The sequence below is a fragment of the Zosterops lateralis genome (genome assembly GCF_965231275.1).
Source record: "Zosterops lateralis genome assembly, chromosome: 1".
NCBI lineage: Eukaryota > Metazoa > Chordata > Aves > Passeriformes > Zosteropidae > Zosterops > Zosterops lateralis.
In genome coordinates this window covers 131,673,471-131,734,418 of record NC_139762.1, presented here as the reverse complement: position 1 = coordinate 131,734,418, position 60,948 = coordinate 131,673,471, and the positions used below count along the sequence as shown (strand labels likewise).

At 38.4% G+C, this 60,948-nt stretch overlaps 1 protein-coding gene across 4 annotated transcripts; it reads right to left on the bottom strand.

Moving 5' to 3' along the window:
* Nucleotides 1-502: 502 nt before the first annotated feature.
* CIBAR1 (CBY1 interacting BAR domain containing 1) lies at nt 503-21,291 on the bottom strand. 4 transcript variants are annotated; one of them, XM_083857995.1, is made up of 8 exons: nt 20,895-21,025; nt 18,846-19,080; nt 16,315-16,383; nt 11,155-11,256; nt 7,474-7,578; nt 6,872-6,985; nt 5,220-5,339; nt 503-1,303 (listed from the first exon to the last, which is right to left on the bottom strand). In XM_083857995.1, exons 1-8 carry the CDS (start codon nt 20,927-20,929, stop codon nt 1,190-1,192), a joined length of 894 nt encoding a protein of 297 aa, XP_083714121.1. In that variant the 5' UTR covers nt 20,930-21,025; the 3' UTR covers nt 503-1,189. The 4 variants fall into 4 exon arrangements, with proteins under 4 accessions (XP_083714121.1, XP_083714122.1, XP_083714119.1 ...); XM_083857996.1 differs by having other exon boundaries at nt 503-1,300; XM_083857993.1 differs by lacking the exon at nt 18,846-19,080 and having other exon boundaries at nt 20,895-21,291.
* Nucleotides 21,292-60,948: the final 39,657 nt, after the last annotated feature.

Sequence of the window (60,948 nt, the reverse complement as noted above, 5' to 3'; positions counted from 1 at the left end):
TGCTGGTGTAAAATTATTTTCTAGTTTTAAAACAGAACCTTATATTGTGAACTTTTCACTTATTTTCATCACATTAATTATTGGCAAAACCTGTTTTTTCACAAATCAAAACAGGTATGCATTGCATACTTTGCATCAGTGGACAGAAGTAGCATCAATATTATAAATGCACTTCCTGGTTTATTTCTGTAACTAAAAGAAGATTTTGTTATAACTTGTTTTCCCAGTCACAAGTTTAAATTCTGGATTTGTTCTTTAGCAGATACTAAAGGTGGAGGTGAACAGTGTGGTAGGAGCTTTCTGGCAGACAACCATACATTATTAAAAAATGAACACATGTAACCTCTATCTCCAAACAGGACAAGAAATTACACTCAAAATGTGTAATCTCTTGTATGTTTGATGGAACCAGTAACTGAATCATGTAGCTAAACACATGAAATTTGAACTATGTATAGCATGTCAACTAATATAATAAACATCAACTACATAAAATATCCAGTAGTGTTATCATGAAGGCACTTTTATTAAAAGCAAAGCAGAATTGAACATAAGATACTGGGCCAGGTCCTTACTTGTGACTGTTCATTCTGAATGTGTAAAGGAATCAAAAGTCATCTGTACCTGATGAAAGCCTGAGGAAAATGAAAATAAGAAAAAAGCTACACCTCACCCTGCCTTCTGCTAGCCAGGGTGAACAGCAAAATGTTGTTGCTGCAAACAGTTTCTTAATTACTAAAGTTTAGGATGTGTACACCCAATTGTAACAGTTACAGCTAGAGTACTTAGTAAATTCAAGAGGTGTATGGCTAGAGAGGTAATACATTGGCAAAGTAACATGAAAACAGTGCTCGTAACTGCATGAAAGCTTAGTGCAGTTTCTGGACACTGTTTATCATGTAAGTTTAAGCAAATGTGATTACAATATAACATTTATGCAAATATAATACAGGCATCTATTTAAATATTTAATTTTCTAGCTACTAAAATTGTCCACTTTCAGTGTTTTTTTTTTCCATTCTCTGAAACCAGTCATTTGTTGTCTGGCACTCTAGAATCAGTGCTGATTCATGCTGCTGGAATTCTAAATATATAGCCCCAGTGAAATTTTAGATCCAACATATAAAAGCCTATAGGTAAGGAGGTTTTTTCCCCCCCTTATTAAAAATCTCCTCTTAAAACAGCTTTGCTATCTCACTTCCTTAGTAGCATCAAATTCATCCTCCTCATCCTCCTCTTCTTCATCTTCATCTTCCTCCTCATCCTCCTCTTCATCTTTTCGTAGCTTTCTGTGGGAAATCTGCTAAAAGAAAAATCCAACAAAAGGATATCAACTGTTGTTCTCTGCAAACAGAAAATAATTCTCCATTGGCATTTTCAGTCTAAATGTTTGTAGGGTTTTCATTTGGGGGGGAGAAAAGTTGTTTAGTCATTAGCTCTTCATAACATGCACACCAGTGGAAAGACACATGACAGATTAAAAATGCTATAATGATTTTTAAAAGCTAAAAAAATCCATATAGTCCTTGACAACTATTATAGGATAGGGAAAATGGTATTTTTACCCAAAAAATGCTAAAAATCAACAAGATGCAAATCAGTTTTTTCCTGGGTTGGCTGTTGAAACAGCAGGCTTGAGATGAGTATTAGGGCCTAATCTTATCTTGAAGACATCAGACCTCTTCAGTTAAAAGCTCAAAACTATGCTGCTCTAAGCTTTTAACTTTTTTTTTTTTCCAATAATAGATTAGACAAACTTAGTAAAACTCTCTTCATTCATAGATGAACTTCTTTCCCTGCCCCTCAGTGCTTGCCTTTAGAGTGACTCCTCTTTTTGGTTCATCAAACATTAAAAGCAAGTGCCAGCTGCCAAGCTTTCATCTCATTTGACAGATTTTGCAGTCTGTACTTTTTTTTTTTTAATGAGGGCTCAATCTAATTCCTATTGAAGATAGATTCCTCACAGACAATGCAACATTTACAATTTAAAGATGGATATATGGATTTTTTTCTGTTTTCCCCATGAGAAAGAGAACATTGAAGACAGTTATCCAAGTCATCTGGAATACTTTTGAAAAATTATTTCAGGTTCAGTAGTTCTCTAAGGGCATCTGCAGCTCTAACTTTGGTTATATTTTCTGTCTTCTCACATACAGTGATGTAATAACTTCTGTACTGAAGACAAAGCTTGCCTTTTTTTTAAAGCAGCCCCCTATTTTAAAAGTCCTTAAATGCTCATTATTAAATTGACTTCTGAGAGGTTATAATTCATACAGCCATGTATGTAATGTAAGATTTTTTGTGTGTGCATAAAGCAAACTGTAGTCATTGAATTTCTGAAAGCAGAAAAATCCTTAGTCTTGCTGATGCTCACAACATACATAATTGAGCTGGAAGAAAATGCTTGCTTAAAAATTCTGAACACAACAGAAAATTGAGTTAATCATTGGGTGAAGCTGGGTTAACTTGAGTTGAAATGTCTAAAGCAGAGTCTCTCATTCTATGAAAGAAGAAAAAGACAATGGCAGTGATGTGTAATTGGAGTTTAAGGAATGTTGCAGATTGAGCCTGTTAAGGTGAAATGAATTTCACTGGGATAGACTAATTTTCTAAGTTTTTTTTTTCTAGTACAGAGCATCTTCAGCAGAACTTGCATCTTATTTCTCAAGAAAAGCTCCCCCCCCCTTTCCCCTTTCCTGAAATAAGAAGTGTTGTGGCTTTATGGCTTTTTTTCTGCTCACTACTCAAATACCTTTGACCATACAGCAATAAACAAAATAGTATATTAAATATTATCACTGGTGGTGCTAAGATGGCTATCCCTAAGAACCAAATTGGATTAGGGAAGGAAAGTGAGAAAAAAAATTGTGCAGTTTAAATCCAAGTTACTGTGCCACAGAACTAAAACATACCAAGACTGAAATTTAATTTTTCATAACTTAGTGCAAAAAAACCCACTTTTTTTTTTGACCATAAATAATTTTATGTAAAAATTAATTCTATGAGTTGCATGTAGGTGATGACTGTCCTTGCTTAAGCAGTTCAGCTCTGTTTCACTGCAGATGTTACTACAGAAGCATGATAGTTCTCTCCACATATCTTAGTGTTGGAACATTCAGATGCAGACATTTTCAATAATGGTTAAAATGATACTCTGCTGTCCTACAGACTGTCAGTGTTAAAGTTTGTTATATTTAATGCATGCAGATAAAATTTGTGTAGTTAAGTTTGATGTAAAATATCTGGAAAAGGTCATTCTGTTTTCCTGTAGTTCTAAAATATAAGATATACCAACCTGAATTGTTAAACCAGTACACTGAGGATAAATTGCCAAGTGAAGTGTTGTAAGATGAAGGATATAGCTCTTTGTGAGAAAACGATTCAAGCTCAAGGAGTACTTCAGATTTTTAACATACAGATAATACAGAAAGTTAATCCACAGAGCCAAAATAAATTCAAGGATGGTATGTGTTAAATCCTCTGAAAAGACCTGAATTGTGTTACTGGCACACTTTATTCTTTCTGGTATGCAGTGACTTCTCACACTGTCTCCCACCTACAGGTCAGTGTTTGTGTGTGTTGTGTCCTCCCTGACCCACAGACTTGGGCCGTGTGATTTTGTGAACTGCTTCCCACATTATTTATACTACTTTACATTGGAAATTGCAAAGTACTTCATTACAGACAGTACAGGATTACTTTGTAGCAGGAAACTAGATTTGTCAAAAATTTCAAAGTGAAAGAGCCATAGAAAAGATAAAGCAGATCACCTGAAGGTTTTTCTGAATACAGTGTTTTGGTTTTTTTTTTCTCATGAGATGTTTGGTGGTTCCAAAGATTAGAGCCCTTAGTGTAATTCAGCACTATGCTGTTTACAGAATCAGGAAGGGCTGCTTGAATTTTTCTTCACTGCCCTGTGGTGACTGCATCAGTAGGGTGTTCCACCCCTTTTTTCTGCGGTATGATCCTCCTCTGCAGACACACTGCACAGCCAAGAAAGATGACCTTATTTTGAATTGCATTGCAGTTTCCCTCTAGGTCTAGATGACTTCCTGTTCTTTTCAGAACAGGAAAGGTTATGAGAACACTAGAAACCCAAATACATATAAGAATACTAACACCCAAAGTTATAATTAAGAGAGCAGTCTAGGAAATGAGAAAAGTTAATTTGCAAGTTAGTCAGAATGGAGTTCCACTCCACCTCTTGGAGAAATCACAGTGTACATACTCTCAGTTTTCTCTTGGTTTGTGTTTTTTTTCTCTTATATTTTCTGAAGTAGCTTGAACATGAAATTTGCTTGAGTGATAGGACTGGCAAGTTACTCAGTCAAGGTAGTACTTCATGTATTGAGTCATAGGTTGTATCCCTTCAGATGACACAAGTCATACTTTCAACAACAGAACAGCTCAACTGTAATAATTGATCCCTTCCGTGTTGAGAGCAGAGAAGGTGTAAAGTGTGTAGGAAGTCAAGAAAAGTTTTCCTTACTACAGTATCAGTGCATGATTCTATTCAAAGAAGAAAGGTAAGATACATTTAAAACGTAGCTTTGTCTTTAACTGAAACACTGGTAACAATCGTTGTAGTTACAGGACTACAGTTGCAATAACTTAAAAATAATTTAGCCATTTTGCAATATCTGCAAGTTTACTGCTGTAAACAAGTGGCAAAGACATTTGCAAGGTAGCTGGTCCAAAAAGAGTGTAACTGTCTTCAACTGTTTCACTCATTTTTATCATCCTTTTTCTCCCCTGCTGTGAATTTTCAGAGTGTAAAAGGAGAGGTCTGTTGGTCATGGGTTTGCTCTGCTGCTAGAAGGTATCATTGGTCTGGATTAGGATCTGGGAGGCCACACTCTAGAATCTGAACACTAAAATATGCAAGTATTTAAGGAATGTTACTACTATGAATTTCAAATAAGCTTCTAGATCTCTTCTCTGCAAGATGCCAACAGTTTGTTGATGGAGGACCAAGTATTGCTGGAAATGGCATTTGTCAAAAGTAAGCACCAGAGCTTTAAAAGCTGAGGGTTTTTTCCCTTCAATGATAAAGCTGCATTATCAAGAGCTTAATACGATATTTATGCCACTGAAAGTTTCTTTACATTTCTGATGGTCTTGAACTGAGTAAAGACAGTGGATCTATGTGCATTAGCTAAAAGATTATGTTAAGTAGAGCTTTAATACAGTGTTTTAGTAGGTATTTTTTTTTTCCTTACCTGTGCTGTTCTCAGCGAAGATTTTGAGGAGCCAGTTCTTTGCAGGGGGGACTTGGAATTTGCACGAACTATGTCTAAGCGAGACTGGTAATCTGGTGGATAAAGTGAACTCCGAAAAACCTGATCAAATGGAGAAAGCTGTGACTTAGATGCTTGCAAGCTAAGAATCACCAAGAATGAAGCTTGCAGAAATGCAGCATTGGACAATGAAGCCTGATCTAGAGATGTGCATCAACTGGAGTTTGGACTGATCACTTTTAGCTGAAACAAGGTCCTTGCTTAACCTGAGATACATCAACATACTTATGTGGTCAAGGTAACCAATCTTCAGAGCTTTGGGGACATTTACACAGGGAAAACTGCAATGTTTTCCCACCAACATATGTAGCTGAGTTTCAGCCTAAGCTAGAAGTATGAACCCCTGCAACTCCTTCAGGCTCTCCATTTCTTGCAAAGATGAGCTCAGCCCCTTCACAAGCAAATCCCTGCTGTCAGTCACAACTGCATCAGAAAAGTGTTACTTGCAATGTGCAGATGTACAACTGAAGGAAAATTTGGAAAACCTCTTAGAATACAGAGGAGACTATAACTTTCAAGTTATTTCAATAACCAAAACAGCTATTTGTGCAAAATTTTAAGGAGATGGTATATTATGGTCAGTATTTTTATGAAAAGTAAATAATTGTCCAATTAACAGTAAATTTAAAATGAGATTAAAAATTTGGTTATGAAAGACAAAGTTCTGACTTAAAGGAGATTTCTGAATTGGTGCCATGTGACATTCTAATTGTGAAACTAAAATAGTACAAAATTGCCATTGCATAGTTTAAATTAAGTGAAATTACCAAGTAGTCTCAAATATGACTGTCACTGAAGAATCATGGTTTTTAAGTCTTGTGCTAACTTGGTTCTGAGCTATGTCATAGACAACATAAAATTATGACTGGTAGGATTTACAAAGAAAGACTGAAAATGATCAAACTTTTTTACAAACCAAACATATATACACAACACACATTTCAATGATACTAAGTTTAAAGGTCCAACATCCAGAAGAACTGCAAGAATGAGTAAGACTGAAAAGCATATCTTGGCAAAGAGAGACTGTAATTCTAATAGAAAAAAAAGGGTGACTTGAAGCTTGGTTACCGCCACAAGGCAAAGAAACAAATGTAGTAAGTAACAAATGTCTCTTAATTCTAGAACAACCTAATAAAAGTGATTCAAAGATGAAAACAAGCAAACAAAATTCAGGTTAGAGGGAGATCTTTATTGCAGTAATTAGTCTTTACATTATCTTATCACAGCAGTGTAAGATTTTTTCTATGCATCTTTAGAGCAAGATTCACTGCAGAAGTGTTCTTTAAAAACTATGTTTAGCTGAGCTTGGAGTGGTAGGTAATTTTCTGAGTCTCTTTTCTGTGTTTTGTGGGAAAGATTAGATTGCCACTGCAGTTGCTCTCTGTGTTCTCAGAGATTATAAACCTGCATGCTCTTGCTGAAGAAGTGCATAAAAAAGGCTTGGCATACATGAGTTTGTTCTGGGAATCTCAAATACTTGTTGCATTTTTCTGTGGGACATGTATAGCCCAACTGTGAAAACTATTTTTATATAGGAAGTAAAGAGAAAAGCAGATTTCAATCACTCTTACCTCCAAATCTTCATTCTCATCAATATTTTGGATATTCTGGTAAGCAGCAGTATATATCTCTAAAGCTTTCCCATGGAACAACATTTCAATAGTTATAAATTCAGAAAATATGTTCTGAAAGCAAATGAAAAGAAAGGTTTTCTTAATGCAGTGAAGTACATTTTCACTTCAAAAAATTACTGTAGTCTAACTGCATGATACTTAGTACTTTTAAGTAGTCAGACCTGCATTCTAAAAATTAAATGCTGGCTGGGCTATCAGTTATGCAGTTATTATTTAGTAATAAATTCTAAATAAATACCTCAAAAGTAAAGAAGAATTGTATTAGCAATAACATGTCTTACTGAAAGTCACTTGATAATCTCCAATATGTATTCACAAGATGTAGTCAGTCAGGAGTTTTACTGTTTTGAAGACAGTCTTTTACAACAGGTTGAGGTTACAGAATCTGTAGATTCTATATATATCTGTAGTTTACAATTCTGTGAAATATTCATGAATACCATGAGATTTGCATTTCAGTGAATACTGAATGTTGCTAATCTTGCCCCTGACTAACTATAGTAATTTTATTATGCAAGATGAAATGTGAACACACATACTTTGATGTCCCTTATCTTCTGTTTCTCAAAATTATCAATGGTTTCCTCTAAGTGCCGAGTTGTTCGAGTAGCATCCAGTGTCGCTCTTTGCAGTTCACTTTCAGCCTGGTGAAGTAACACAAAGGTGAAATTAGTCTTGCATTTGATACAAAGCTATTTCCTGTAATTGCCATGAAAACATTTAAGTCTGAGTTTTCAAAACAGACTTTCAATTAATTACTTTCAAAACACCTATCTGGGTTACAGTATTTTAAATCTGTAGCTTAATGAACATATAAAGATGCCTTCTGCACTTTTGTGACTTTGATGTGAAACATGAAAAATGACCAGCTGCAGCCAGTCAGAAAGTTCCTCTGCCCTGATTCATTTTCTGTAATAATCATGTGATAGTTTTACTGAGCCAGGCCTGACATTGACAACACAGTGACTGGGTTTAGGTACTTAACCCAGCACAGGTCAGAGTGGTGGGTGAGCAGGAAAGATCACTTGTTTTCTATGGCAGATCAACCTGCTGGGTCCAGAAGGAATCTTCCACTATAGTGTGCTGAATCTCATCTTAGTAAGTTTTAAAAAAATATTTAAATAGACAATTATAGCAGCAGCTAGAACTAACATACTTATCCTGTAAATATCTCAATCTTGCAGGCTAGAGTTATTGTAATTTTTAGATTCAAATGCATTTCAGGTATTTTATGTTTTTAATACTTTTGTATTATTAAAGTATCTTATAAAAAACATCTTCAGCAGGGCACTGGGAAGGGGACACATAAACCAATTCCTAACATACAAATACACAGTTTTCCTTATTTTATTACTATAAAAAGCATTTTAGATAGCTATTTTAATTAGATATAATTATGAACTTTCTATAAAGTTCACTACCATTTAATGAAAGATATTGAAACTATTGTGATTAAGTAAAGTCTGAGAACTGTGTACTATTACAAGTTAACAATGTACAGTTGTAAAAGCTTGCACTTGAAAGCTGTAAGATTTGGGTCTAAACTTGTTATTTTCCATACATTACTGGTCAAACATCATACACTAATGATACTTACAGGCTCAGTCAGTATTGTCATAAATCTATTTTGTCATGAGAGTTGCAAGTAGTATATGGACCAAGTACTGTATCCTATGAAGTTGTAGGGTTCTTCCCATTTCTACAAAACTGCAACTTGAGAGGATTTTTTTAAATGGAAAAAGACACCACAGGTCCAGTTCCTGTGATCCAGCTTTTAGTGTTACATATATAGAAACCCAAAGCATAGGGCATGCTCTGTTCACTTCTTTGATTGTAATTTTGATTTGATCTTATTTTATTATCAATTTGATTATCAATTTGATTATCAATTTGAAACTATCTTCTTTCAAAAACAACCTAAAATCATAGACACAACTCTGCCACTACAGGGCAAACAGAATTGATAATGATCTTTAGTAGTACATAAGGTCACATGTTCATCTCTCTTAATTTTGCCCAAACCACAGGAGGGAAGAAAAGACATTTTGTGTATTTTCAATTACTTCAATCAGTCACTGTGTAAGTGATGGCAGCTATTATGCATACACAGCTCTTACACATACAGATACAGTATGTTATTTCTATGATAATCAAATACATCTCAATACATCTCAGATTGGACATAATTTGTGCACAGATGCTTTGGGAGAGGCATTCTGATTGTTTTAGAATTAAGTTTCTGAAGTTGCAGAGCCTGCATAGTCTGGACAACAGCAGTTTGGTATTTTCTCTTCTGAACACTCACCTGTGACTGGAAATATCAGTAAAAGAAAAAACGGCAATGTAAGAATCAATATTCGCGGACATGTTCATTTTCACTTCTACTTTTAATATACTGTGAAATATTTACCCTAATTATTTCAAAACATCTGTATATTTAGTGCTATTATTATGCTGTCTGAAGCTTCTGGCTGTAAGATGTAGAGTTTATTAGAGCTTTGCTAGAATTCAAGTATCCAGGCCAAAACATTTCAGGACAGCTTTTGTTTTGGACTGAGAGTTTAGTTATTTATTTTTAAAAGAATAAAATAAACAGGCAACCTACAGTTTAGCAGACTTCTTAAAAAAATGAATCTATTTTGATTTACAGAAGTGTATTTCTATATTTTTAGAAATCTGATAATGTTTTCTTTTCAAAGCTGTGCTAACACGCCATTTGTAAGATGGGAGTGAGTACAGATCCTTTGCTATCAGTTTGCTATCAGTTTGGCCACAGTTATTCACTGCTGTAACATCACAGTTGCTCAAGAATAAGAGAACCCTTGCACAAGCCCAGCTACTGTGCTCTAATGGGGAAAAGCCTCTCTCAGCCCTGAAAGCTGACCTGCACACACCCTCAAAAGCAAAAGAGCACATTCCTGCTCTTAATACCTTCTTATGCGTTTTGTGTCAATCGCTTTAAAATGCAAATAGGCAGCTTTTGGTGCCTTTGCCTGTGCAGAATCAGACTGTACTGAGATTCTTTAAGTCTTCACTCAAAGCCTTAAGCACCAAAACCAGGTGTTTCAGAAACTAAGTCACAGAAGAGTATTTGGGAGAAGCTTAGAAAAGAAACAAGAAGAAATGAACTAGGTCCAGTGACATACCTATGAAATGAAATGGGAATTAGCTCGAGGGAGAAAAATGGGACCAGTCTCCCTTTGGGGAAAACAGCTCATTATTATAATTTACTCCCTTAATTCCAACAAAAGAGAATTAAGCAACACAGCTCAAATCCTAATGCTGTGGCTGACATATGTCTGTCTTTATTACATGAGCAATTCTAATTAGCCATTACTTATTTGATTAATATTAAATGGAAATTTTCTGGCAAAGACAAAAATAAAATGTAGTTTTCCTGTGTTCTGTTTGACCAACACAGTCGTTTTCACTTTTTCTACAGTCTCATGTCCCAGTCACTAGAAAGATCCTGAAGATTCTGAAATAAAGTTGACAAAATCTAGCAACAAATTGGATTGCTTAATCAAGTCCAACACTAAAATGTAATAAAAAGTAAAACCAGCACATCATTAACCTAGATCCCGTATCATAATTGTAAGCATAAAGGGACTGAAGTAGGATTGTCTTGATTCCATTTATTTTGGCATTCCCTAGATTCTTTTTGCTTCAAAATTAGAAACTTCAGTGAGATTTTAAAAGAAAATTCTAATTCAGTTTGATGGAGGCTTAATTTTTCCTGCAGTGATTCCTGGGGAGGGTGTCTGGTCTTTGGAAAGGAAGAGTAATCTAGCTGAGTATTCTACTAAGAAAACAACAACTTATCCCTTCATGCATCTGGAGGAAACCAATATCCCATCTAGGTACCAGGAAGCACAGTTACCAAAATGGCAGGGAAAAAACCAATAAAACAATAAATCCACAGAAATAAAAATGAAATTGTCTGATCGCACTTAGTTTTAAAAACTTCCAAATTCCTAGATGCAATCTATGCCTACCTCTCTTGCATAAACATATCAAATAATTCATAGTTTCTTTTCAATTCAAAAGTGAGTAACTACTGCTTTGTAGCAGCTGTAACTCTACATGAAGTTTAAGAAAAGATTCGACTGGAAACAGTCCCTCTAAGGAATATTATTGTTACTACTACTTCCTAAACATAACAGTTTAATTCCCAAGAAATTTAAAAAATATTTCTCATAGTGACTAGAAAGGCAGGATACGATAATGTGTAGATCCGATGGATTCCGCTGACGTGTCTTTTCCAGTTGAGATAATTGCTTGGCTTCGCGGTTCTTTGCTGTTAAAGTTGCTTTAAGATCATCCTGGAAATAAAATGTTTTATACATGTTTGAAATACATCTAGGATAATACAAAATAAGCTCTCCTTCATACATGCATTGCCTAGAAAACATGGACAAAACTTATGCTTTGAATAAAAACAGACTTTAGTGATCTGTTAATTGGTCCTCTGAAAGAGAAGTCAGTGGGGACTGAGAGAGTTTAGCACCTTGCACAACTCCCTATAACACACACTGTAATTGAAAATGGGGGGAAGGAAAGAGAAAGATATACACAGCTTTACATGAAAAGTTTAGCAGATGGTCACAAGCTGAGATCCCCAAAGCATTAAGAAGGCAGACTCATTCCTGACTTAGCAATAGAATAAACGTGGTACTTAGAAATAAAAAGCAGCATCAAATAAAAATGCTGCATCAAATAAATCAAATAAACGTGGTACTTAGAAATAAAAAGCAGCATCAAATAAAGTGGCATCATTAAAAAAACCCAAAGCAGGCAGCAGTCAGTACCAAGGAGAGGCTGTGAAGAAAATATAACTGCTGTCACCTGTCCACTGCCAATGGCTGTCACTGCTGAAGGGGCTGGAGCAGAAGTCTGATGAGGAGTGGCTGAGGGAGCTGGGAGTGTTCAGCCTGGAGGAGGCTCAGGGGAACCTTATCACTCTCTACAGCTCCCTGAAAGGAGGCTGTAGCCAGGTGGGGGTCACTCTCTGCTCCCACCACGGACAGCCAGTGACAGGATGAGGATATGTAAGCCGCACCAGGAGACGTTTAGATGAAATATTAGGAAGATTTTTTCCGCTGGAGGGGTGGTCAGGCATTGGAATAGGCTGCCCAGGGAACTGACGGAATCACCATTCTGAAAGAGTTCAAAAAATGTGTCGCTATGGCCCTTGGGGACATAGTTTTCTGGTGAACATGGTGATGCTGGGCGAATGGTTGGACTCAATGATCACAGAGGTCTTTTTCAACCTAAACAATTCTGTGCTACAAGGTACCATAGGAATTCTAAGGCTGAAAGGGTTCAACTGCATATTTATATACATGCACTTAGTAAAGTGTTTTAAACCATTTGAAACAAAATACATCCAAGTAGTGATGTTGCTGGAGAAGATAAAAATTAACTGATCTAGAAAAGGCAGAAACTGTTGATAACTGTTTTTGCTCCATTTCCAAAGGAGAAGTTAGTATGTACTTCTAGGAAGACCTGTGACAATTTAAGAATGTTCATTTAGCAGTTTTCTCAAATTTTTGTTCATGCTAAAAACTGAGTTTCACTAACTGTTTGACATTCAAGGAATGTAAGATTATCAGTCAAGTATTTATCACTTCACTGATGCTGGTATGGAAAAGGTCATTATTTTTGATGGTTCCAGTATAAAGAAGCGGTAGTTTAGAACAAGCAGAAATACACTCTAAGGTCTAACAAAATCTGAGGCACGGCTGGGCATGCATTTCAAATGACCTTTTACTCTAAAAATACCACTTCCTTTTTATTTGCTACTCCAGAATGGAGTTAGAGCTATTAGAAACTATCATATTGGGAAGTTGTCTGTGCTCCTTCCTTAGATTTCACGATTTTAATGCTTTTACATCTCTGTCACTCAGAAGGACATGCAATTAAGAATGTGTCTTTCAGCAAGTTTTGTGATCCTGTGACCAGATTACTACACAGTGACAAGCACAAGATTGCCAAATTTCACAGTGCTGTGCGTTCCTTCAATAATGAGGCTGCACATGAGGTCAGGGTCAAAACATGCCGTTTCTTCCTTGTTTCTATCCTTACTGTCTGTATGTCCTTGTATGTAACTGATTTTGCTTCATCTCTAGGGACACAGAGCTGGCTTCTGATAATAAAAACTACTTCATCTTCAGCCCATCAAAGCTGATTTTGCTGCTGTCCTTTCAGAAGGGAATTTTACTGTTCTTTCAGAAGGGAATTTACCTCTAAGGTAAAGACTACTGAAAAGGCCTTTTGCTTTTATGAAAACCATGTAGCTTCAAGAAATGCAACAAATTTTTTTTTTTAAATTGTTTTTTCCAGTTTTAAATTTTAAAGGTAGAGAAAGAGAAAAGAACATATTTATTTTTGAAACAACAAAGTTTTCTATCTAATGGTCACAGCTGCATGTTTAGTGCTATTTAACACTGTTAACAGCATTGACTTTCTGGGCCCATTTAAAACAGTCAATCAGATTTAACACTGTGGCTTGAAAGGGTACAGACTTTCATGCAAAGTCTACTTGAGGAAAGTTCTAGATTTACCATTATTAAATTTTCTTTCTAGCACCTAGTGACTTTGGAAATACCTCCAGAGACTGAACTGTTCCCACCTCTACCTCTGTTTTCTGTAGCAACAGCCAACATGAAACATACTGCTCTTCTAGCTGAAGTGTGACAAAGAATTAGTACTACTATGGCTGTAGTGGTGAAGCTGTGTATAAGTTTTAAGGTACAAAAGTAGGACCCAGTTACATACATATTTTGTCCAAGAAAAGGGTGCAGAAAAAAACCCCAATAAAATATTAAAAAGCTAGGGAAAATGCAATTTATGGCAAAAGAATCATGGTGTACATTACCTAACAGAAAAAAAAAAAAAAAAGGATTTTTTTTTACTAGGGTTTAAATACCTTCATTCAGAAAAAAACCCAAAGCATTACAGAGTTCTTTCATCTCAGTGGAGCATAACAAGGACCAAAGATTAGGTGACATTTTTCATTTAACACAAAACACCACAAACATCAACTAACCACTAACTACCACCAACAGTCCTACATTCACTTCCAGTGTCTTTAGACCAAGCTTTGACATATTTTTGGAAAATATGCTTTAGTTACACTCAAGGAAAAGTGGAATAGAATAAGCAGTGAGATAAAAGGTACAAAGAATATAAAATTATTCATAGTCTCTCTAGGTTTTAACTATGAATTCAAGTCACATGTAAGAACTCTGGTCACCCATCTATTTTCAAATCATACAGAAGTACAGCTACAGTTCATCCACCAGACAATGAGCTGGCAGAGCCTCATCACTGTACTGTTACCTGCTTTAGTCACTGAAGTTATTAAAGCAAATCAATCCTTTCTTCTGCACGTGGATCACCTTGGTTTTATGATGTCCTGTTTTACATGAAGAAAAGGAACCAGGAACAGAGTTGCCAAAAAGCAGAAAAGTGAAGATTTATATATAGAACAATGGAACAGAGAGAAATCCTCATATCCTACATTTAAGCTGTGTTACAGGACAAGAACAATGTTTTAGCTTCCACTGAAGCCATTCAGCATCATAAACCAGAACAAGTGAATGAAACAATTTTACTACATTAACAGATATATGACAACGCTACTCTGATTGACCTGGGCCTCTTTAAAGCATTTATTAGCACAGGACATTGATGTCTTACACCACAGAAAAAGAAACAGTTGTTTTTAGCAGAGAAATGCTGCTGTGTACTTCCTGGAACAGATCCAGTAAGTTAGCAGCAGTGAGAACATCCCCTTTATAGAAAGTACCTATAATTACACACTCTGCCTGATTTTACTTAGTCAGCTGATGTAGTTACAGCTAAAGCAGTCCTAGAACTAGCTGCTTGTGATAGATTTACATGAGTGACAAAATTTCCTTTGTCACTAAATATGTCCCAGGGATTATAGATCATAACTGAAGACCAGGCAGTTGAAGTTTTAACCAAGGTTTATGGTCAATGTGCAATGGGAAAAAAATAACCATTTAGTGGCCTACATCTTTAGTGAACTCTAACTTAGTTCAAAGGTAAACTGGTAAAATAGTTGATCCCATCTACAGTTTAAAAATGCTCTTGTACTCCTCACTGTAGCTAAAATAAGCATTATGCAATGCTTTCTGACATTCTGAAAGGCAAAGATCACAAGAAATTCAATTCACTGTTACAAGCATTTATACCCTACAAAGTGCCCAGTTTTAGATCTCACAAACTGGGTTTCAGAGTGACCATTAAGACACCAGGTTTTAGGCTCTGTAGGCTGCAGCTCTGCTAAAGACTACCGTGGGTAGTCCTACTCAAGTGCAGGATGCATTTCCTTCACAATCGTTTCTCTAACCACCAAGTGAGGAAACTGGGCACTAAGTTCCAAACACTACTTGGTTCTTCACCATATGAAAAAAAAACCACAACAAAAACATGGGAAAACTACTTGCTTGAGATGGAGTGCCACAATCTACTCAAATTAATCATGATGAACACACTGCCAGATTTTTGTTTTGCTATTTTTGTAAAATACCATCAGATAAAAATAGTAGTTTAAGCTTTTGATTTATATAGTTTATGGTACAGACATAAACATCAGTCACAGATTTGAGTTTGCAGGATTAAGGCATTCTCTGCATAAGATACAAATATTACAAACATCTACTTTTAGTATCTGCCTATTAAAAATTATTTACTCAAGCTGATCCTTCCTGGAGGAAAGAAACTTACAGATATTTTAAGGGAATACTTCAAACCCCTGTAAACATTGTTTTGAAAATATAGTAAATGAAGAGACCTCAGATTTTTGTGTATCTTCAGGTCATCACGATGACTTAATGGAGAGGAATTTAGGCCACTACCTACTTAGCAGGTTCAAATGTGTTTTCTAAGTTATGAACTTTAACATAGAACACAATTCTGAGTTACAAAAGCTATTAAAGGCAGTGTATTGATGACTAAGAGCCAAAGTGGTGGTGGTAGTAGTAGTAGTAGTAGTAGTAGTAATATCATCATCATTGTCAAAATCAAACAATAATAAATGACATTATTTATAAATAAAAAGTCCTGAATTCACACTATCCTGGAAGTTTGGAAGAGAAGAAATAAATGCCTTTTCTGAGCATTTGCTTGTGCTCAAAGAGCCTGAATATCCTTGTCTTCACATCAAAGCTCTTTCGTCCAACATACATACAGCTTCATTTCAGATATCTAACTATATAATTAAGTTAAACTGATGACTGAAATATGAAAATCAGAACCATTTTCCCAATAAACAAAAAGTTTTCAACTGAGTTGAAATTTCAGTGTTCAGGACACTGAAATATACCTTGTGAGAAAATATATGTTTAACCTACCCTTTTAAGCTTCACTATGGTGCCGTAACATTTCAGAGGTTCAACAACCTTGGCTTCCAGTCTGTCAACCTACAGAAAGAAATTACAGAGATGCTAAAATCATTCATATCCATGGTGTGCAGAAATGGAAAACAATTAATTTAATAGTGACTCATCTTATTATGACTTTAATCCATATATGCTGAAAAAATATTAGGATAAGAATTTTTAAAAAATTTGTAAAAACTACAGTCAAGTATATTAACCAAGAAGGAGTTTTTTTTCTGAAGAGCTCAAGCTGATTTCAGTGGAATTCCTGTTTTCCTAATCAGATCAGGATAAATGAAACATGGAAAATTCTGAATACACCAAACTGAGTACTAAATACATCCAACATTGCATTTTGGAGTTCTGTAGCTTTCTGTGTAAAGATCAGTGTATTTGCTTTACAAGTACTGATAGGTTATGGACTAAGCAATCTTTGCTATCAAATATACTGGAACGCTTTTTAAAGATAATGGAAACAGCACCACTGGTACTGAGTGCACTAAAAATACCAATAACAGGGTATGTAAAATGCATAAATGCTCTCACAGATGAATGGTTCTGAATTTTGTTTCAGTTCTCCTAGTCAGAAAAACAGCTACATATGGTCAGACAGGCAATAGGATAAGCCCTGCTTGTCAAATCTGACAAAAGTGTCTGAGTGGCCCCAGTGTAATCTGCCAATGACTTACGGACCATGAGTGAGTCCTGTGGCCCACACAGATTAGGACAAGGTGCATACCTCTACTGGGAAGGGACAGTTCCCTCTACACTGGTATTCACCAGCCAGGCAAAATCTATGCCAGCTGAGCAAACATTTCTCCTTGACACCATCTACCAGTGCACTGTCAAACAATTTCACTTGAACTGCCAATGGAATAGAAAGGAATAGGGCAGTAAGGCTCTAAACAACACAGGAGCTACAGATGTACCAAATAACCTGCCCATCTTTCTTACTTACCCTACCACATGTGGTACCTCACCCCTCAGTATTTATATATCTAGCACTGCAGCTAAAGACCAGAAATTGATAATCCTTATAAGCTAATTTTCTCTTGCCTACTTTGTCAGCAAACAGGAAAACTGTTAAGTGACCTGATGCCCAGAAGAAATAATGCTGAGATAATATATTTTGAGCATAGGAGCAAAGGAGAATTTGATTTAAAGACTAAAAGCTTCTCTTTTCCTTTGCTGCTTCTGCTTTTTTTCTTTCACAGGGCAATGTTGGTTTACAGATAGGCATGGCAGGAAGATGTAAGCAAAATATCAGTTTTTAAAAACACATTTAAAATCAACAAAAGCAAAACTCAAGTTGTTACATATGTACCTCAAAATTACAGGTTCATAGTTTACTAACTATGAAACAGCTAAACTAACACAATGATGAAAACAGGGAGATCATGAAGTCTGAGTTCAGAATTACCTTTGGCCACAATATAATTTTAATAGCAGAGGATAATTTGCTATTACATTATTTGAAATATAAGCTACATGTGGCTCAGGTGGAGCCAGATGTATATGAGCTTATGGAAAAATTAAAATTGCACACACCCTAAGGTTTTTTCTTCTTAAAAATCCCTCCCTAAACAGACTGTTAAAGATCCACACATATTCCATATATTTCAAACTCTCTGCTTCACCTTTTAACTATTTATAAAAGGTTTTCTTTTTCCAATTTGTTATTATGAAGAGATGACTTGCAATGCTCTTCAAAATAAAAAGTCCTATCTGAAGACATAAAGAATGTCAACTACTTTGGTTTCTTTTCTGAATTATAGTGGGTCTTATGTTCAAAACTATAAATGGGAATTTTCTATGTTCTACTAAAAGAATAGATACATACTCCAAAAACTAGTTTGAGTACATGTGAATGGTTTGGTTTTTTTTTTAATCTCAGTATTTGGAATTCTGCATTGTAAGTTACAATTTGACTGGCACCACACATAAATGTGTAAGTGGCATGAACAACTTTCTTTACACTCTCACTCATCTAGCAGAAATGTGGCTATACAGTCACGTATGGTCCAAATCAAGTTTGTACTTTTAATGTTGAACTACAAACTTATGAAATCTACAGTGGTCCCTGACAATACCTCTTCAATACCATTTCTGATAATGCTTAGCAAAAAGAAAATGACTGATTTTGCCTCAGCTGCTGCTAGACAACTCAAGTCACACAACCAACAAACACTTTATTAACCACAAATCATAATCTAAAGTCTAAAACCAATTAGAAAAACTTTGCTCTTCCTCAAATACTTTATATGTTCATAGGGATAGTTTTGCTGACTTCAACAGGACTAATTTTAGGCAGTTTTCCCTGAAGTGATTAGGAGGGTAAATGATGAATGCTTTGACAGCCTACCCTGCTCAGACATTAATATATTTATATGTGTTTTCTCCCGTTTCTCTTCCAATTGCAGAGTATATGATTTCCCTTTAAATCACAGATAAGTAACTGAAAAGTTCAGATGGCAAACACAACATGTACAGCTTTAATTTTGTACCTCTGCCTGGCGATAATCCTGAAGTCTGGAAAATTCATCTGCAAAGTTTTTCAGTCCAACTTTTAAGTTTGGTGTCTCTGTAGCTGCGTATGCATATATTTCATTTACTAGAAGATCTGCTTTGTCTCGTAGTCTGGCAGTTTTACGTACATATCCAGCAAATATTTGGCACAATTCACCAAAATGTTTTTCCACATTTGAAACAGCATCTTGCATTTGTCTAGTCTGATTGTCCCTGGATACCAAAGAAAAATAAGTGAGAAATAAGAAGGGCTGAAATGTTTACAACACATACAGAAGAAAAACGATATAATTTTACTATTAATAACTGGGATATCTCATTTTAGTGCAAAGCAGAAATTTATTCTGAAAAAGAGAATGTTGTAACTGATGTAATATGTGCTTATTTATGAATGAATAACAAACCAACAAAAAAGCAGATTACACTTAAAAGATTCAATAGATGAAAACCCAAATCACAAAAATATGCTTGAAAGTTTTCCTCCTGCATTTAAGCAAAAGCTCACTATTACTAATGGTATTAGTTACTAGCACAGTGCTAACACCTGCAGTCTCAAGCAAGACTTCTGCAAGACCACCCCTGCCTGCAACAGCCTGCAATCTAAACAGGCAAGGCAATGGCTGGAGCAATTAGGCAGTAGAGGACAAACTGGTAAAGGTATTAATTGTTCTTTAAATTGCAATTACCAAACTGCACTACAGAGAATAAATACCACTGAGAATTAAAGAAGAAAAGTGAATGGACACAAGAGGTGAAAATTCTAATACCACTGAAAGGACGTTCATCACACTAATAAATTACTTTCTTTTAAACTACATAAATCTAATTAATTTATTTGATCCAATGCCTGTATGTTTCATTATTATTAATGATTTAAGTAAGTGTGGTAGTTTTGCTAGGAAGTGATTTTTCCGCTACAATAAGTCATTCCAGTAACTCACATATTTCACTTTGTATTTTGCTTTCATATTATTTGATGGTCATGTGAACTCATGCCAGTTGTTGATCTGAGTGAATCAGCTGTAAGACAATTCAGCTAATAGGACCTGCCAGATCCTGGGTCCTAAGAAGTCTCTATGGTCTAACACAAGGTTATTGATGTGAAGCGCTAGAATCCTCTGCAAGAGAATTCACTCCTACCACTGTCATGGCGAGGGAGAGAAACAAAACTTCCTTTATAGCCTTAAGCTATCCCAATACTGCTGACCAATATTTAAATATTGACTTTCTATCGGAATATATGGTGATCAGAAAAATTCGAAGAAATTTGGTACTTTGCGACTAAACAACAATGCAATCAATTCAAATAAGGAACAACTTTACTTCAGGAAAAGTATTAATAAAAAAGTAGTTCTGGCTTGGGCAAAAACCCAGTTGGGTTGTTTCATGGCAAGCTGTCCGGAAAACTGTTCAAAAGAGATTCCGTTAAGGTTAAAAAAACCCCAAGGAAGTTATTCAGCCCTCCAGGACTTGCTGGAGCACAGAACCACTTGAATAGGGATGGTTTCACCAGCAGGCAAGTAGGAATTTCATTAGGTGCTAACAAAGCTGTTTTTCAGAATTATACCACCTAATAACATCTTCGGTAAAACCTATATAATCTCCTATTTTCTTGAAAGATCTTCATGTCAGAAAGCGTTTCCCTCCAGGAGGGAGACGCAATCACCCACTATACAATTCAGACCTTACAGTACACCCATGCACCTAGCATTTAATTTTGGGACGTGAAACACTGCGTTTTCTTATTTGGCGGGGGGTAAAAGTTTTATTCCCTCTTCACTATCGCGATAGCTTAGAATAGTCCACAGAATTATAGGCCAGAGGTGCACACACATACCGGCAGCACAGCTTTACTCCATCCCCGCACAGCACACTAGGCCTGGGAAAGTTTTGCGGCCTTTACCGGAGGGCGGCAGAGACACCGAGCCGGGCCGGGCCCGCATCGCCCCCCGACCCCCGCTCCTCCCCCGGGCACGCTGCTCCAACCGAGGCCTCCTCCTCCCCCGCTGCTCCCCCGGCGCCCGTACCTGGCGTCCAGCCCGCGGCCCCCCAGCAGCATCATGGTGGCGACTGCGGCCGGCGGGAAGCAGGGAAGGAGGGAAGCAGGGAAGGAGGGCGGCGCTCCGCGTGCGCTCCGTTTCCATGGACACCCGGCCTGGCGCCGCCCCTCGGCCTGGAGGGCCGGGAGGGAGGAGCGCCGAGTCCCAGAAAATCAGAGTCTGTGCGGCTGGAAAGGAGGGCTGGGATCGGCGAGTCCAGCCTCTGACCGAGTGCCGCCGTGTCAGCTGGAACATGGCACTGAGTGCCGCCTCCAGTCTTTCCTTAAACACCTCCAGGGGCCGTGACTCCACCACCTCCCTGGGCAGCCCATTCCGGTGTCTAATCACCCCTTCTGTGGAGGAATTCCTCCTCATGTCCAACCTAAACCTCCTCTGGCGCAGCTTAAGGCTGTGTCTTCTTGTCCTATCGCTTGTTACCCGGCAGAAGAGGCCGACCCTTGCCTGGCAACAGTCTCCTTTGAGGGGCTGTCCGGAGCACTGAGAGGCCCTGCGAGCCTCTTCCCTGAGGCCAAACACCTCCGGCTCCTCAGCTGCTCCTCACAGGATTTGTGCTCCAGACCCTTCCCCAGCCCCATTTCCCTTCTCTGGACACGCTCCAGCACCTCAATGTCCTTCTTGTGGTGAGGGGCCCAGAACTGGGCACAGCACTCGAGATGTGCCCTCACCAGTGCCCAGCACAGGGGACAATCCCTGCCCTGCTCCTGCTGGTCACACTAGTGCTCACACAGGCCAGGATGTCCCTGGCCTTCTTGGCCACCTGGGCACAGCTGGCTCACATCCAGCCACTGTCAGCCAGCACCCAGGTCCATTCCCACAGGACAGCTTTTTTCCCAGCCTGTAGCACTGCAGGAGTTGTTGTGACCCAAGTGCAGGACCTGGCATTTTGCCTGGTTGAATACCATGAAGTTACTCTTGGCCCATTAATCCAGGTCCCTCTGCAGATCCTTTCAACCCTGCTGCCCAACTTACTGTCATCTGCATCATCAATAAAGATACTGACTAGGTATCAATACCGATCCCCTGGGGGACACAAGTAGTGACTGATGCTCCCCACACATAAACCTGCCCAAGGTCTGTTCAAGGACAAGTGCAGTGTCAAGGCCTAGGCTGGTATAGGAGCAGAAAGCTGGAAAACTAGAGACTCTCCCCCCAAAACAAACAAACAAACAAACAAACAACAAACAAAAAACCCCACAAAAAACCAAAAAACAAAACAAAAAAAGCACAAACCCCCCCAAAAAAACCAAAACCAAAACCCAACACTCCCCCCCCAAAAAACCCCTCAAAACAAAACAAACCAAACCAAACCAACAAACAAACACAACAAAAAAAACCCCAAAACAAACCAAAAAACCCAACTTTCGAGGTTGGGCAGCCATGGGTAAAATACCATGGAGCACCAGGAAAGATCTTAAAGAAATGAAGATCAAAACAAAACCAAATGAAACGGAAAAAGCAAAAAAAGACTCCTAACCCCCTCTCTGTAGTGTTAATGTATTGGGAATGTGGCTTCAGGATTGTCTGAGTCCTGTCAGAGTCCCTGCACATGCTATATGATACTAATACAGAAAAGACTCTTAAAGGAGAAGAGTGGGAATTGTGCTGTGTCCAACACAAACACATCTGGTATTACAGTGGTCCATGAGAGCTAAGGATTCAGACAACTATCAGCATGCTGGCACAGAGGTACATGGCAAGAACTTCATGGAGATAACAAACTTTAATTTGCAACTAAAACAAATGGCTTAGAGTAATGAACAAGCTGGGTAATGGTGATGCTCCCGTGGCATTTAACAGGTTACAGGTTTGGTGTACCCATTGGGATTTTGTTACTACACAAAATGTACATGTGCACACAGATACACACACACGCACAGAGGCCTCTCACACAAGTGTACTCAGATGATGTAAGGGTCAAAGGATCACTCAGGGATATCCAGTGTGAAAAGAGTCACTGCCATGGGAGAGAATGGTGAGGGACACTCACTCCTGGGGAAGTCTCCTTGGATGGAGACTTTCCTTTCATGGTGCGGAAATGTCTCTGTCCTGTTGGCTGAGGACCCTGTCTCTGGACCAAGGGGTTCTGCCTCTTCCCATTCCCACCTTGGGTCATGAAAGGTTGGTTGTCTCCATTTGTCACCCAGGGAGAAGGTGAATGCTACTACTACAGATGTATGAAAAGAATTTTATAGGGTTGTGTGAGCATGTGAATAGAAACTGATTTAGTTAAATTTGTTTTTTAAGTTTTCATCTTGGTTTTTCTCCTGAAAATTGATAATTCATATCACTTCAATGAAAACTTTAATAATGAGGATCTAATTAGTGGTTTGCACCAACTTAAGCTAAAACAAAATGTTGCCAATTTTTCTTAAGGCAAGTTTGTGAAATCAGTGGTAAAACTCACTCCAAAGGTTTGCAGCCCTTAAGGACTTGGCAGACTAATGTGTCTAAATGGAAAATGTATTTCAGAGGATGCAAGGGTGAGAGGGCAGCTGTTACCTTGAAATATTAATTTCTCAACTGCAGGCCTGAGAGGAGAGGTTTCAATGTTTATTGTTGAATCTACCCATTATTAATAATCTAATAAATCAGCTAAATGACCTGGCAAATAATGATGTCACTATCATTACTGTGCAATCCTGTAGATCTCCACACTGTAGCAAGATGCAAGTTTATCACTCTTGGATCTTACTCATTACACACCACTATCACTAAATTATAACTCTATCACTCCTCTCTTGACTGTGTCACACTGCTTGTCTATCTCTGGATGGATTTTTTGGGGGAGATTTTTTCCGAAAATTCTCCTTCAGTTATGCAGTTTCTACTGTCTGAGTATTGTTTATGGGACGTACTATTCCATTTTATTCCTTCCTTATTCTAACTCCATTTACATCTAAGCCCTTTATCCTAAAGGCAGGCAATTGACATACCAGAGCAAGGCTTATCCTGATAATTTATTTTATTCCTCACTATTTTTGTGCTCAGATAACATCCTGCTCTCAAGTGCTTAATTACAAGTCATTGCCCTTGACAAGTTCTTTGATAATCTCCTGGTCTCCTGAGGTAGTCTTGTCTCTTCACAAGGAACTGTACTCCAGCAGGACCTCTCACTCACAAATTTTAAGAGCTCTGAAAGTTGAAAACATTTATTCTGATACTTAGGGAATGTTTGGACTTCATCACCCAGTAATGGTCAAGCAAAGAAAGTTCCAGAATACCCAGAAATTCTTAATAAACAGCAGAATGGTGCTATATGAGCTGCCATACAAACAGTAAAAAGAAATATAATTCTATTTGCTTCAAATTATGGGTCAATGAGAAACAGAGACTTCCACTTATTGAGAAGCTAAAAGACTGAAAATAAGGAAAAGTTACTTGTGATTAAAGTTCAAGAAGTACTTGCCATTGGAGTAAGACATGAAAGAGGAATGACAGCTCATCTTCAGTTATTGCAAACTAATTCTGCTTCAGTCCTGAAGTATGGTACTTGGCATAGACATTAAAAAACTTAATTTGTATATGCTGATTTCACACATGGTCTGACTTAATAGTTCTTAATATGATGCTGAAGATAGTCCCAGAATATATGGCCCACCAGCTCCAGCTGCACATAGAAAGTTGAAAATAATGTCATGAGGGCCTGTTGAAATTTTGAATCATCAGAGTGTACAAGAGCACAAGCTGCATAAATCATGGAGTGGAAAAATATTTTTGTACTATGATTTAGAAATAATTACAGAGAATTATGTTGAAAGTAATGCCAAATTTCCTGCTCATTACCTCTAAGTAAGTTTCCAGAATAACATACTAAAGATGATGACATCTTATAAATGACAAATTCTGCAGATAAGAAAGCTCTGAAATATCCAGTTGACTGTGTTTTCCAGTATTCCTCCAGAGGATAAGCAACAGACTTCTGACTTAAATCAGCTTGAGTAAATTCTCTGTACTGGTTTATTGAACAACAGTATGTAACTCCAGCAGTGTTCAGCAGCAGTGAAGAATTGCCTGTCATTACTGTGTAGAAAAAAACAGGGTATGCATTAAGTCTGTGGAACTTCAGGAACACTAATTGGGATAGAATTTCTTGTATCATATTTAGGGAATGCCTTAGCCATTGGTAAGGTAAAGCTGTATTTATGGGTTGGAATTTCATCAATGAGTGCATTCTAGATATACATAAAATACAACAGAATGTTCAGTCGACTTTTGTTTTTGTTGACTGATATTAATTTATATGATATAGTAATTACAGAGTGATCCATACAGGTCCAGAGGTTCATCTGTGCACTGTGGTTAATTAAGTTTATGTAATTGATGAGCTGCCTATATATTCTTGTTATTACTTTTTTTCTCACAGTGTGTTCATAACTTTAGAATGGGTTTTTTGCTGTCCTTAAACTTATTATATAACATTCTATTTTCTTGTTCACCTAAGCTAACAAATCTTATTATATGTATTGAAAGGCAATCACTGTAGGCCTTGGATGTCAATCAACATTATTTTAGCAGAGAAATTTAGCTCCTAGCAGATTAAGCATTGTTTAGATTTAACAATTTCAAGTGCTTTCTCCTTCTGCAACTGCTTCCCTCTTCATGCCATTTCGCTTCTTTTGGTCTGAAGCTCCCTTACTTAATGCAGGAACTAGACCACCTCTTATTCCTAGCTCTGTGTTTTCTCAGGGACAAGAGGCAGCTTTTGGGAAACATCCTTCTCTGATGTCTCCAATACCAAGTTTCAAACATCTTAATTAAAAATCAGTTAGTTTGTTAGAGAGAAAATTGTCAACATAATTAGAAAAACAGTAAAACATTGTTTCCTCAGGCTAATACCCACAGGCTGATATAACCTTCTGTCATCCATTTTGTCAGTATTGGTGAAAGCATAACAGCCTCTTGATGATTTATGCATTTCCCTGTTGTTTTCTTACTTCTGCAGTAGAGCTTTAGCCACTGTCAGAGGCAGGATGCTGGGCTAGCAGGGTCTTTGTTCAGCACAGGGGCTCATGTTTTTAAGATGTGATTTTTTTTTTTATAAACAAAGAGGAGTTCTTTTGTTTGGTTCTTTGTTTACCTCTGTGTAAGCATTTCTGCTCCTGTGCTTCTCTTTATGCAAACTGAGTTCAGAGGTGAAATGCAAAATATGTCTGGAACATGCTGCTGTACAAGTGGTTTTTTTATGTGTCTTGTTTTCAGTGATTTGTCAAGACAGTAAGGTTTCGTTCAGTGTTACTCCCACTTTTTTCCTACCATGTAAACTTTCAGACTTGTTTCTCCCAAACTCTTATTTATATAGTAGGACCCTGAATCCTTGGCTTGCTTCCCCAGCCTGACTAATCCATGTTTTTTCTGGTTTATCATTAAGATTTACTGCTCAAATATGGACAGATGAAGATGTTCTTTGTTGACACTGATTTATGATGTTTGATACTCTATTTCAGGTAATCATATTTGTTGTGACGCAGACTGTGATCTCAGTAACATTTGGTGAGTACTGATTCAGATTCCAGAGAAGGAATTGGAAAACATCTGTTTATTTGATTCACTGTCTACGTGATTCTGAATGTTCTTATTCATTAGTATCAACAAATGTCACTCTGATTTTTGTTGGTTGCACTGCAGAAATCCAAGATAAGGCTGTGAGAATGCTTCACCTGAAGCCTGCTCTTGGTTCCTAAGCTCTGTGGGCACATTGTGAACATTGCTGAACACAAAGGGCCTGTGCCAATCTACTTCTGTTCTTGGAAAGACAGGGCGGAGGGGACTTTTGGAAAGAGACTTTTACTACACATCTCCTTGGAAATCTTTAGTGAAAAGCAAAGTATTTATTTGAACTTAGTGTAGAGATGGTGAGGAAAAGAAGTTTTGGGTAGAGGGTCTGCTACTCTTTCTACAGTAGTGTCTCTCGTTTTTTCAGTGGCAGTAGGTAGCACTGTCACAGCCTGCTCAGCTTTCCAGGCCTCTGATTGATGAAGGTAGGCAGTGGAGCCAGGCTGTTTTGCCATTCCCCTCAGGCTAGTGCCAGAAGCAATCCAATCTGTCTTTTGTTTTCAGATAACTGTGTTAATAAACACATTAATTAAATAGACACTGTTATTATTAACATAGTACATAATTTTAATTAGTAAATAGTTTTTTTTCCAGACATACTTTATTATTGAAATGAGTATGAGTCAATAAGAACAAGCAAGTCAGAATTATTCACTTTCAATTTGGTATTTATTAAACTACAAAACTGGTGGCAAGTCACTTGGCTGCCTGAAAAGTAGAGCAGAGAGTACAGAGTTCTTTGATTGTCCTATTCAGCAGACAGGGAATTTCTCCTAGGTCCTTCACAACTGATGTGAGTGAGGCTGGAAGAATGATGGTATGGATGGAGTTCATGTATTTGACCCAGGTATCTCCAACATGTACCAGGTGCAATGCCTTTGATGGAAGGTTCTTCATGTCTTCTATGCCAGACTTATGCTGGGAGTCACGGCGGAATTCCTGAAGGAATATATATATATTCCTCTCTCCAAGAATGAGATCATAGACAGGGCGTGTTTCTAAACTGCTTTTCACACGATCAACTTCTTCTCAGAAATTCCAACAAGTGGCAGGGGTTGTCTTATACCCTTGCTGTAATTCCTGGCTCAGTAGGGGTGGGGGCTTCCCACCTCTGTGCTGTGTGCCTGGATGGATCCTGTGGATCTTATCGAGCCACTGTGACTGAAATAGTGCAAAGGCATGAAATAGCCCTCGTGAGTGCTCTTATGGCATGGAACTGAGACTATGTATGTCCTGAGATGTGGTTTATGAGATATTTGCAAGCCTTGCTGCAATAATGTTGAAGGATGGTAGAGAATACAGGGAGCTAGTTAATTGCAGAGCAAATAGGCATGGCAAACCCAGAGCAGTATCAGCCAACTGGTTTATGTGATCATTCTCTGGAGGAAATTGTTCCCAGCACTATGCTTATACTTTGTCTGAGAGAGAACAATTTGCAACTGACAAAAATAAGGCAGTGGTAAGACAGTTAAGCAATACTTGGACTTGTCTCATGGCCCTTTGATATTTAACAGTGTATATATACCCAAAGAATCAGTTATACACACAGAGTATCTTCCAGGTGCACCTGAGATCTCTCTGCAGGATTCCTGTAAATCTGAACTGCAGATGTGGTCTTTTGATCAACCCTGAATTTGCTCTCAGAAGATTATAAGTATTTTATAAGATTTCAAAAGGGAGTTGGTATTGGTTTCATTTAAGTCCATGACAGTTCTGTCATTAGCAGGAATAATTTTTTTTTTTCCTTAGAGAATTCTTTTCCTCTTTTTGCAATAGTAATATTCCATTCCTGGCAAATGTCTATACCTGGAATATTTTCTGCTACTGAAGTGTTAGCCTGGAGTGAGGCGGTGTTGAAGACACTGGTATGTGATAACAGCTACCACTTGGTGGCATCCACACCATACTTTATTTGGCTGAAAACTCCACAGGCAGCAATCTGAGAAAACTTTGGGAGTGCCTGGCTTGACATTCACTCCTTAAGAGTGTTTAAAATAGTTAACCTTACACTGATCTGATTTGGTCAGGGCCCGACATGCATGACCCACCTTCTGTTTGTGTTTTAGTGTAGGAGTATACACATTTATTGACCTTGCAGTTACTCAAATTATCAAAGTAATTAAACTCTATCTTGCTGCCATTCTTTAGAAAACTGTTCAACTATTTTTTGTTCACAGGAAACATGCTTAAGCTCTTGGACCCTCGGTCTTGACCTTGCTGCTTACCTGAGTTTAAAATAATGTTTGATTTTAGACAAGTGAATTAGAAGCAAAAATAGCATAGATCTGGTTAAGGGGAGAGTATACTTAGAAAGACTTCTTGTATCTTTGATTTACACTTCAAAGGAAATATATTGAGACTCATTATGGAAAGTGTGAAACATTGGCATTTCTAAAGAATGCTTATTAGGAGATATAAGCAACTTCATATTCACTTTACCTAAATTTCGACATTTAAATGAGACATCAGAAATATATTTCACCTGCCAAAATCTTAATTTGAAGCTCTTTGTCTGTCTCTGAAATGAGATATAGCACAACAGTGACATTCAGTTTGAATCTTAAGAGTACCTAACTTTAGATTTAAAGTTGCAAGCTTGTCCTGCTTGTATTTGTTGTCAAAGTACTGAGGAGAGAAGCAAACACAGGGTTAATGGTTGGACTTGAAAAGTTGAAAAAGTCTTTTCCAATGTACACAGTTCAGTGATTCTAAGACTTCTTTTTTAAATTATGCTGCTAATTATGAATTGATTTTTGGTTGGTTAGTGCATATATCCTTAAGTGGGCAACTTTTCTGGTAGGTGTAAGGAGAATCAAGAATTTTTCAGCTGTTCAAGGCTTGGTCTGTAAGTCCTTTTTCACTTCAGGGAACATAATATAGCAATGAGCATGGTGTGAGACATAACTTAATGGCATTTGGCTGTTTGTGAACTAACACTGGAACAATATTCCTACTTTTGCATATTTCTCACATAAAATCCACTTGTAATGGAAGTCAAATAATAAGTAAATAAATTAATAAATAAAAATCTAAGAAAATCGTATGCCTGTAACTTGTAATCTAATTGCATTACACAATGATAATTGAGTGGTATCTTGACATTTGAGTGCTATTCATTCATTGCTTTCATGCTTGGAATTTTTTAACCTCTTGGAGCTGAAGTTAGAATGTTTGGGGGTTGTCTTTTTTTTTTTTAATTTCAAATTAATTTCATTCCTGATTTTCATTCATTGGGGAGTTTGTGGAAATCAGGCACTTCCCAGTGGTTTTTAGCTTTTCCCCCCTCTATTCATAAAACCAAAATAAAATTGAAAAAATTCCTAAACAATTGATAAATAATCATTATTAATAGATGAGATTGCTACTTTTGGAGGCAATAAAAGATTTAACTATCAATTGAAACTCTCTGTCTTATTTTGTAATTCTTTCATCCTAACATGTTGAATCTTCCATTCCTCTCAGTGTCCTGTGTCAGTGTGGTGAGGGTTGGGCATTAAATAAAAGCACTCATGATTCTATTCTGTTAATTTTTAGTTTTATTAAGCAGAATAAAGCAAAAATCTGAATTAATTTCTTCTTGAAAAATTGATAATCCCAGGAGCAATACATGACACTGTTACATGTTTCAAACAGAGTAACCAGTGATGGTATCAAATAACTGAATTTAGAGAACACTTCAAAATTCTCAGTACCTCATAGTTCCTCACATCCCTCTAGTCCTTAGACATTGCTCGTCATTGTTGTTAGGTGCATTTTTAAAATTCCAGTGACAAGGCCTGTATTGAAGTAAACTAAAGTGTATGTGTCAGTCTACTTCTAGAGGGCAGCAAATGACTGTGTTTTAGCCACAAGAGAAATAAAAAGTCACATACAGTTCTGCCGGCAAAACCAAAGGCACAATCAGGCATCTTGTAGTCAATAGGAAAACTTCCCACTGTCTCTGATGGGAGCAGGATCAGGCCCCTGGTGCTTTCCTTGCTTTCTTCCCACACTCACTTTTTAAGTGGATAAATAGTGTGCATAAAATGCATTGGACTCCTGTTATCAATGTTAAGTTTTTTAAACTATGAACTATGAATGCAAACATTATGGTTTTTATTAACATTCTAAGGCTACAGTTCATTGGATATAAAAAGTACATGACACAAATGTAATAGTATTTATATAAATATGAGCTCATTGGGGTTTTTTATCTGTTTTGTTTTGTGGTATTTAAAAGAATGTGAATGATTTTTTTGCTCTGTCCACACATGGTGGAGAACAGTGGGGGTGCCCCTTCTTTTGGAAAAAAACACCATCACTGATAAATTCATAAGTGTTGCTTAATACAATCAAAAGAAAGAAAGAAATATTGAAAGTAAAAGATTTATTTTTAATGTATTTCACTTTTCTTTACATAGGTTTACATAGCATATGTTTTTCTATAGCCCTCCTTATCAGAGCCCTGGTATATTCACAGAAGCTTATTCCAATGTAGGGTAACCTAAATGGTGATAAATTAACTAAACATCTCATAACTACTATATTTTTCTCAGTCAGTGATCTGTCTCCACAGAAGCTGTTCTAACTTTGTAGCCCCTAGGATCCCTTCCTCTTACTTTTTTTCCCCCCAGAAAAAATACACAATTTCTTCTCAAAATTTCATTAGTTAATTTGTGAATAGCTAGAGGAATGGGAACAGGTCAGATAGCAACTTCTTTAGAGAGCCTGTTTTGCCTCTTTATCTCTGGCTCTTTGCTTAGAATGAACTGAAGTTTTGTGCTCCACATACCTAGGGGACAACCTGGCTCCAGATATAACCTGACAAAATTGTTGAGCTTCTCTAATGTGTAATTTATTCCTCATGACTACCTATGAATGTAGAAGACTGAAGGCAGCCACAGTTCAGTACATTCTGCTAATGTAAACTCTGTATTGTTGGCTGGGAACATGGGTTGTATATCCTCTAGCCTAGAGGGCATTTTTACCAAGTATCAGATATCAGAAATAGCAGTGTAACAGAATCAGGCTCCAGCTGTCATCATTTCAGTGCTATGCAGGTCAAGAAAGGGGATTAGTTCCAACAAAGATGGAGAAACTCTTTCAGCTGAGAATCATCCCAGAGCATTAGATTGGATGCCTCTGGTTGAGGGAGAACCACTGTGGATTGTGTTTGCAGCACTCTTCCCAATGGTGACCTTTCTGGGGAGAGTTGGTTCCCTTGAGGGTGCTCAGTCCAGAGCTGTGGCAGGAGGATGCATGGGGTGAAACATTTCTCTCCTGGAGGCCAATGAAGCCTGCAGCTTTTATTTTTTGTCCCAGAGATAACCCTTACTTCTTCCACTAGTGAATGATTCCAGTGGCAATCCCGGTGCAAATCAGGTCTCATTTCAGTTGCATTGTAAGACCTTGCACTGGAACTGCCTTTTCCAGGTCTGCATTAGTTTTTGCTCTGTTTCCAGTGCTGGTCCTGGGTATCTGTGTCTGAAACCATTTACAGTTCTGATTCAATTTTCTAATAGAAAAATCTAAAGAGTGACTCACACCAGACTTTCGATTTTTCTTTTCAATGGTTATGAATAAAACATAGCATAAAGGAAAAAAAAGCTTTTGTTGTCTACTTCTGAGGGCACAAAGGAAACATAGAATATTCTGTGTGACTTAGTGCCTGAAAAAATCACAGCAAGGCTTCTAGAAAAGTCAAGAGGTGAAATACTTTAGCTAGATATGATATCTTTGAGATGCCTCAAACAGAGCACTGTAGAATTTTGCACCCATAAAAAGAGAGGTTTTGTTCTCCAAAGTTTAGGTTTAGTTTTTGGCAGTTTTCATATCCAGAAATGATGATGTTAGCAGTCACATACTTGTTTCTCAGAATAGAATAGTTGGTCATTACTCATTTCTGAAATATTTGCACAGATACTGGCCCACAGCATACTGTAGTTTAGGCTACTAAGTGCATTACTTCTTGCCTGCTGACTTCTCCAGCATATGGTACTTTATTTTGTTGCCCACAGAAATGTTCTATAGCCTTGCAGTAGCTTTGAGTGTGGTTCATGGCTTTCAACTTTAATTATGCTTAATAACATAATAGATATACACCAAATAACATTTCCCATATTTAAAGTGTGGTTCTACTCTGAAATGTGATGATTTAAAGATAATTCAACAAATAAGTTCCTTGTGCTAGTCAACTTACTACTAACAACAATAAATTTCCAAATCTGCCTTTCCCTTATGTAGTGGGTTGATGCTGGCCAGACTCCAGACACCCACCAAAGCCTCTCTATCACTCCCCTCCACAGCTGGACAGGGGAGAGAAAATATAACAAAGGATTCATGAGCTGAGATAAGGACTGGAAGAGATCACTCACCAAATACCAGCACAGGAAAAACTGGCTGGAATTAGAGATTTTATTTGAATTTATTACTAATAAAATCAGAGCAGGATAATGAGAAGTAAAATAAGACCTTAAAAACACCTTCCCCTCATCTCCTTTCTCTTTACCAGCCCTGTCTCCTACCCACAGCAGTCCAGGGAGACAGGGAATGGGGGTTATGGTCAATTCATCAGCTGTGGTTTCTCCTGCTGCTGAGGGAGGAGAGCCCTTCCCCTGCTTCACCTTGGGGTCTCTCCCAAGGCAGACAGTTCTCTGTGAACTTCTCTGATGTGGCTCCATCTCACAAACAACAGCTCTCCGCAAGCTGCTGCAATGTGAGTCCATCCCATGGGCAAGATTGCCCTCAAACTGCTGCAGTGTGGGTCACTCTCCCATGGGGTGCAGTCCTTCAAGGACAGGCTGGCTCCAGTGTAGGCTCCTCTCTCCACACTCCCTCAGGGTCACAGCCTCCTCCTCCTCTCTGATGTGGGTCTTCTCCATGGGTGGGAGGTGGATGTCTGTACCCCCATGGACCTCCAGGGGCTTTAGGGGCACAGCTTCACTATGGTCTTCACCGTGGTCTGCAGGGGAATCCTAAGTCCAATGCCTGGAGTATCTCCTCCCCCTCCTTCTTTAGTTGACCTTTAGTGTCTGCAGAGTTGTTCCTCTCACACATTTTCACCCTGCTCTTCTCTGGCCTCAGTTACAGCTGTGCAATAACTTGGTGTTTTTTCTTCTTAAATGTTATTGCAGAGGTGTTACCACCATTTCTGATTGGCCCACTCTTTACCAGTGTCACGTGGGTCTTTGGAGATACCAGGGATTGGCTCTGATGGACAAAAAGGAAGCTTTTAGCAGCTTCTCATAGAAGCCACCTCTGTAGGTCCCTGACTACCAAAGCTTGGCCATGCAAACCAAATACACTATAGAAGGTCAGAACCAGCAAAGTCGCTGCCCATGCTGGTACTCCACCTTTCAACCTCCATGCAGAAATGCATCTGCTGTATTCAAGGGTGGGTATACTGCCCTGTGGCAGCTCTGTGAACTCTTCCCTTATTATAAAAATACCATTTAGGATCTCTGCCTCCACCCAGCTGAGATTTTTGTACAGTTATTATTGGTTAAGCTATCAGATAAGTCTTGAATAGACCTCAGTAAATGACTCAATCTTTTGTTCACATTTCAGCAAGGACATCAATGAGAATCAATAAAAATAATTTAAAAATCTGGGGATTGCTGTCACTTTTTTCTTTCTCATGCTGTAGAGAGATGATTATGCTGAGTTAGTGTTTTTGTTTTGTTTTGCTTTCTTTCATTTAGACTAGAGGATTTTGTTGTCAGCCCTTTTAAACTAGCCATGCTTTCATTTTGATACGGAAGAAGACAAGTAAGCCAGCTTGAGAGGCACAAGCTCAAACACAAAGTGGTCGGGAAGTTAAGGACTAAGATAACAAAAAAAAAAGTTGAAACAGCTTAGAGCTGTCAATACCTTCTTAATATATATCTTACCTTGTATAAGGGCATAAATATGCTGTGGACACAAGAGACAACAGGGCTGTGTGCTGCCCTTGGAGCTGGAGGTGCAGCAAGGGATGGGGAGGTTGGCGCTGCCTCCAAGAGCCATCAAGGCACAGGGTGTGCTGGCTGTGGGCTGATGGATGTGAGCTAGTGTTTCTGCACAGCAGTGTGCTGAGCACAGGGCAGCTCACCTGGAGTTCCCTGAAATAGGCTCCCTTCTTTGCACACGAGATGACTTAATTTTCCTACAGAGAAATGGTTATGAACAGTTTTTTGCACAAAACTGACAAAAAGCAGGAATTTGGTCGTTTTACTTTATTAAACATGGCCACCTTTACAAGCCAATAAAAAACTCCAAACCACCTCAGCCTGACAGTAGTGAAATAAGCAAAATAAGCCTTTGTTGCTGATTTCAATTTCCAAAATTCAAAATCCATCCAATATCTCACTCAGAGCACATGTGGAAGCAGTCTTGCTGTACAGTAACATGAGCTGCAATAAACTCATCTCTATACATGCTGGAGTTTCATGTACACACACACACACACACACACACATATAAAAGTAAACCCTTTAGCTTTATCAGAAAGTAATTGAAAATGGAGATTTTTTTTCTTAATTACATTGAAAATAACTTTGTTTTAAATGGTCTACTGGTTTTCATTTCAAATTCTCCTAGAGACAGTGATATTGGATGAAGAATTCATGCTACACTTTTTCTACAGCTTCCTCAGTATAACAGTCTCTGGTTTGTTATATGAATAAGGTAAAAGTTGATATGAAAAGCAGCACTAAGCAAGGCAACTGTTGCTTAAACTTTGTTTCAGAGATCAAGGCAGCCCAAAGAAATGAAATCCTTTGACAAAACTTAAACTAAAAGCTAAGAAGAAAATGCCATATCCTAAAAATAATTTCATAAAATATTTTCCTTGTGTCTCTAGCCAAGGTTAAAAACAGAAAAGGGATAAATCACTGATCATTTTTGTCTTTTAAAAGATTGCATTAAACCTGACTTCTCTGCAGTTGTAAAGTTAGATCAGATTCTGGCACTCAAGAATACCCCTGGAAAGGTGTGCTAATGGCTTTGTGAGTAGAGATGTTCTCTGCAGAGGTTCAGCCAGTGCTTGCCACAAGGCTTGGAAATGTAGTACCAAAGGGCTGTTTTGACTGGGCCTGGCCACCTCGAGGTCATGTTCTTGCACAGAGTTTGTCATCCTGGCTGCACAGCTGCCAGCTAGGAGTACTTTGGCATGTCATCTTCTTGCTGTGATACCGAATTTTCAACCTTTAACACTTTCCAGGTGGAAAGGAGAAATGAGATGCTTGGTTCAGTGAAGACAATAATGGAATGCGCCTCTTCAGACTTGCTGTAGCTTATGCAGAAATTTTGCAGCTAATCATAGTGGATTGCCAAATACAAGGAAAAGTAGGTCTGAAAAGTTTCAGCATGGCTTCAAATGAAACACACAGAAATTTCTCCTAGTATCTATAAAAATAAAATTCCTTAAGAGTGAAGAAAGGATGTGCAATAGAATTTATGCTCACCTCCAAAAGCTTGAGTAATGACAATGACAAATTACTATTGTTTTCTAAGGTGCTCTTTGCAAAAATGATAGATCCTGGTACAGCAGATATTCTGTCAGTTACCAAGATATTACATCCTTTTTTCATTTGAAAAAATGAAGACTTTTGAAATGGTCATGTGTTTATTTTGGACTCAAATAATGGAAATATTAAAATGTTTCTCATAATTGTTTTTAGCTACACAGTTTAAAGCAGAATCATCCACCATATGCATGATTATTTTCAAGATATTAATAATATCCTATTACTAGTGTCTCCAGCTCTAAGAGACTCCAGCTTTGAACTTCAATAATGCTTCATCATGATATTGTATCCTTTGTAACAGATAATGCTGAAGGAGAGTGTATACAACTTAATAAAAAATGGAAAAGTTATTTATTTTCAACGAATTGTATAGTTCCTGTAGTACATAATACATCAATAAACTTAATAACTACATTATTATTCTTCTTGAGATTGTGTGCAGACACTGCATCCTGTCTGTCAAAGAACTTAAAAATTACAAGGGAGATTTTATGTTGTCAGCCTTGAAGATGAGAAAATAATGAAGCATGTCCCCACAAGGTGTTTAATTCTATATTGTTAATTTGAATTAAACTTAAAATTTTCTTTATCTCATATAAATTACTGTTAGGTATGAACTGCATAACTGCAATTTCATGTTCTACCAGGAAAAAGAAAATATAGAAAACACAGAGATATTTCCAGTGACAGTTTACAATGTGCTAGAAGATTTCTATGGATACACTTTTAAAATTAAAACAGTTTGGGTTTGTGTGTGCTGAAGTGTAAAACATAATTTGTTAATTGAATGGTGAATTACCACAAAAAGCTTGTGACAATTTTTGGCCATAGGCATTTGTACATAAAACATGTTTCATAGAAAAAGAGGAGAAAAATGGAAAGTGATGGTTAAAAAATGCTGGTATTTTAGTAAATTATAAACATGGTTGGAATACTAGCAGGTCTGAGGGATTCAGTTGAGTGTTTGGTCTTGTTTTGGAAATTATAAAATCTCTTCTCATCTCTAGTATGGCAGCAGGAGGACATATTCCTGGTGCAAACATATTTGGACAGTTTGCAGAAATTTGCTGAAGACTGATTGTTTTTAAGGTGAACTTCAATTAAATTTATTTCAGTTTTATATGCAAAGAGGTCTAAGAAATTATTAGAAAACAAAAAGAGAGTGAATGATATTACACATGTTAAATATAATTTAAATAATAAAATGACATTTTATCATTTATTGTTAATTTAACCTTTTATTTTATAGAAACAGGAATGCATACTTAACAGAAAAGTGAATGACATGCTAAAAATAACTATATTTTTATAATTTTTTTTTAAGTAAAGTATTGTTCCTTATATTTTAAAAGAGCTAACACTGGTTTATTTGATTGGGTGGGTATTTTTAGCATCTCTGTTCACAAGTTCTTGTTTGTCCTTCTAAAAATTCAATAACTTATTTCAGGGTAGCAGCAAATAAAAGTAGAGAGGACACTTGCCTGAATAATTAAATTATAGTAAATTACACTCGTTGCACTGGTTCTACACTTCTGTTAGAGAAAATGCAAACAGAACTAACAGGATTTTCTCCCCTGTCAACCTTGTGCTCTCTGAATAGGAGCTTGATATTTTTACTCAGGTTTTCAATTAAACTAACTGCCTGTTTCATCACCACACTTGGTTTGTTAGGGGCACAGTGTATTTTATTTTGAATTTGTAGCTATATGACCACTTGCAGATATCTGTCTTTGTGGATGGAAAGCAGCTTCAGTGAGAAGGTGCAATGAAGTGCTTGTGAGTTGGGCTGTAATGGAGCAGGGGGCTTGGATAGGAAAGAGAGGTTAATGTTTTGGCTGGATGCAGAGGACTGGAGGCATTGGAGAGTTCCAGTGAGCAGCTTGGTCCTTGGTCAGCCAAGTACTGTGCAAGGCTGGGAAACTTCCACCAGTTCTCTTTCAATCAAGGAGTCACTTGGCAGTCCTTTTTTTCTTCTGCTCCAGACCCAATCAGTCACCACCTTTCTGAGGAGGTTCATTAAGCTGTTGGGCACAGGGCTGCAGCTCCAGCTGGCCAGGGGGATGCAGCAGGAGAGCTTTGTCCAGCAGCTTGTGGGGGTCCCCTTGGTTCCTTCAAGGTCCCTGGCTGGGCCTCAGAGTGTTACAACTTCTGAGCATGGGCCTTGTGCATGAATGACTTTCCAGAGGAGAGGCACACTTGTGTATATTAGTTATAAGTTGTCTGTGCTGACACAAACTGGAGTCAAGACCTTGCGGGCAACCTCTGGATTTGCATCACCTGAGTGAAGTACAAGGCAGGCATGCTGGGTAGCAAAAGAAGGCTGATGGTTGAAATTATGGCTGAAAGAATTCAGGGAAATACATCCAACTCCTGGGAACTCTTTTGAAGGCAACAGGGTGAAGGATAACAAGGATAACTTTGAAATTGAAAGTTGACATTTTGCTTTTCATTGAGTTTCTGGTGTATCACTGGTGTTGGTCCCAGTTTTGCAGCAGTGAGAAGATGTGACTAGAGACCCCACACCTGAGCTTATCTCCCTGGAGACTGGGCATCCTACTGAGGCACACAGGTCCTGTGAGATACAGTGTCTGTAGTAGGCTTTTAAGTTTGCAGGAAACCCCCACGGCTTTTATGAGATGCAGGTAGAGCAGCAAGCCTGGTTGCTAGTAGTGACAGAATCAGTCCTTTATGTGGTTAATAATATGCTCTGTGCAGCTTTAGTAATCAGTTGAGAGAAATTTTGGCTTCTTTTGAAAAATCAGTGATCATTAACTTACACTGAACTGACACCAGAAATGAGTCAGAAAGGATCTTGATCTGAAAGCTTCCCTGTAGGGCACGTACATGCATCCTCAAGCTTTTCTCTTCTTTCCCTGGGAGGGCTTGCCCTCATCCAGTTCATAACTCTTTGACTTTCTGCCTAATATTGGTAACTTTTGAAAAGTTGCCAAGGGGCAGAATTATCTGATTCACAGGAACATTTGCACGTTCTCCAAAAACCCATTTTATTTCTCAATAAGAAAGATTTTTGTGAAATCTCATAGGAGAGTGATCATAATTTCCTGCTCAGACCGTGGGGAAAGAAGCAATTGAAGAACTTAGCCTGTCTATAATCATGATTTGTCATACCATCTGGAATCTTTTGTTGAAGTGGATGAACGGAGCAATACTGAATAAACAAAAATTTGAGGATAGGGCTTTTGAATCTGGGTTGATCTGTTTATGTTCACATTTCATGGACTTTAACCAATAGGCTAAGCCAACATTTGCTTCCCCACATTTCTGTAAGATTGCTGTATGTAGTAATAACCCAGGGAGAAGGCAGAAAAAATTATGAGGCCCTTTTGCAGTGGAAATTATTTTCCTGAAATTATTATTAACAAGAAGAAAAGCAAAATGGATCAAATAAATTGCTGGTTTCTCCCATAAATGCCAGAGTGTTACTTTTTCTAACACCATCAAGAGCTGTAAGGAACAAAAGTTACTTTTGAAGACTTCATTTCCAGAATAAGCACTGTGGGATGAGAGGAGGGATAGTTCATGCTTCATGCTCCTCTCCATATTGGACCTGTGAAATATTTGAGTGAAAATGAACTTTGCAGGCAATATGAAAATCTATAACAGGAAGGGAGGACTTCACCTTTTATCTTAGTATGTGAGCTGCTAGAACCAGATCTTTGATTCTTCCTGTGTAAATGGCCACTCAGCTTTCTGAGAAGGGATAGTCTACAGTTCACTGTCTCATTTCCTTGGAAGGAAGAACCTGAGATGTTGTCACCACATGAGAGCTTCTCTCTTCACGATGTCCTGGTTGTCAGTGTCTGTGAGCAGATGTCAGAGGCTCTCCCCAGGGTGGGCAGGCTTACTGCTCCTGTCTTTTCACAAGAGGATACTTCCCAACACTGTGTTTCTGCATGTATGTGCACATACCTTCTCTCTAAACTGTCTCAAGAGCTATTAAAAAGCAGTAAAACAAAGTTCTCCAGCTGAGACCAAACAGATCTGTTGCTGAATAGAATTCCACAGCATTGCTTTCACAGACAGAAAGAGAGGAACAAGTTCAGGGCAGATACAGACAACAGCAACTCTGCAGATTGAATAGATCTATAGCCCTAAAACTAAAAATATCCATCTTGTTTTGAATCTTTTGTATCTTTGTGTAATCTTTATTGGGAGTGTTTTTCCACTCACTATCTAGTTTCTGGAATTTTAGAGGTTTATTATTTGCTGAGCCCTCTTTATGAGATTAGTACCTCCAGCACAAACCTGTTTGGTTGTTAAATAGTATAACGTTTTGGTTGTTATGATAAAGGGACAAGGTACTAAGCTGTCCCCAGCTGGAAAAGGTGGTTGCTCTTGAGAGCCATTCAAGTAAGTCTGCACGATCTAGGAGAGACTGAGCAATTTTCAATAACTGACTGAACATTAAATCCTCCTGTAGCAACCCACTTCCCTCTTTCTTCTGGTTCTGGTCTTCAATTTTGGATGTAAATTTATTCATGGCCATTTGCGTTGGTGTTTTGCTTTGATTTATATAGCTCTTTCCAGCCCTGATGTTGCTTCTTTTATATTCCTAGAGAGAAATTGTATCTCATCTGAAACTTTCTTTTGCTGGGTTAATAACCTGAGCTCTTTGACTCTTCCTCTTCCCCCCACCCTCACTGCCCCCCCCAATAGTTCTTGTAGACCATTCCAGCATTTCCACCTTTTTTTTTGTGGAAATTGGTCACCAAGCTGAGGAACCGCATTCGCAGTTAGAATTTATTGTTGACAGTACTGCCAATGGCAGTAATGACAATCCTCTTTTTGCATTACCCAGTTAGTCCTAAACAGAATGATTTGTCATGCCAAAATCTCCTCCAGTGTTGACACTTTTGCTTAGGATCAACCATATAGTCAGTTAACCCCCCTATTTTTTTAATCTCAGTGTATTTGTAAACAAACTGGTAAGAAAATTTCTTGTTATTAGATGTGCAGTAATAGACATTTAATTCTATACCTGCTATTCTCATTTTTGTCTATCAGGCCTAAAGGATGCTCAAGAGTATTATGGGTGCATCATAATATAATAGAAGACATACTCATTGTCATGAGAAACTTGTAAACTTATTCAAAATGTGACACTATGTAATGGTGTCAAAACTGAAAGAGGGTAGTCTTACATTAGATATTAGTAAGAAATTCTTTACAGTGAGGGTGGTGAGGCACTGGCATAGGTTGCCCAGAAAAGTTGTGGATGCCCCATCCCTCGAGGTGTTTAAGGCCAGGTTGGGTGGAGCTCTGAGTAACCTGGCCTAGTGGAAGATGTCCCTGCCCATGACAGAAGGGTTGGGAACTGGGTGATCTTTAAGTTCCTTTCCAATCCAAGCCATTCTATGAATTTATGACTGAGGCTGAGGTAAATAAATAGTCTCACAGTGTAGCTCAGAAAGACTAATGCATGGCATGATGGGATGAATAATTTTAAATTTCATTACTAAACCAAATAAAAAATTTTATTGATGTGAAGCAGCAAACATAGATGACAGAATGTTGGAAATAATCAGAAAGGGTATGCAGAATAAGGCAGGGGATTTTGAATGCCATTTTGGTCTCTGCATATCAAGGACAGTGTGGAAAAGGTGCAAAGACAGCTAAGATGATTAAGAGGATGGAGTAGTTTCCTTATGAGGAGAAACTATAAAGGTTGAAAGGTTGATATACTTCAAACAGGAGACAAGAAGGTTGGGGTTGTGGTATGATTAAGCTTTTGGAAATTGTGAGATATTGGATAAGCTGAATACAGAATGGCTTTTTAGCAAATTTCTTGATATTAAATATTTAGGGAGCTTGGTGAAGCCAGTAGGGAACTGGTTTAAAACATGAAACAATACTCTTTTTACTTCAAAGACAAGGAATTGCTGGCTTTAGCTACTACAGAAGTCTGTGTACACTGTGTCAGCAGACTCAAAATAGATTAGTTGGTGGACATCAGGTCCGATTAGATCAAATTACTTGGAGCCATGTACACTCAAATTGTGAACGGCTCCAAATACAGAGGATCCCTAACTTCTCAGGGCTACCTGGTCCACTGCTTGACCACCCTTGCAGTGAAAGAGATTTTTCTAATCTTTAATGAAATTTTTGCATGTTTGAGCTTGTGTCTGTTGGTTCTGGTTGCATCACTGTGCACCTCTGAGAAGAAAGTGACTTCATCTTCTCAGTACTCTTCCATCAGGCAACTGAAGACAGCAGCATGATGTTCCACTGAGCCTTCTTTCTGCAGGTAGAACAAATTCGGGTTTCTCATCCTGTCTTTATACCAGTCCCAACCATACTAGTGCCTCTTCATTGGTCTTGCTGCAGTGTGTCGATATTTTTCCATTGTTTATTTCAAAGAAACATGTTAATTTGAAGTAATAGCATTTTGAACTGATCTCTTCCTTTTTAAAGGAGTTTTTAAATTTGGAGAGACACTAATATTGTACTCATGCTCTGCATTGAAGTGTTTGACATCTGGTCACTGATATTGCTGATCCTACAATTTGGATTTTCAACTTGAGAGTGCTATAACTCTCCAAATATTCAAAGTGACATTTGCAAAAATATTCTTCTTCCACCTTCTAGAAATAATATCATAAACATTGTCAAAAATCATTAAGTTTAAAGAGCAGGAAGGTCTAATCTCTGCATAAGGGACAGGATGAAAGCCACATACTCCAGAATTTCAATGAGAATTCTCCAGCTGGCTGTTGAGAATGAGAATTAAGCTGGCTGTTCCAGTAATGTTAAAGTTCCAGGTATTATCTGCATCTTCTGTAGAGACTTTTCTCCTTTTACTTCTGAGGTAGAAATCCATTTTGTAGCTTGAACAATGAAGCTAGGGATACTTCTGGGATTAAGGCTGCAATAATGATGGTGCAGTCAGTCCACTGAAGAAAAAGCATTTAAATGTCCTATGAAATCTAAGACCCAAATGTAGTTTCTAAGGTGCATATCTGTATTGTACATACTTAAAAGAATGTTGCTTTGTAGCAACTTACAGGTTTTCCTCCCTGCAAACCAGCAATAAAAGTCAGATATCTGCTATGTATTGATTTCCTCCACTGCTCCTAGACAGAACTGGGTAATAGCTTGCCATTAGCTTGCAGTTCATCATCTTGTGGCATCTAATCAATAGATCAAGTGGTAGCCGCAGTTAATCTTATTTCTACATATCAATGTACAGATCAGCACAGACTTGTTTGTTTCTCTCTATCCTCTTCAAGACTGATCCAGGAATTCCCATTCTTGATGGATCAAAAAACCTACTGAATTCCCTCCTTCCCCATAATTTCCCCATAACCAGACTTGAGCAATTCACATCACTATCTAAACACAAATTTAATCGTAATCTGAACTTAGACACTCAATATTCTCTTTCTTCTTTCCTTTCCATCTTTACACATTTCTGACATATCATCAGCTCTTTCTGTACCTCACTGGCTTGGTTTCCTCTACCAGCTCTTTCCCGAAGCCCCCTTTCCAGTCCTCTCTCTTATAGTTTCCCACAAACCTTTACCTGGGCAGTTTCTTTGTCCTTCCTTTCATGAAAGCAGCAGGCTTTATCATAAAATAATTTTTGTTCTGGACTGCTTTTTCATGTTCCTGAATTTCTGGTTCAGATACCTGTACAAGACTTAATCCACAGAATCAAAGAATCATAGAATGGTTTAGGTTAGAAAGGACCTTAAAGACCGTCTTGTTGCAACCTCTCTGACATGGGCAGTGACACCTTTTGCTAGACCAGGAGCCCCCAAATCTGCCCTTCAACACTTTCAGGGATGGCGCATCCACAGCTTCTCTGGTCAGCCTCACCACACTCACAGTAATGAATTTGCATGGAACAGATCCTCCTAGAAGCTGTCCTAAGGCAGATGGAGAACAGGGAGGTGATTTGGGACACCCAGCATGGCTGCACCAAGGGCAAATCCTGCCTGACCAAACTACTGGCCTTCTGTGACTGTGGTAACTACATCAATGAAAAAGGGGAAGGTTACAGATGTCATTTATCTGGACTTGTGTAAAACCATTGACACAGTCCCCCAAAACATTCTCCTCTCTAAGTTGCAGAGGGATGGCTTTGGTAGGTGGAGTATTGTCATCTTAATCCTTACGCTTCTGATGATTGTTTACATACTTTCCCTTGCAGTCTCTCAAAACAATAGAGATTGTTTTCATTCCTCTCTGTGATGAACTTCTGAATTGACCATTGAGGTCAGAGAGGTATTATTTTCACCTACCAATCCTCAACCAAGTTCCCAATCCTACTTAAACCCTAAACCATAATAAACTGTCTCTTTTTCCTTACTTCAACTGAATGGGTGAGTGTAGTCCTTTCGTGTCCATAATTGCAACAGAGTATTTGGTGAATGAGGAAGAGGTCGAAGAGTTGCATACAAAGAGGTGGTCAACAGCTCAAGTTCCAGTGGATATCAGTCACAAGTAATGACCCTCAGGAGACCATATTAGGAAAAGTGTTATTTAATGTCATTATTAATAACATAGACAAAGGGATTGAGTGTAGCCTCAGCAAATTTGCAGATGACACCAAGCCAAGTGGTGCAGTTGATGCACCTGAACAAGGGGATGCTGTCCAGAGGTATTTGAACAGGCTCTAGAAGTGAGTCCATGAGAATCTCATGAAATTTAACGAGAGTAAGAGCAAGGTGCTGGGGATGAGCAGCTGGAGAGCAGCCCTGCTGAGAAGGATTGGGGGTTGCTGGTGGGTGAGAGGCTGGATGTACCTGGCAACGTGCTCTTGCAGGCCAGAAAGGCAAACATGTCCTGGCTGCAGAAGAAGAGGTGTGTGCATGAGGTCGAGGGAGGAGATTCTGTCCCTCTACTCTGTGCTGGTGTGATCTCACCTGTGCATCCAGCTCTGGGGGTACCCAGCACAGGAAAGACATTGATCTGTTGGAGCAACTCCAGAGGAGGCCACCAAGATGATTGGAGGGATGGAGCACCTCTCCTATGAGGAAAAGCTGAGGGACTTTTCAGCCAGGATAAGTGACAGCTTCAAGCTGACCTAATTCCAGCCTTCCAGCACATGAAGGAAGCCTACAAGAAAGACAGAGAGGGTCTTTTTACAAGAGCATGCAGTGGCAGGACAAGGGGAGTATCTCCTATGGTCCAATGGTATTGTTTATTTTTCTAATGCTGTGTGCAAATGAAGTGGTGCATGTGGTACAGCAGCATGCCTGCAGTCACAGTCCCCTGAAGGTTCAGGTCATGGGTAGCTCTGACTCATGTGTTCTGGCTTTCATTCCAGGGAAAACAGGCGATGTCAAGGTGAAGGAGCTGGTGTGTGTGCCTTTTGCCCAAGTCCAAATTTCTGGAGTGCATATTACAGTCCAAGGAGATTGGAAGTGCTCCAACGTGCCTCAGCTTGAACACAGCCTAAAAGACAAGAACACTCAGGGATTTTGTTATTTTTTTTCACAACTTACCTATATTTGGACCCAATTCAGACAAAAATAGAAAGAAAACACAGTTGTGTTACCTGCTTTGCAAGTCACTGCTTTTAGTAAAAATGCATTCAGATGTATTACACAAAGCAAAGAAATAATGTTCCTAGAAATAACTGCAAGGTCTCTTTTTGAGAATATCAATAAAAATAGAAAGAAATCAAAATTAAAACAAAGACATATCTGATCTAAATTTGACATTTATGAACCATTGGTTTCAGACGCACATTTGACAGGTCTGTATGGATCCATCAGAAAAAAGAGCTTCTCTTCACTCTAGAGGAATAAAGATTAAAAAATATTATAAGAGAGTCACATGAAATGGTACTTAGACCCACAAATGAGTAGTGTGGGCAAATTAACTGAGGACATGTGGCACAAGTCATGAAATGCCAGAAAAAAAAAAAAAAAGGCGAGAAGAGAGGGATGCAGTGAAAAGAAGGAACTGAACAGCAATGGTTGTGCTTGCTTTGGATGGGCTGCTAGCTGGTGGGAAAAATAATGGATACACTGGATAAATTACTGAGTTTTGGATGAATTTTGCAGCTGGGGTGGTGACATAAAATACTTGTCATCACGGCTATTTTCCTTCATTTATAAGCTGGTCACCCATTCATCTCCAAACATCACTTTCTTTATAGTGTACGCATATGAAATTGTGCCCCTCAAAACTGGGGAAGTAATTGGAACAATAAAGAGAAATATAGAGTTCTTTCAAGAACTAATAGTTTTGTTATCTTGGGTGAGTCAGCTTGTGTGGGAGTTGAAGAGCTTTGTAGCATATTTGTTAACTCTGTGCAGCTAGTGAAGTTTAGTGTTTAAATGAATGCCTATGAAAGTTGTCTCATGCAACTAAATCAATTTATTTTAAGTCTTTGCAACAAATCTGTTCTTAAAATCTCTTTGGTATTGGGTTAAATTCCTCAGTGTAAAATGAATTGCATATCAGATTTTGCACATTATGAAAGCTGTACCCACAGTGTTTCCAGGCTTAAGAATATTAATTGGTGGAATTTAAAGATGAATACAGATGGCAAGCCTATTAATAAATTATGGGTAGGGAAGTACACACCAATTCTTAGAAAAATATTGTATGTGGAGTGTATGGTGTAGTTTAAGATAAGCACAATTTTCATCCTCAAAGAATTTTTTATATATTTGCAAATTAGACCTAATATATATATGTAATAGAAAAGGAAAACTTAGCAACAGGTAGAAATTGCTCACTTTTAGTGAAAAATAAAAATAGACAGAATATTAAACAACTGGCAGAGTTGTCAGAACTGAACATCTCTTGGCTGAGTATAAGGAAAAAAAAAATCCAATACAGCATCTCTCTATGTGGTGTAAGACTGTGAAGAGGCAGTCCTGTAACATCCAAGTGCGTACTCTCAGAACTCAGTGCAGACGTGCATGTGCTTTGCAAAGGCTTACAGGCTGTGACAGAGACAGTACAACATCTTGTGAGAATATCATGAGTGCCAGGACCACTGACCAACCTAATGCTGCTGCTGCAGTCCTACCTGGTGGTAACCTTGGTCATGGTTGGGGTGAATGTGGATGAGAAGCAAAATGGCATTCAGTGAATTCTGCTTTGGAGTACAGTATGTATGTGTAGCTCAGGGGAAGTAAAAAGCTGCTGTGTTACTGAGGTGATGTTAAGTATGTGCAGACCCTCCTGGCACCAACAGCCTCAAGTGAAGAGCACCCTGTGGGTAACTTGGTGTCAACTCATATTGCTCTCCAGGCACTACTGGGGACTCTTAAGGGTTACGTAGTGACTTTTGCTTCTGTGACACAGACAACAGTAAGGACTTGAGTTTAGCTGCTTAAAAAGAAACCTTTCCTTACTGAAATGTCTTGCAGAAGTTAATCTGGGAAAAGAAATTAATAAATTCAAACCAATCAAATAGAAGTTTTATAAAAGTGGTTCCTAACTTTTCGTCAGTAACTTAGGTGAAGGGGCAGAGGCCCCCTCAGCAAGTTCCCTGACAACACAAAGCTGGGAGGAGTGGCCGATACCTGAGAGTGCTGTGCAGCCCTTCAGAAGGACCCTGACAGGCTGGAGAGATGGGCAGAGAAGAACCATCTGAAATTCAACAAAGGTGAATGGAGGATCCTGCACCTGGGGAGGAAAAACCCTGTGTACAGTACAGAATGAGGGTTAACCTGCTGGAAGCAGCTCTGCAGAGAAGGACCTGGAGGACAACAAGCCATCCATAAGTCAGCAGTGCCCTTGTGGTCAAGAATGCCAAAGGTATCCTGGGGTGCATTAGGAAGAGATTGGCAGCAGGTCAAGGGAGGTGACTTGTCCTGTCCCTCTGCTCAGCCCTGGTGAGGCCACACCTGGAGTGCTCTGTCCAATTCTGGGCTCCTCAGAACAAGAGACATGGAGCTGCTGGAGTGCGTCCAGAGGAGGGCTACAAAGGTGATGAGGGGACTGGAGCATCTCTCATATGAGAAAAGGCTGAGAGAGTTTGGCCTGTTCAGCCTCAAGAAGAGGCACCTGAGAGGGAACCTCATCAACATCCATCAGTCTCTGAAGGGAGGGTGTCAAGAGGGTGGACCAGGCTCTTGTCTGTGGTGCTGAGCACTAGGACAAGAGGCAATGGGAAGAAAATGATGCACAGAAGTTCCACCTGAATATGAGGAAGAACTTTACTGTGCAAGTGGCTGAGTACTGGAACAGGCTACCCAGAGAGGCTGTGGAGTCTCCCTTACTGGAAATACTCAAAAACAGTCTGGACACAATCCTGTGCCGTGTGATCTGGGATGGCTCTGCTTGAGTAGGGAATTTGGACCAGATGACCTACTGTGCTCCCTTCCAACCTGACCCCTTCTGTGTTTTTGTGAAATTTTGGTATTGACTTGAAGGGGAGGGAGCTGATGGATAGAAGGAAGGTTGGAGAGAAAATACCCTTCCTGCTATGAAATTACAGAAAAACAGATAAAAATAAGTTAAATTTGATATATGTTTCTTTCATCCTGAATGCCAGTGTGCAATTTTCCCTGTATATTATAAATGTAGAACATTTCTTACAACACTTAAGTTACTAAGCTCCCATTGGCATAACTTCAGCCTAAATTTTACTTATTTTCTTCACGGGTTTAAAATCTCTTGATCAAATCCAAATCACTTTTTTAAGACTCTGGGATAATCCTTCAGGAATACTTTCAGTAATTCAGGGCTTTATTTTGTGCTGCTTTATGATCAGTCTTTTGTATTTCCTGTACCTAATTATGCATTTTAATGAAGCTTGCCTCTATAACTTTCATCTCCCATAGAGATGATAATTTTCACTTAGAATAATTTTAGAATTCTTTCAGATGATTAGTAGTCTTTGGAATATATAATTTTTTTACTCTGGCAGTTGGAAAGATCACACTAGTAATTTATGCCTGTTCTAGGCTCAAAACCTACTTGAGTTTAACCAAACCAATTTTCAGTCACAATGTGGAAATCTACCTGCAAATATCCTTTCACATTCACTGAATCTTGGGTTAGATTGATAGATATCAGCACAAGCAAAGAGATGCAACCTGGGTTTAAGTGGATCTGACAGTGTCTGCAGTACATATTTGCAGTGATTTCCCCCATATTGCTTTGTACATCAGTTTAAGTTTTACTGCTGGGATGGGCTTCAGGACCTTCAGCTTTTTCCATTTTACACAGAGAAGAAGCCAGCTTTTCTGCAGCAGTAAGTCTGGTTCATATGGATGTCCCCACCCACTGTCTCCACTAAGGTGGATGGTCCCAGGGAACCAGTGATAAAAAGTTGGGGCAGCAAGCAGGTGGTGAGGAAGATGTGGTGGTGGCTGGGTGTGATGGGCTGCTTATTTGCACAGGCACAGAGAAGACTGGAAATTACTGAGTGAGAACACAGCCAGCTTAAGAAACCTCTCATGAATTTTTGGCTTAGAGCTATCAATGTTTCTAACTATTTTTAATAGTTGCCTTGTGGGCAGAGATAGAAGTATGAGTTTGATTGCAGGCACAGGTGGTGCCATGGCCTATCCTTTATTGTCCTTGGTCATGGAGGTAGAGGAGGATATTACTAGCTGAAGTCCTCTTCAGCTAGGTGGGGAGCTGAAAGTGGAGGTGATTGTAAGGAATGCTCCTTAATTGAGACTCTATGTGTTTGTTGAGGAGGGCTGGAGCAGCTATAAGTGTTGACATAGACCCTTTGTAATCCTGCTGCGATCATCATCTCTGAAATGGATTTTCATAATTGGAAGAGTATGAATAACATTAAAAAAAGGCGGTGATTCACCTTGCTTTCCTTATTTTATTTATATTCTTTCTGGACTTTTATACTATCTTATATACTACTTGTGAGCCATCTCTGTAAGTAGTTGGTTGGTAGTCTACTCTAATGAATTATTAGTAATTGCTCTTTAATTATTGCTTGAAAAATTTTTTATAATGAAAGTACTGAGGATGAGTGTTCTTCATGGGGCTGTTTTTTACATTTTTCTGTAAAGATATCTTTATTTTTCTTGCTTAAGGAAATAAGACTTAATGTGGTAATGGGCATATACATGTAAGTGAATTATGTTTGTGAAGGGGTATGAATACAGCTACCTTAGTGCCTTAATGTTTGTCTGACCAATTTCCACAAAATTTAATAAAGGGATAGAAGTCTTACAGTCTTAAACATTCTGTGTTCTTAAACATTCTGTGAAAAAATAGAAATCCTTGTAGAGCAAAGAGGCCCTTTTAAGGACCTTGCCAAAGGGAAGTCTGCTGTCTTTAAAAGACATCAAAGAATCCCAGTGGAAGGCTTCTCCCTTGAGATGTAAACCAGCAGGGTATCGTTGGTTCTACTGCAGAGAAAGCTACTTGTTTACTCCATTTGGATAAGTTTCATCCCTTCTTCAAGCCAGGAAACAATTTTTTAGTTAATTGGAATGCTAGCTTGAAGGGGATTTGAGAAAATGATTTTTGTTTAGTTTAGTTTTGGACAATGCATAACTCTAAGTATAAAAGGCAAATCTATTTCTTTTGCTTCAGAAGTGTAGCTAAATTAACAGGTGCTGTATTAATATAATTTATTGTGGAGAAAAAGCCCCCAGCCCAACTTATGTAAATAATGGGGGCTACATAGTGTTGCCTGTCTGCTCTCATAAAAACAGGGAGAATGGGTGGAACACAACAGTCAATGTTCTCAGTTACCAAAGTGGATATTCAGTCACTCAGCAGTCACACTGGGCTGCCTGAGAGAAAAATTTCAGACAAGAAGAGGAGATCTGAATCTGATCTAATCTGTGAGAAGGAGAACTCCTAAAACTATGTCACTATCTCACTACCCTCCTTCTACTGATTACTAATAATGGGAGAGGATGCAGGTTAAGCTTACATACCAGTGATGAAATATGATTGCTTTAGAGAAGACTTACCTGAACTATTTCTACCTTAGGTACCATATATATAACATAGGTGATATATATAACAACCAGCTGATGTGAAGTGCCCAGCTTCTGACTCAGAGAAATCATCTGATTCGCAGAAGCTGTTGAATCCTATTAATGGGGTGCACCCTCTCAGCCCTTCCAGTTTATTTCTAGCACAGCTGTCAATGCAAAAAAAAATTAGTGTTGCAGGAATAAGAGTAATTTGGGAACTTTAGATTGCAAAGAAAAATCTCAGCAAAAGTGGAAGCAGCCTGGGACATATCAAGGTGAATGTATAAAATTTATAGGTGGAGGTTGGAATGAAGTCTTGAAGGAGGCCCAAATAGATCAGCTTATTTAACAATGTCTAGTTAAGTTTTGAACAGCTCCAAAGATGGAGGATCCATAAACCCTTACGGTCCAGTATTTGATGGCCTTTCTAGTAGAAGAGGTTATCCTAATATTCATTGGAAAGTTTGTATGTTCCAACTTGTGTCTGCTGCCTTTGATCACCTCTCTGTTCACCTCTGAGAAGAGAGTTTCTGCATCTCATTTGTACTCTCCCGTTGGGTAGCTGAAGATAGCAGTAAAATGCTCCAGTGTGCCTTTGTCCTGGCAGGTTGAATTCAGGTTTCTCATCCTGTTCTCAGATTTCTTGTGCTCCAGCCCTGACCATATTGACCGCCCTTTACTGGCCTTGTTCACTATGTCCATATTTTTCTTGGACTGGCAACACCACCTGGATATAGCCTTCCAGACTTATTAGTGCCAAACAGAGGAAGAACCACTTGATTCAATCTGCTGGCTACACTCTCTTAGAACAGACTGACATGTTGATGGTGTTCATTGTACTGTTACCTAAAGACCAAAGTCCTTTCTGGCAAAACTTTGTTTTTTTACCACTTTCTTTATTTACCCAGATTGTACTATTGCTTAATATTATTACATCTATATTGAAAGATATGGCGTTTGGCTTATATGCACTTCATAAGATTCCTGTCAGTCCTTTTCTCAAAGCTGTTGAAGTCTCTGTATGGTGGCTCTACCTGCAGCATATTAACTGCTCCACTCAGTTTGATCATCTGCATTTACTGACAGTCTTCTGAGTATTTCATGAGCAGTATTGGCCCTGTTAGCAATCTCTAAGGGATGACACTGGTAATGAGCTGCTGTTTGGGCTTCATACCACCAAGCACAACCCTTCTAGTCTGGTGATCCCAGACTATTTTCTCTTCATCATCTGCTTATCCAGCCAATATCTCACCAACTTGGCCACAGATGACCATAAGGGGAAGACCTTGGTAATGTCATTATATATATTATTCTACTGCTTTCTTCTTGCCCACTATGCCAATCATTTCACCATACAAAGCTATCATGTTAGTCAGGCAGAATTTGCCTTTGGTAAATCCATACTAACTGTTTCTAATCATGTTCCTTTTTGCCCTATTTTTAATGTACGTTTACATATTTGAATTGTTTCCTTGTGTTGTCTGCAGTACATACTAATTAAAGTCTCATTTTTTTCTCCTAATTAAATGGGATATAGTGAATCACTCTATGGAGACATTAGCACAAATAACAAGAAACTTTTAAGTGTATCAAGAACAGCAAACTCATAAAGGAAGCGATGGTTTTTGCCAGCTTTTGAAGAATAACAAATGGTTATGACAGATGCACAGGCTGCCAAAACAATGAATAATTTCTTTGTATAGGTCCCCTCTTCAGAAGGTGTCAGAGAGTTCACTATATTGCTCTTACTTGTGTCAGGTAAAGATGAAATGACGACAAGGAACAATTTTTTAAAGGCAATGGCAAAATACCTCCAGGACTCTAGGGGAACACCCAGGAAATGCCAAGACATCCAGTAATGAGGATATGGTTAAACCTTCCTGCAATTACACGTGACCTGGATTGAAACTGCAACTGATTAAAACTACCATACTGTGAAAGAGAATAGTAGCAAATGTGGGGATGATCCTAGAAAAGTCAATAAAAGTTATAGTTTTATTAGTAGTTAAATGGGATGAAATGGCTAAAAGTAGTTATAAAGCATCCAGATGACATGACAGACCATTAATGACAGTTATATAAAGGAAAATCTTGCATCTGTAGAGCAAGAATATTTTAAATACTTCAACAGGAAAACAGATAAGCAGAATTCATAGCCACCATTTGCTTGGATTTTAAAAGGCATTGGTATCTGTTGAAATACTGAAGAAATAAATAATTATTAGTGATGAGTTAGTGTGACTAGATTTAAACAGTTAAAAGCTAAACTTAAATTAATCTATAATTTATTTTAAGTCACTAGACTGCAGGCCGAGTAGCCTGTAGCTAGCACAAGTAACAGCTGACATAATAATTTTATGTTGAACTCTCCCTCCTCCCTCTCTCCTCAGGAACAAGAGTAGTTGTTGCCATTGCATTATCTAAGACTCCATAAGCAAAACAGGAGATAAGGAAAGCAAAAAAAAAAAAAGCCTGCTTGGAAAGATAAAGAAAGGAATGCAACAGCTCAGGGAGGGAAAGTGACTGCTGAGGTAAGATGAGGCATTACCAGCTTTAAACAAAGAACTGGAAAAAAATTGTAAAAGGTGAACAGAACAGAGGAGTTGTGGATGCTTTGAACTTGTAATGCTTTGAACTTTAAGGGGTTGAATCTGCATGATCTCTGCTGTAGAGCATCTCCAGCCTCATGATTCATAGGACATCTGGCCAACAGACCGGTGAGAGTTTATTAACAGAGGCTGCATATCACTGCTTAGCTCTGCATAGCTGTGTATGTTCCAGTAAAGCTTGTCTGTTAGAGGATGGACTTTTTAATCTCAGCTCTTGATTGCCCACTACCCACATTTATCATGCTGGCATCAGATTTGGCATTTCTGGGGGGACTTGAAAGTTAAGTGAAGTGAGAAAGATAGGCTCCCAGGCAGGACTAGAGATTTGAAGGATCACTCTTTCCTTCTCTGAATGCAAGGAAGGTGGAAGTGCAAAGATAACTTTGTTTTGAAACAGGAGCAGTTATCTCCTCATACATTACTATAAAATAAATTGGAAATAACTGGAAGTTAGCAATTCACACTTCAAATGTATATGCCTCTCATCCAGTCAGTTATGGCATGCAAAGAGGCACCTATGTCACACCTGGTGATGCATCTGCTGCCTGGAAAAGCTCTTAAGAGTGACATCAAACCCTGGGATAACCAAGGGGACCCTGCCTCAGCTTAACAAAGTGGAGGAGGTCAAGAGCTGTCTCCATCACTGTCTCTGTCTTTGATTTGTTAATAGATGAAGAAAAAGCAATGTGAGGCTATGAGGGTTTCCTGCCCAAACTGAAACCACAGAAACTAGTATTTTTGGATGGTACTGTAAAAGTGACAAAGCCAAAAAATTGGGTAGGTTGTTTGGTTTGGTAGGTGGCCCAGATTACGATGGAGAGGGAACACCTCATATGGGGACTGTAAGTATTAGCCAAATGATTCAGGAAAAGTTGCTGTTACTTCATGTTCAGGTTAACAGATGGTAACATTAAAAGACACCTTGGTGTATCAGCCACTGCTAGGATCCTGTTTCAGATTATGTAATGAGGTACCAGCTCTTGCTCTGCAGAAAAAGAGCATGCAGTCAGCAAAGAGCACACCTCCTTCAGCTTCAGCATTCAAGGCTGTAAGTCTTTAAGAGATGGCCTGCTCCATCATTTCAGGGAAGAACAGAGATTTGGCAAGATAGTATTGCAAACACCAGATCTTACCCTCTCTGATATAGTGGGATAGTTTGGGATGGAAAGTGGTGTGGTACCACAAGCATATCAACTTAGATAAAGACTTGACAGTGCCTAAACACACAAATCAGGTTGTTAACATGTACTAACCCTCAGGGAAATTTAGGAATGAATAAAACTTTGAGAAGATTATGAAATGGTGCCTGATGGTCTAAGATAAGTGAAGATGTAGCGATGTGTCTTAGGAATGAAACATTTATGACCACCAGTTACATACAAAAGTAGTAAACTCACAAGAGGATGTCTAGACTATAGAGCAGGTTGTGAAATGGACCCTTCTAATTCCAAACTTGTAGTTTTCACCAACTGACTGAAGTATTTCCAACTTACAGGAAGAGAGCCAGCACAGCTGCTCAGACAACGAAAGGACAGATGTTTCTCTGACAGAAGCTGGCTCTGACTTGGGCCTGTATGTCACAGGAAAAATTATAAATCATTGTGTCTAGCATTAGGGTTTGCACAAAGGCTTTGCATTGCTGGACATCCCCAGGGAGAACTGCTGAATGCTGAGGATGGTTCTGAAAGAGGTTGTAAAGCAGCAAGGGAGAGCCCGAGAAACGAATCTCCCAATAATCCTAATGCTGGAATGAGGAACTACTGCACCTTCTGGAATAGAAGGGACTTCAGGATGCTCCATTTGTGATTAGGAGCGTGGCTGCCAAATAAATTACAACCATATGGTCCAACAGACAGATGGATTCAAGGCATGTTAAAGACAGTGTCAGCTACACACCACCAGGTAGCCGAGCATACATTAGAAGCAAATGTTCAAAAGGTGGATAAAGTAGCATGCTTGTTGCACCTGGCAGAATGAAATATTGGAGAGTGAGTAACAGAGAAAAAAGGAAAAAAAACCCCACATGCTGACACTTCAGAGAATGAGACTTCTTAGAAGCATGAAGTAGGCCAGCTCCACCTAAATCTAAAAAGGGGAATAAAGGCCAGAAAAACACATTCTATTTTTCAAATTCAAATGCATGGAAACAATCACGAGGCTGAGGATTTGATTTAATTTTGCAGAAAAATCAAAATGTAGCCTGACTGGGACAGAGAAAATGATAAATATCACAGCATCTCTAGTCCTGTTTGGGTGGAAGTACTTTCAGATTTGTGATTTCAGGGTTTCCCCTGTTTGCTGTTACATGTATTGCTCTGAGGACACAATGCACCTGACAAAACTATCACACCTGTGAGAAGTTTGGTGGGAAAGGTAATAGTTCCCAGTTGAAAAGACACTCTGACAAAGGAGTTGGAATCCAGAGCATATTTAAATAAAAGAGAGATAAAAAGTAGCACATATTGGTCAAGGTATAAAAGCTACATGAAAAGATATTGAAAATATGAAAATAAAATTTAAAGAAGTGTTCCTAAACTTGTCCAATATTTAATACTTAGGCTACATGACACACCTTTTTTGTCCACCCTAAACAACTGCTCCATATATGAAGTCTGGCTGATCCTACTTGTTGGCCATGGCACTGAGAGGGGCAGGAAACAGGGAACTCAGGCAGATCAGTAGCATGAATGCTGGAGCCCCTACAGTGTTGTACAAGATCTCTAAGTCCTCCTCACTGAACAGAAGCCAAGCCACAGTACTGGAGCAGTGATTCATAGGAGATGTGTTGCCTGTCTGGAAAAAAAAAAAAGAAATCAATCCGCAAATGAAAAGATCTAATGTTATTGGAAGTACTCAAAAGATAGAAAATAAAAACAAAAACACAAACCAAAGTCTCTTGTTCTTGGTTGCAAACAGCATTTGCAGCAGATGCACTGAGATGGAGATTGTCCTCCCAACTGAGATCAGAAGGATTGTGTTGGATTCAGCTATGGATAAAGAGTGGCAAGCACAGGCTTCTTGGAAACTATTCACTTTTATCCAGGATCAAGTTCTCAGTTAAATGGTTGCCTGGTGTGTCATTTTATGATCACTCTGCAGAAGTATAAGAAAACAGCATTAGCTAATGTATGAAAAGGGTGTGTGTGAAAAACATGTGTGTTCTTCAGAACAACGTGTGAATCTGATTTAATTAATATTTCCAACCAAACTGTGTTTATTTACTCCAATGTAGCAGTTATTGAATGCTTTTTTTGTATAAACCACCTGTGTTTTCTGGTTGATTAGTCATTAAATACTGTACTCAGCATCAAAATATAACCCCAAATTCAACTGATATGAAATTGTTGGATGTAAAAGAAATATTAGAACAGATAGATTTCAATAACTATCAGAAATGCTATGGAGGGAGCCAGAATGGCCTTGATAGTTATATATGGTAGATACTGAAATGAATTGGGAGAAGCAAGAATATCAATGCTATGGTTTACTTTGGCTGGTCAGTCACTCAGAGTTGCTGAAGTCTAAAATGCCTCTGTCTTGGCCACAAAGAAGTGTTGGCTGCATTACTGGGCACCTCCCACTAAGCCTTAAATGTCATAGACCTTCCATGCCCGGCCTTGATGCTGATAGTAGTCTCATTTATTAAAGGAGAGCTTTGAAGGAAGGTGGGACAAACAGATGGTAGCTGACATGGATTGCAGTTAGTGTAATAACCTTTGTCTTGAGAATTTTTCTCTTGCAAAGTCAAGCATAGGGGCTGCTATGTGCTGCATATGCAAATAAGGAACAGAAAAGGAAACTGGGGGATAATGTCCCTAGAAAGACAGAGAAAGTAGTGTAACAGCTGAGAGAGTAAAAGCAACCCTAAAGCAAGCATCAAAAACAAAAATGGGAACAAAGTCAAAAGATCCAGAAGAAAGAAGGAGTGAACACTTTGAACTTGAAGGAGCTGAATCCACTTTAGATCCCTGCAGGTGACCACTGCCAGGCCTCCAAAGCCTCCCAGGATGTTTGAATAAGAGACTGGTGAGATCTGCTACAAAACAGTGCTTGGGTTGTTATAGTTGTAGAAGTATCTTGTGAAATTAATCTGTCTCTGTCTCAGGTGTGTAGTGCCTGCTATGCAGATTTACCATTTAAGCAACAAAGGCTGATTCTGCTCTGAAAGCCATTTGAGTCTCTGGAATAATACAAGGACAAAGGAGAGTAATTATTATCAGAACCTGTGCTGCATCAGTTTTTCTAAATTCTGTGAAATAAAGAGGATATTGAAAGTGTCATGAGTTTTCAGCACAGAATGTGTTCATTTCAATTGATGTACTGTGAATGGACAGTTTATACCAATAAGGGATTTATTAATTTTTGGATGCAAAAATTACCTATTGTATTGTGTTATATTTAGTTCTCTTCTGTCTGCTATCGGTTTCACAGTTCTTGAATAACTCTTGGTGTTATGCTCCCTCTCAAATACCTTCAATATTATACCCATGACTATGTATTTTTCTCTTTGTTTAACTCATTAACTTTCTGTTTAGCTTTTCAGACCATTTTTTTCCCCCCTGAGATTGTTCCAGTATGGCTTTTCTGCAGATTTTGCCTTTGGAAGGTAATTTAGAGTTTTCAGAGTGAAAATTCAGTTTCATTGCTTAAAGAAGCCTTGTTATATAAGAACAAAAAATGACTGATATACTAAGCCTTTTTTCATCCAGTTCAGTTATTAAACAAGTCTTCTGGGGGTTATATAAGTTCAGAGATTCTTGAACTTCTGCCAGAATCATGGTACACTTCCAGTGGGTATATATAACTCTTTAATGCCTAGAATGCAGCCGGATGTGCTGGGTTTACACATACCCAGAGTCTAATGCACATTGCCTGCTCCAATACCATTTTTTTTTTCTTTTGCCATAACTCTTAACAGATTATACAATAAAGAGCCAGGTGCCAACAATCTTAGCAATGATGCCCCAGCTAAATCTGCTTTAGATGAAAGTGCACCTGCTAGAAGTATTTTCCAGGACATGCAATCATTTAGCCTATAAATTCAAATAATTCTTATTCTCTTGGTTAAATTACACCTAGTGGCTTAGTCAGATACATTGGTACGTATGCCAAAAATGAATAAATTTGAGTCTCTGATCCCTGATACAGATTTTACAGCCCTGGAACTCCATGAATTCCAGTGGAGTTACTTCAGATTTATACTATTGAAACATGAAAAGGTTTGGAATCACTTGTAAGGATTTTCTATTATTATCTGGAAAAATATTTGCAAAGATGTGTTCTCCGGCTGTTTTATTGAATTGTACGCAGTAGTAATGAATACGTGGCTTCTGTCTCGAGCCCTAGTTTTCAGATTTTAGGACTGGATAACTTTCCAACCATGAGCTGTTTCAGAGCTAAGCAAGTGAAAGGCTTTTGGTGCTGTAGGGAAAATTTATTGCCTTTAATAGATGCAGAATTTCCCGACTGACTTCACTGAGCAAAAACATAGGGTACAAATCACCAAAGGTAGTCTACCTTTTGTGAGAGCTTTTGTTGGATAGTTACAACTTAAGCCTGGAATACAGCATTTGAAGTCTAAATGCTTCTTCTTGTGACCTGGTATAACTCATATATTCCTTAGAAATCACCCCCTTGAAGAGTTTGTTTCTTTCCACGGGATGTACAGTGCTGAACTAAATTTAGGTGGTGAAAGTATATGCTCGTGTTAAAAGTAGTTGGGGACATAGGTGACTTAGAGAATTTAAGGATTACAAAGGACTTTGCAGATCTGTTCAAATCCATATTCTGAATGACTGAAACTTACTGTTGTCACATACCCATGTGACCCATATATCATCTTATGTCATTGCCTGCAAAGCCTTATGCTAACCAGAGTTGCCAAACTCTTGCTGGGATGTCCAGGAGAAAAGAGACGCTGGATGCTGACAGACTGGTTTATTGGCTCAAGTCTTATTGCTATCATGATGTCTGTGATTAAAAGTACATTTATAGTGACACTCACAGGCAGTCCTTTTTTGTCTGAGTTTGATGGTTTTGTTTTTAAGATGAAATCCAGTCTTATGCTGTGTGCACAGTAGGTAATAATAGGTCTTCTGGAATGTACTTAAGTTATCTAATGGCATAATTAGAATTTTAAATACAAAGGTTCCTTTTTCAAACCATTACAGAGTCTTCAAAAGTTTCTCCTTGTTTTATTACATCATGAATAAAACTTGTGTGTAAGTATGAAATAACAGCACATTTTCAGAAGCTGTGAATACAGTTTTTGAATAAAAGAGAATAGAAGTATAATAGTACTTTTTGATGATACAGAACAAATTAAAACAAATTAATAAATTATTTTATTCACATAATTTTAAGCAAGTGTAGGCATGGCTTGCTCTATTAGTCAGCAGAGACTGTGCTCTAGAGACATCCAACCTCTTCTGGTAAGGAATTGAACCAGTCTGGCTTCTAATTTATTTTACCATGCTCTTTGTTTCCAATGTCTGCAGGATTATGGGAGTCTGCTACGCCTAAGGAGGTTTCTCTTTAAGGTTGTCCTTAAAGAGCAGAGGCTCCTTTAGATTTTAGGCCAGCAAATATAAAATCTGAGTGGCCTAAACTGTCTTTTTAACAGTACTGGAACCAGAAGTGGAGAAGAAGTAGATCATGGAGTCAGCTCTGTGCAGCAGCTGACCCTTAGCTACACCAGTAGATCCTGGGCAGAGCTGAGGATAAAAAAAAAGCAATAAACATGTTAATATTGGCAATATTGCCTGTTCTTTTGGCACTTAGCTTTCCTCTTGGAGAAAAGCCAGCTCATCTTCTGTTTTTTTCAGTGTTACAGATTCTCTGGAGATGCTACATACTCAGGTCAGGCTTTGTGATTTGTGTTAAAGTGGTGGAGCTGAGAGTAAATCTATTAATTTACTTCAATGTAGGAAGTAAGAATCTGAACACTTACTGCAGTTGCTGAATCAGTAAACAGAGGTTAATAAATGGTGCCACTCTTCAGACTTTTTTCTGCAGCAGCACCTGGAATAATTTTACAGGTATTTGTAGGACATTAAGTACGAATGAATTCAATGTCATTTTAAGCTTGCAGACTTTCAGGTAACAGTGTAGAAGAAAACAGATATTATAGGGGGTTTTATTGTAGTTCTGAAGCTGGAGACTTGAAATCATTTTGGAGTGACTAAGTTTTGCTGTGAAAATAAACATGTTTCAATTGCAGTTCAGGGTGATTTTGAGAAACAAGTTTAGCTGCTGCACAAAGGTTATGTCTGCAAGAGTTATAAAAAATACATCATTTACAGGAGACCAGAAGTGAAGTATTACAAAGGCAAGAAATAAAATGAGAAAGCCAGGAATGAAAAAGGTTATAGTCTGGCTGGAAAGTAAGTGTTGAGTGGTCTAGGCATCTGCACAGTGCAGATGGGACTGATGTATTGTAAGCTTTTGTACATATCAAGAACTACTTAATATTACAAAGTTTATTGCT

Excerpts from the sequence above, each read along its gene's own strand:
- CIBAR1 (XM_083857993.1), bottom strand. The coding sequence starts at position 21,281 with ATGAGGAGGAATTCCTCCACAGAAGGGGTGATTAGACACCGGAATGGG. Across the intron at positions 11,257-16,314 it reads CCATAGTGAAGCTTAAAAGG|GATGATCTTAAAGCAACTTT; the intron begins GTAGGTTAAACA and ends TTTTATTTCCAG. Across the intron at positions 1,304-5,219 it reads CTTCGCTGAGAACAGCACAG|CAGATTTCCCACAGAAAGCT; the intron begins GTAAGGAAAAAA and ends TTTTTCTTTTAG.